The 55,958-nt window shown below is 40.8% G+C and overlaps 3 protein-coding genes across 12 annotated transcripts; 1 reads left to right on the top strand and 2 right to left on the bottom strand.

Moving 5' to 3' along the window:
* Positions 1-6,130: 6,130 nt before the first annotated feature.
* Positions 6,131-35,633, bottom strand: bcan (brevican). 2 transcript variants are annotated; one of them, XM_038710412.1, is made up of 15 exons: positions 35,237-35,633; positions 23,900-23,982; positions 21,917-22,309; positions 19,862-20,036; positions 19,248-19,375; positions 18,526-18,819; positions 16,365-17,336; positions 13,956-14,765; positions 13,068-13,313; positions 11,773-11,877; positions 11,488-11,646; positions 9,815-9,897; positions 9,356-9,500; positions 9,052-9,234; positions 6,131-7,343 (listed from the first exon to the last, which is right to left on the bottom strand). In XM_038710412.1, exons 1-15 carry the CDS (start codon positions 35,476-35,478, stop codon positions 7,156-7,158), a joined length of 4,206 nt encoding a protein of 1,401 aa, XP_038566340.1. In that variant the 5' UTR covers positions 35,479-35,633; the 3' UTR covers positions 6,131-7,155. The 2 variants fall into 2 exon arrangements, with proteins under 2 accessions (XP_038566340.1, XP_038566341.1); XM_038710413.1 differs by having other exon boundaries at positions 13,956-14,747; positions 35,237-35,632.
* Positions 35,634-41,289: 5,656 nt separating this feature from the next.
* On the bottom strand, positions 41,290-48,645 carry isg20l2 (interferon stimulated exonuclease gene 20-like 2). 7 transcript variants are annotated; one of them, XM_038710409.1, is made up of 5 exons: positions 48,560-48,638; positions 46,401-46,449; positions 45,629-46,269; positions 44,884-45,084; positions 41,290-42,437 (listed from the first exon to the last, which is right to left on the bottom strand). In XM_038710409.1, exons 3-5 carry the CDS (start codon positions 46,208-46,210, stop codon positions 42,324-42,326), a joined length of 897 nt encoding a protein of 298 aa, XP_038566337.1. In that variant the 5' UTR covers positions 46,211-46,269; positions 46,401-46,449; positions 48,560-48,638; the 3' UTR covers positions 41,290-42,323. The 7 variants fall into 7 exon arrangements, with proteins under 7 accessions (XP_038566337.1, XP_038566336.1, XP_038566339.1 ...); XM_038710408.1 differs by lacking the exon at positions 48,560-48,638 and adding an exon at positions 47,800-47,886; XM_038710411.1 differs by lacking the exon at positions 48,560-48,638 and adding an exon at positions 47,457-47,467.
* Positions 48,277-54,807, top strand: rrnad1 (ribosomal RNA adenine dimethylase domain containing 1). Of its 3 annotated transcripts, none has more exons than XM_038710401.1 (8): positions 48,277-48,605; positions 49,805-49,923; positions 50,108-50,324; positions 50,431-50,493; positions 51,467-51,604; positions 51,973-52,775; positions 53,918-54,102; positions 54,225-54,807. In XM_038710401.1, the coding sequence occupies exons 1-8, from the start codon at positions 48,474-48,476 to the stop codon at positions 54,245-54,247; spliced, it is 1,680 nt and encodes a 559-aa protein (XP_038566329.1). In that variant the 5' UTR covers positions 48,277-48,473; the 3' UTR covers positions 54,248-54,807. The 3 variants fall into 3 exon arrangements, with proteins under 3 accessions (XP_038566329.1, XP_038566330.1, XP_038566328.1); XM_038710400.1 differs by having other exon boundaries at positions 48,278-48,605; positions 54,176-54,807; XM_038710402.1 differs by lacking the exon at positions 51,467-51,604 and having other exon boundaries at positions 54,176-54,807.
* The last annotated feature ends 1,151 nt before the right edge of the window (positions 54,808-55,958 follow it).

Below are 55,958 nucleotides of genomic sequence, written 5' to 3'. Positions count from 1 at the left end.
ACTGTCACAGTTTAAATGGATGTCATTGAAGACCTTAACATGAGCCGTGTCAGTGCTGTGGTGTGGTCGAAAACCTGACTGGAAGACATCAAAATAGTTATTTAGTGCCAAGAAAGCACCAAGCTGTTGAAAAACTGCCATTTCAATGATTTTACTTAAAAATGGGAGATATGGGCCTATAACTGCTCATTAGTGACCTTTCTAGATTGCTCTTTTTTAAGAGTGGCTTAATGACTGCAGTTTTCAGGGCCTGTGGGGAAAAACCTGAGAGGAGAGACATGTTGATAATTTGTAGTAGATCTGAGGCAATGCATTTAGAAACATTTGTTGGCAGAATATCAAGGTAACATGAAGAGGATTTCAGATGTTGTATTATGTCCTCCAGGTTTTTAAGGTTAATAGAATAATATTGCCTCATGTTATAGGAATTGTTTTTAAGTGGACACAGGGACAAGACATATCCTCTTACTGACATGGAGGCACTGATTGCTTGTCTAATTGTTTGAATTCTGTCTGTGGAGAAGGAGGCAAATTCATTGCAGGCCCTGGTGGATAGAAGGTCAGAGGCTACAGACACAGGAGGGTTGGTAGCCTGTCGACAGTAGCAAACAGGGCATGTGCATTATTAGTGTTTTTGGTGATGTCAGAGAAGAAGGACCGCCTTGCATTTCTCAGTTCTAAATTATAAATGCGAAGTCTCTCTTTATAGATGTCAAAATGAACCTGGAGATTTGTTTTCCACCACCTGCGTTTCCGACGGCATTTCAGTGCAATAAATAGTCAACCCAGCTCTGACGCCACCTCATTTACAGATGGACGTTTAGGCCCACTCCAATGTAAGTCATGTTATCAAAGGCACACAAACTACTAAACTTGTATAGCTCTTCTAGATAGCATCTTTTTACCTCAGGGTTATCGGCCACCAATGCCTTCTCTGCTGTGAACTTTAGTTCAAGAGGCTATTCTGACAACAGGTGGATTAAAATGCCTGTGATTACTGACATGACTTCTACAAGACATACTTGCTCTCTAGCCACACTGGAACACAATGCCTACAGAGAGATCCCAAGTGTTCCCTATAAATTAACTCTTAAAGAGGCACAGGTGTGTGCCTGCTTCTGGAGAAGACAGGGGGTGGAGCTTCACTGAGAGGCTGCAACCGACCGTGGCCTTACTATGCCGAAAGCCTGCCTATCACATCTTCTTCCTGTTTTGATTCCTCTTGTCCTTGGCAGAGGAAACAGATGAGTGACGCAGAAAGTAAAACAGGTTGGAGCTGAAAAATTTTACTCCTGACTTGTTAAGGTGAAGTCCATCTGCCTTAAAAAGATGTCTGCGGTCCCACAGAAAGTAAAAGTTTTCAATGAAATGCACTGAATGGACAGTACATGCCGTTGAGAGCCACATGTTCAATGCCATCAGTCTGCTGAATATCTCAGCTCCTCTTCGGATTGGCGGTATAGGGCCACTGATAAACACCTCAGCATTCAAAGAGCTGAGTTTATCAGATTATTAAAGTCCTCTTTCAACACTTCAGACTGTTGCTTCACAACATCATTGGCCCCGATGTGCAGTATGATGTTTTTCACAGTAGGATGTTCAGCCACGATATGCAGGATTCTTTCTGCCAAGTCAGACACCGTATCCTTCTGTGTATTTTGGTGTTCTTACTGCACATGCTTCTTACATCGTTTACAACAGAGTCACCCACAATCAGAGTTTGAGGCCCAGTCGTTAGCTTTCCCTGCAGCCTTTTACTTTCTGATTTACTCTCAGTCCTTACCCTTCTGTGTGAGGACGGGATGTTATCCAGGTCATCAGACGGAGATCCAGGGTTCTGCAATAGTGGTGAAAATCTGTTCTGCTGTTGCACACTCAGTTGTTGGGGAGGTTTGTTGCTAACTCTCCCTTTCGCAGCTGTCCACGGCTGTGTCCTACCAAGAACAGGGGTTGAAGAAGCGCTCTGCCTGGATGATAATGCAGGCCAGCCAGTCGCATCACAAATCTCAGGGCGCTGGGTTCTGCCTGTTACTCGTCCTCCTATTTCCCAAGGAAATTATGTACTCTTTGGCTTTGCACCAAGAGCGTTCCGGGGAGGACTCCCACTTTCAGATTTCTTACCCAGTACACAGGCCTCCTGCTTCTTGGTAGTCTTGTTGATGCTAATTAGCCATGTGTTAACATGCTCCACCATTTTGGGTCCACGGTAAAGTGGTGTCATTCCCACATAGTCCATTCACTTCCACATTCACTTCTAACCTGTGGATCTTGGTTTCCAGCACTGCAATTTTCTGTAGTTTGTGTAAGTCGTCCGTGGAGAAGGGGGGCATCTTGTTGCTAATTAGCATTACCTTTAACTCCAGTCACTGCAGTACTGGCTAGTGCTATTGATAGGCCGCACTCGTGTAGCACTTAAAACATAAAAGTGTTTAAAATATGGCAATAGCCTACTTTATCTGAATAGATGACAGTCCCAGTGATTTAAAAGTATCAAAGAGCCGCTGCTCATAATTTCTAGTAAGAAAAAAAAAAGTTTCAGCAAAAGAACGCAAGCAGAGGCAAGAGCAAGCAGCAAAGCGTCTGCACTGTAAGAAAGCAGGAAGTCTAAAAATACAGTTTTAACATCAGTGTCACGACAGACCTGTGAGTCTAAACAAAAAAACTTGATCTGCCAATAGTTAGTCCTGTGCAAGAAACCTCACATCTGAAGCTACAGACAATTACTGACAGTAGTCAAGGTGTTTGGATTTTTGTTTTTTTAATCATTTAATAATTTAGTCATTCTATGAGTGCTTATAAGTGTTATTTATTAAATTTAGGTTTGAGTCTAATTTCCCAGACAAAAGGCCCCATTTCCACACATCTTGGTGAAGACAGAACATTTTTAAGCTCAGGACTAATGTAAGAGGAGATAGAGGCTTATACAGCTCAAAACCCAACCTTTTTTCAGAATTGCAATGTACATTTATCAATAAGAAAAAAGTCTGAATGATTGGGTTGGATGGTGATGGCAGGGGCTTATTTCTTCCATTTGAGATAAAGACAGTATAAAACTGATGTATACATATTTTTTTCCAGGATGCTTGTAGTTTGTCTACCAGAAAACAGGCAACTGCCGGTAAAATGTGGTTGTGGCAGGTAAATCGCCATCTTCACTCCCCAAGTCCATCTCATTTAAGAAATAATAGTTGGCCACTAAAACTGTTGACTGTTTTGAAAATAATGGAAGTAAAGTATATTTTAGACACACAATCATCTTGCACTAAAGCTGAAATAACGTCCTGACATTTCCGCATTAGTTACTCTGGGTCAATGAAGGTATAGGAATTTGAAACATGTTTGGTTAATTTTGGGGTCAAGCACTGCACCTGCCTGTTTGTCCATTTAACACGAGACTGAACTGCTTCCTGCGAACTTATGCAAGAAGCTAAAACTCTGAAATGTAAATAACTCTAGCAGTTACTTCCAGGGTGAACTGGTGGATCTGTAAATGAATTACATGTAATTGAATGTATTCAATAAAGATACGTCCACGTATCAGCGTTTTGATTTGCCAATAAAATGTGTGCAATATTTAAAGTTTGTTTGGGGTGTGTGACTCACATCCTCATTTAGACTGCTTCAAGATGTCACACAGAGTGACATAGGACAGACCAAATGCAGTAAACAGACGTTTGAAATGGCAAAAGCAGAGTAGTCAGGATGCAAATGATAATAATGATGGTGTGTGTCCTGACTATGTGTAGTCTGTAGTCCAGACGCCACCAGTCTGTGGGATTTTACATAAAAAACAAAAAGCATGGGTGTTTTGACATGTATCATACGGCACCATCTACAATTCCCCATAGAAAAAATAAACAGGGGCTAGTTTGCTTATAGTGGCGCAGGAGACTGCAGTTATGCAAATGTAAGGTTTTCCTCTCTGAGTTCCTTAGCTAAACCAAAAACTTATTGAGTTAAAAACAAATGTTGAGAATCATCATTTCAAACTGCTTGAATGTTCAATGCAAAGCCATATGATCATGACATATAATTGCAAATAGATTTTAACAAACATTTTTAATGTGTTAATTTTCATACAGTTAAATCAACATGTAACATTAGTAAAAATTCATTTTTTTCATTGGATACATTTTAGTATATTATTGATACTTCAAACATTTACTATGTGTTCATTAGTTCAACAATTAACATCGCCTGCATTGTTACTGTCACAGTGTGTATTACAGTAGTTCTTTGAAAACTAGAAACAATACAGTAGACAAGATTTTGTTACATCATCAAAATATTTGTTTCCTCATCGATCTCTGAAGAGTACCAGTGTAGAATAATCTAGATACATTTAAAATTAATCTGATTAGAATAATGTATGCTAATATACTTCTGGTCGTATACAGATGCAGTACAGTTCATATTAGCAAACCATACAACAAAGTCCTAGAGACACCTGAATAAAAAGCACCAGAGGACGGGCAGAGTTGGTGAACTGCTCTCTTAAAAAAGATGTCATGTGTGCACACAGATAGTCAGGAAGTTCAGCTTTGTGTTGTTGGTGTCTGATTCATTTCCGTTTCCCTGTTGAAACTTTCTCTTTATCCAGATAAAAAATAAAATAAAAGAATCAAAAATGAGGAAGCAGTCTATTTTGTCTCCATGAATAAAACAGTGGTTGAATTGTCAGCAAATCTGTGTTTTGAGACATTGATTTATCACATTATCTGCTCACATTAAAGCTGCACTTAAAATGTAAAGTATTTGAAATGTATTTAAGAATAATCTTTCATCAACATAAAACAGAGCGGGACTGCAAGCCAGGAGAAAGGGAGCCCATTCACATTCATGGGATGGCCTCAGTTCAGTCTACAGTAATTGCTCATATTAACTTCAGGTGTGATCACTGGCAGGAATCTCCTCCACATACAGGTGACTTATTAGGTGTTTCTAAGAATGGAGTGAGTGAGCTCAACACCTACAGTGCCAGCTATTCAGACCCCAATTTAACCTGGTATTAAAATGTGATCTATAAATGGATATCATCCAATAAATGAGAAATATGAAAAAGTATGTATATAATGCAAGTGTAAATGCACACAGCACACATTTCAGCTGCCTGTTAAAAAGCAATAGACAAGCCAGCACAACAGCATCCCTATGAGACTCTCAAGGGATTCCTATGATGTGCAAGACAAGGGTCACATGACTGACAGGGGTAGCTGAGCTGGCACTAGCAAGCATCTAAACTGGCTTTGATTTCCTTCTTGCAGACTGACTCTAACCCTGTGTGAAAAAACACAGTCCCTTCATTCATTTGAAGGGAGCCCCTCCATCAACACGGGGGGGGGTCTTATGTAGAGGGCTCCAAAAAAAATACACAGGGTCATCTGGCAAAACAGTTGAACCTGACTCAAATTTTGCCGCAACTCGGCTGCTTCATCTGGAAAGACTTCGTGGGCATTCAGACCAAAATCACCCACAGGATGAAAAATCTTTTTACTGTGTAGCATTGGTGATCTGCTGTTTACAAAGTTACTGTGAACGTGGAAGAGAAGCTCATCGGGGCAACAATGACCTTTCCAGACTTCTACAACCCTTCCACGAGAAAGTACAAAGACATACAGTATATCGCCATGCAGTTGCTTGGTGTTTAACCTCTCTTTAACTCAGACTTTCTGGTTAGTATTTCCACTTGTTTTATCATCCAGGCAGAGTGTACAGCTAGTTAGCTCAACTGACTTGTAGCGGTCGCTCATTTATGTCAAAGTTGTGCAATTAATTGAAAAACATGATTTCTGTGTTTAAGTTAAGAAAGTTCAAACAGCTGCCTGTCGCTGCCATTAATGTCAATGAGCAATATTTCCAGCGGCGCTTTAAAGTGTACTGCACCCAGATCTTGTTAGTGGTTATTAAGTTCTTCCCAGCTGTGCAGCGTGATGGACCATTGCATTATATGACAACAGTGCACCAGTGCATTTCCTCAAGACAAAATCTGTGTGGAGTTTTTCTTTTTCATACAACATGTGTTGTCACACATCAAATGAACACATCTTTTTCAAGATTGCAGTCTGTGGGAAGTGTAACTCTCAACATTGACACAAATCTTGACAAAAGCAAAAACAAGGAATCTTCCACATTTTAAGTAGAACAGGCTTTAGTCAATGTCAGACCAGCTGATGCTGAGGATTAAATCACACTTTGCTAAACTGCAAACTATCATGAACTGCAGTCTGTTCCGAATGTGTTAAAATACAACATGTGTGGCTCCAGCAGTCAAATTAAAGAATTCAACGTTGTCAATGATTTTCATTTCCACAATCATCACTTAAAAACAGTTATGATTAGTTACAAAATGGCTGTTGATTATGATAGTAAAGCACACTACAGGTTACTGTTACTTCTGTGAGTAAGTAAAGTAAGTTTGCTGTAAAGGACAGAATCCCTTAACCCCCCACTCGCCCATATGCTATTTGGGACTTCCTATCCCCTACTTGATACTTGGTTTATATAATAGCCTATTTTTAATTTGGTTTATTTAGTGTAATACAGGCTGATAAAACATACATTTATGTGATTAACTCGTATTTTAAACTGGATCAGATTTGTGTCAGTTGTAGCTTTTATGTTGATAAATGAGTCTGTGAAGAAATAAGGGTTCATATACATTTTGTTAGTTAGATGTGTGATGACTTTCCATTACAAGAATGTCGTCCTGTATAACACAGTCAAATGATAAGAGAGGATCTTGCAAACTATCCGGAGCTAAAAACACGAACATTGTATGAACAAACCTTTCAATCCAAAGAGGAAGATGGATGTGCTGATAAAAATCTGTTTAGTGTTTTGAACAGTGTGGGAAATCTCTTGATATGACTGTTTCATAAGAAAGTTATCTTTACCAAAGATATCTAGATGAAGAAGCATTTCAGCTGGCACAAATTCACCTCAAACTTTCATAACATTTGTCCTCTTGTACTGAAAAACAAGTATTTGGATTACATGACTAAGAGCTGTGGCCTTGAGACAACTTTAATATAAAGACTAGATTTACAAAGTTTAACTTAATGCAGAAACTAGACTGGAAAGTCTTTTGAGATACTTGAAAAGAGGGAAAGAGGAGGTGGAATATTGTTTTTTAAAAAAGCTGGATGCAGGATGGCTTTAAACATTCCACTTAATGTCCCAGAACAGTGGAGCTGCTGTCTCTGTGGCTGTGCCCGTGACCTCCATGACCTCCGTGACCTCCATGACCTCCGTGACCTCCATGACCTCCGTGACCTCCATGACCTCCACGGCCGCCTCATGCTGGTAAGGAAGTGAGGTAATCGAGTCTTCTTCCATCGAATGGGCTACAGGTTGAAGAAAAACAGAAAAATAAAGGATTACAGCCTTTACTATTATTGCCAATGTTTCAGATCAGCCTGCTTTTATTTAGCATTGCACTCTTATAATGCTCTCAGACTCACGACGGACTGTTTAAAAAGATCAATGTTCATGCAGCAGAACCAGAGGTAACATCTTCATTCTATGTTGTCTTGTCATGTCTGAGCCTACATTGCTCAAAATGCAACTTGACCACCGACAGTTGGGTCAGAGATTCAGGTTTGTAATGGTAGTAGCAGCTAATGTAGCGTGGAGCCTGCCGCAGAGATGAGGAGCTACAGAGGCCTGGACTCCACACCGCCAGACGAAGTCGACCTCCCTTGAGGGAAATGATTTGTATTTTGCTCAGCTCCCTCTGGAAAGAGAACTTTTAGAGTAGCCTACGTTAGCGAAGGTGTTGAATGCATCTGCTTGCAAACTCAGGGTCCAATTTAAGGATTTAGTTAGTATGTTTGCTGATATGGAACATAACACTGTTTTCTCACCTAAACGAAGTTCCCTACCTTCAGCAAAACTAAACTTACATCTAAAAAAATGGAAATTGTCACATTGTCCGTCTCTACGCTAGGCTTAAACTCTCCCTGGGCCCTTCAGTGTTATTCTTACATGTCCACCAGACACCTTTGTCACCTCGTTCCCCTCACCCGAGCTTCCCCACCGACACCTCACTTCTTTATCAGCCCTGCAGCACATATACCAACCCCAAGTTATATAAGATCTTGTTGTAGTTTTGGTCATTTTGCCATGTCTATAACTGTGGCAATATACTGTAGTCCCTCTCAATACAGAACATTTCTTATTTTGTTACATATTCCATAGTGTATATATATATTCCATAGCACATTAGGTTTGTAATAGAGATCGGTTTATATCCCTGGAAAAAAAATATAAGGAATGTGTCACTGGAGCAGTTTAAGGCACAAGACTTGTCACTATGCCAGCCAACTCATTCTCATGTCTGTTTTGTTTTCCCTGCCATAAATTACTCTAACTCTGCTGTCATTTCACTCCCTCATGTCCTGAAGCAAACCGTTTTCCTGCCATTACCCATCACCTGACTTTTATATATATATATATATATATATATATATATAATACCAGTTCCCGCTTTTCCCACCTGCCCTGCAGCACACATACCAGCCCTTTTTCTCAAACCAATTTCCTGATATTCAAAGCTTTCCAGCATTTTATCAGATCTTGTTCCAGTTGTGGTCGTTTTGCCATGTTTACTACTTTGGCAGGATACAGTAAGTCCTTCTCAATACAGTAAAAATTTCATACAAAGACCGGTGAGGGTGCATGTTGCTTGTAGTAGAGATTGGTCACTGTGCCAGCCAACTCCTAGTTGCACATGCTCATGTTTGCTTTGGTTTATATATTACAGTAGGTTATGTCATTTCAGATCCTGCCACTCCATCCTGCAATGCAACTTTAACCTATTCTCTCTGCGTTGTGTGCCTGGGTTCAAACCTGTTTCTCTGCTGAGCCATTACAAAAACTTGAGGTTTTTGATGTTGCATTACATATTCAGGATACTCTGTAATTCTGTAATGCGTACTTTCATTTGAAAGTATTTCAGAAACCTTTTAATCATTCATTAACTTATTAGCTTACATTAGCTTTGATTGTTTTTGTAATGACAAAAATAAAAGTCAGGTCAATTACTGAACTTACTTGGCAAGCAAGTAATCAGAGGCTCCTCCCATTGGCCGCCGGGCAGGCACTTTATTACAGGATTCAGTTTCTGCACAAAACCGTTCTCGCAGTAGTACCGCAGCTTGGTGTTGGTCTCGTGACGCAACCGCTTCTTCCCAAACACCTTGGCATTGGGAACCTTGGGGGGCTCGCCACAGGATGCTGTTAGATGGAAGAGAAACGGAGAGACAACTTTGCTTCTTCGATCCTGGTGGTGATTTAAAAACAAGATCTTGATAAAGGAGGCCATAAAAAAGGTGCAGTTCAAATTAAGTCAACTCACAGACGCCCTTCTTGCAGGTGTAGGACAGGTGGTAGTTGCAGGGCACATCGCTCCATTGGCCGCCGTCGTGCCACACCATCACTGCACAGTCCTCACCGGACAGGAAGTAGCTGTCAGGCTGGCCTCTGTACCAGTTCTCATAGAGCTGAAGGAGAGTGTAGCAGAGAGTCACATGAAGGAAAAAGCTATATTAATATAGCTCAGACAATAAGCCAATTCAATCTGGAATATTCCTTTTTACTTTTATACAAAGGGAAAGAGGATTAATAAATTTAGCTTAAAGATACAAGAGTCGGTGTGAGTGGTGTGAATATACTGAAGGATAAGAAACATGTGTTGACTTCAGGTTTACACTCTTACAAAAACTCTTATTGTCTTCTGGGATTGACAACTTAAAACAAATTGCTGAACTCCCATGTTTGATACTCTGAGCAGGTTTAAAGACTCTGTGAAACTCACCAGAGGGTTCCCGTCCGACCAGCGGAAGTCTCCCTCAATAGTTCTGTCATTTAGTCCAATCCACTGATATTCTCTGTATTTTTCTAAAAATGAAGAGGTATGAGGAGAGAAAAAAAGAGAAGGGGCACTGTATTATATGGCTATACACAGTATGTATAGCATATTAAGTAAGGAAAAGAAATTTATTGCAACTTTTTGTGTGTCACGGTAAAAGACAAAAGAGAGACATAAAGTAGAGATGCAACATAAAAGTAATAAATAAAATAGTCCTTTTGTAGTATTTATAAGCAGCATATAAACATCAAAACACACAATAATGTAAGCAGATGCTTTTAATGTATTTATCAACAACTGTAACTCTTCTCGTGGGCACCTATACGTGGTGGACAAACACATATAGCATTATACAGTAAAGTATTATAGTAAAACACACTTGTGATAACATAAAATATGTCTTCATGCAAGAAATTTCAAAGTTTAGTAGATACTAAACACTAAATATTCTGGGATTTTGTTCCAGTTTTAGTCAACAGCTAAATACAATTAATGCCAATAATATACATTTTTACATTAGAATGAGCTGATTAAAACTCCCATTATGCAACCCTGCTTTTAAAATTCTTACAAAGTAAAGAAGACTCCTTTAGTATCAGTCTATAGGGTTTCTCAGACAAAGCTTGGAATACCCCCACCCCAGTTTACTTGCTTAGTTTCCTGGATGCCTATGGGATGATGAACATGTTATCTGATTCCATAGACACTCAACAACTGAGTCAAGATAGCCTTATATTGCTGTTCGACATAACGTTAGACTACCCCTAATACACAAAAAAGGGAGATCTGTCCTAAGGCATTAATTAGTTTCTGGCTCTGAAAGTGGGAAAACAGTAAAATTCCCCCTAAACCACTTCATCTCTGAACTCTCTTTAACCTAACCCCACACATTTAGGCTATTCTATGTGATCTCCTGATAACTGTATGTACTATCTTTACACTTCCATTCCACTGAGCCTTCCCGAAACACTTTGAACACCTCTGGTCTATACGATCCATGGCAACTGCCCGCAGAGTAAAAAGCAGCCACCACAGGAATGTCAGATTATTATCTCATCACCTCATTGCCAGACGAAAAACAGAGACATCCAGATTCAATAAGAGGAAACACATGAAAGGTTGTTGTGTCTTGTCTGGACAATTTTGAGAGGTATCATCATAAAACAAACTCACTACTTTGGCTTTTTCAAGAGTCTGAATATGAGGACTGTTGGGATGGAAAATCCTTAGTTTGATATCTGCTGCAAGAAGTATAATTGGTGTATAAGTATGGTGTCACTGAGCAGAGCACAAAATTCAACTCCAATGTCATTGCGTTCCAGGATGAACCAACACCTGAGATTTTATGGTCGTCCGGTAACAGCAGTTGGAGCATCCTTCATGATGTCTGACCAAACTGACTTTCTCTCTCCTGGGTTTGAGTTTCTGACAATAAAGCTTAAAGATCAGCTCAGCAAGGTGATGAACACATTCACTTGCTAACTTGCAAAGATGGAGTAAAAATGTTTGCTGGGCACCAACAAATCCTATCTAACTCATGAAATCTGATTATTTTTGCCTCCAGGTCAGTAAAAAGTTGAGCTAAGTGTGAAAGGAATTGTGTTTTTTAGGGGTTTTACCATTAATGTAGTCCTGCTCCTCAGGGGTCATGACTGAAATGAGATGTCCACCACACATGCGACAGTGCTGCTCTGCCGCCTCCCAGCTCTGCCTCTTGGTAAAGTGATGATAACAAAAGCCCTGAAACTTCTCCCAGCCAGGCTCACACGCCTTCAGGTCTGAACAGGACAGAGACAGAATAACAGAGCCAGGAGAGAAACATTGTAAGAAATGACCAAATTATAGTCTTTCTAGTATTTTGAAGACTATGGGTTTATATGCTTATGAAATAGTTGACACTGAACCTGTCTGGCACAAGTCTCCTCCATAACCGGCCAAGCAAATGCAGCTTGTTGATTCACCGTCGACACAAGTGCCCCCATTCAAACAAGGGTTCTCCAGGCAGGAGTCTGCAGTTGTGAGGAGGAGGTGGTACTTATTAACTTAAAAGTATTAAGTAACTTAAGTATTATCACAGTATATAGTATGGTATCCATCCATCTGAATGGAATTTATATTCCATATTGAGTTTTACTTTCATGCCAACAATCATTTTATAAAACTTGATTATATTTCTTTTCCACGAAGTTCATGAGTTCTGCACCAACACAAACAAATTCAGAGGTCCTCAAAAAATCAAATACCTTTAACTGCAGGATTTATAACCATTTGTTACACCTATTCCCACATGAAGTTGCTCTAAAGAGAGGCACCAGCGGAGGGAGCTGTTGCATCAGGAATGGGACCCACTACTTAAGTATTATATGTAGTAATGTTAAATATGATTTTTGTTTCTAATGGTGCAATGAAGTTTTGGTTTAGGGAATAAATATTATTGCAATAATTTTAAAATTTGTATTATTTATGCAACGATATAGTAAATGTGGAACTTTATAGCATGTGGAGAAAGGATCAAAGTGGAGTGTCCCAGTTTTCTAAAAATACCCAAATCAGCTTAGAGTACTTTTTGAATAGACGTGGCTATGTCCATTCTAATGTGGATAAACATTGTGACTTAAAACTGAAATGGCATGAGTGATCTGGATATAGTAACAGTCGAATTATAAGCTACTGAGAGTGCAGATCATGTTTTCCAGCTGCTTTTCACCACAGTGTGATTGAGCTGAGTCACACAACAACGATGTGAAGGCTTTTATCCAAATATGGTCATTTTTCTTGGTTTAATCCTTAAAAACTGAACATGCGTATTAAAAGAATTAAAGAAAACCATTATAATTTGTAGCAATTTCAGACATTTTTTCTTGGCCTTTTCCAGCTTGAAGAATAGAACTGGTTTTATTTGTCAAACAACCTCAAAATACATAATAAAAACCCTTCTTATGTAACGCAGTGAGGAGCTGACTGTGTGTTATTCTCCTAGAATTAATTCAAAACGGGAAGCTAATCTCTTTGTCGTGCCGAGTCAGCTTGAGGTGCTAAATTGCAGCGTACAGTAAAGCTCTCTGCTGATTGGGCATTTTCAGAGACAGACGTTCCCTCCGTCTTCCCAAATCCATGGTAAAGCACACCAACACCAGCTGTTATTTCCTGTTTCCTGTTATCATCAAATCTACAGTACTCTCTTATGGAGTGTAGATACCTGAAATGCCTTCTTGTCCTGCGGCAGAAACTTGGGCAGCAGGCAGGGAGGCCGCCATGGCAGTCAACTCCTCGCCTTCTTGTTGAAAATGCTTTGGGTACATCGGTGGAGCGGTGACTGTCACGTCACTGCTGTCGGTGGTGTGAGTTGGACTTACGGTTTCCTCCTCATCCGGACGCCATGTGCATATTTTAATCGAAGGCTCATCTGTGCTGGTCTCCACCTCACCTCCGTGTGATGCATGTTCTGTTGAGACAGTTTCTTCTATGTTCACATGCATTTCCAAATGCAGACAACTCAATTTTAGTGCTGCTATATTAACAGTTTCATGTTGATTAGGCTTCAACTGAGTAAACAAACAGCTGCCAGCTGAAATCATATTGGTCTCTAAGAATTTTAAACTAAAAGATATAAATAGTGAATTTGCTGCTCTATATTTATTATTTAGTATTAGGGCTGCAAATATCTATTATTTTCATTATCACTTAATTGCCAATTATTTTCTTGATGAACCATTTAGTGTACAAAACATCAGAATGCAGTAATACAAGTAAGTGGGAAATACTGTTCCAAATTTATCCAAACTTACATGTTTGATACCAAAATAGGTTTGTGGTATACCTTTTACCTTCCTGTACCTGATGTCGATGTTGAGCAGACCTCAAGTTGTATTAATATGATTGATGTGCTGACATAAACAAACAAAAGTGCTCTGATGCTAGCAGGGCTACTGTATTTTGTTCACCTGAATCTTGTTTATTTCAATCGCCTATATTGTCAACGACAAAATGATAAGAATTAAATCCACTTTCGCTGGGGTGGGGGAGCATGGCCTTTTTTTGGCTTCTGAAGGAAGGTGTGACAGACAAACCACTGCTTTAAACTCACCATTGTTGCTGCTGGTGGTGATCTCAGTCATGACCTCTTGCTCCTTCGAGACATCATCAGATTCCTCAGCGACTGGAGGCTCCGCGCTGTATTCCCGGTCAGAGTGAGACTCCGGCGGTGTGGGGAGAGAAGGCTCTGGTTCCCAGCCCGGTGTGAGGGTCAGATGAGGGATCAGTGTGATTTTTATATCTGATGGAGGAGGTGTGTCAGAGTCAGCCTCACTTTCAGTTACCTCAGATGTGTGGTCCGTTGAGAGAGTTGGATTTGTCAACAGGAGTCCTGTTTTCCCCTTTGGGCTTTCTCCAGACGATTCACCTGATGCCTCTCTAGAATCTTGTTCCCTCCCTTCTGGATCACTGTCTGTGATATTGTGGGATGTGCTGAGGAACACAACGGGGCTTTCTCCTAATCCTTCCTGTTCAAGTTTGTTCTGGATGTCCTCTAAAGGTTCGGCCCCAGATGAAGCATTGCTTTCAGGTATGAAGGTTATAATCTCTGGGGATCTAGCTTCAACCTCCACAGAAGGGGGAGACAGGGTTACAGATACAGGGGAGGCCAACAAAGTGACCGGATCACTGTACATTCCAGGGGTGTCTACACTGGAGCCTGAGTCATCTGTGGCCGTGATGACCTCTGCTGTTGGGATTTCTGCAGGATGAACGAGTCCATTTTGGTGGAACACATCATCTGGGGCTGCCTCCTCTGAAGTGCTATTGGATTCCTCATCCTCTTGACGGACTGGGATGGACGACTCTACAGTTACACCTAGGGGCTCTTGAGTAGGATCATAACCTGTCAATAAAAGGGAAACTATAACAGAAGTTATCTCAGGGCACTTTTCATATTGAGCAGGCCTAGACCGTACCAGCATGAGCAAGCAGTTGGCAACAGTGGGAAGGAAAAACTCCTTTTTACCAGGCATTAACCTCAAGCAGAAGCCGGCAAAATGATAGATATCCTTTTCTGAAGCAATTTAGTTTGAAAATGCAGGAATTAAAACAAATAAAAGACTAACAACATACTGTAGGTCTTAGTGACAATGAAATAAGTAGAGAAGTAAAAAGAAATAGGCAAAATATTAACCATGCCAATGACAAGGTGTGTAACATTTGAATGCTTTAATTTGCAGACATTTACTTTATATACCATTTACATTGTAAATACATATAAGGATATGTTTTTAGCCACGCTGGCTCTGTGGTTCAAGGCATGTCGATGTTGGTTTGTCAATCCTTTGGTCCAGCACTTTGGTTCAGAGGGAAATATCTTGGATCCACTGCCACGAGACAATCAAGAGGATGAATCCTAATGACGCTGATGATCCCCTGTTGCACCAACTTGTCACGTTTTTTCACTCAGCAAAGATGACAGTGAGTGTACAACTACTACTTACTTAACTACCTCTGCAATCAACGCCCCGAATTCCTGTCAGCCTTAGCTTTAGTTGGAGATTAACACTATAAACTGCCAGGTATCATATAAACTGATTTTGAGAGATTATGATAGTATGATTTTTGTATTACTCAGGGTAACCACTAGAATTGTGTTTTCTTATATTGATCTCTGATGTAGTTTATAGGTAGAAGTTTATATGTTGGTCTATCATTTATTAAACTAGACCTGATGTGTGTGTTTTTTGGAGCGTTGCAGAAACAGGGGGTCTCTGCATGATCAGATAAGGAGACCTGAACAATGGGTGAGGGGTGGTTTGGAATGTGGTAACAAAACATCTCTTCTCCAAGATATCTCATTTCAGGAACTACGCTCGTAATCTGCCCAGCAACAGCATGGTGATTCGTGGAGTCAGATGACAAACCTTGGGGTCAGAGGACGTGGGCCAATCACGGACTGACCTACACTTTTGTTTTATTGTTTTATGACGTGACGATGTATACTAAAACACTGGGTCAGGGAGAGATAGCCAGTCAGACTTCATGAACTGATACAGCTTGTTGTTTGTCAGAGAAAGGAAGATCGACCCAGAGCTCTGTAAGCTTTATTCATTTACTTGTAATAAAACTGTTTAACTTGGACCAAAAACCTCTTCTCCTATTGCTTCATGAAAGAACATGCAGGACCAAGGACTACACGTAGTTTAAAAAGGGTACTTTAAAGTCACGGTCCAACAATTTCTATTTGGTATTAATAATCTAAATCTGCAAGGTAACTAATGCTGTCAAATACATGTAGTGGAGTAGAAGTATAAAGTAGCAGAAAATGGAAGTACTCAAGTAAAGTACAGGCACCTCAAAATTGTACTTGAGTAAAAGTCTTTTAGTTTCCACAACTGTCCAATAGTGTCTAACGTGCATTTCCTGCAAGATTCCTTCCAACTGATCACACCTATTAAATAGGCTAACTACCTTATGACATGGAGCCATTATTAAGTAACAATATCAACATATTTACCTGAATCAGGCGTAGGGACGAGTTCAGAGGTGGAAGGGGTGTCCATACCAACCAAACTTTGAGTCACTGAGTTTTGTGTTTCCTCATCTAGAAGAGGATTTGCACTCTCCTCTCCAGACCCCTCTTCTGTTGGATAGTTCTCAGGCAAAGTGTTTTCAAAAGATGGCAACAAGGTGGTGGAGTGAACATCTGTTTCCTCAGTGAGGGGTGAAGTAATCACCGTTGATATCTCCTCAAAAGTACCAGCGCTGGCCTCTTCTGGCTGTCCTGAAACATCATCGGAGGTGCTCAAGCAGACGAGCTCAGTTTCCGAGCAGTGATCCAAGTGGACGTCTGGAGTGTGGTCCTCTTGTACGACAGGAAGATCACCCTCCTGAGGAACCTCTAGAGAGCTGTTAAAGAGCCCATTTGCATCAGTTCCAGATGTTTCATTAACAGCTGGTGCATCCAGGCTTTCATTCTCAGAAATGTGGTGCTCTGACGGCTCTACACTCTCTGAAGTTGTTGCACCAGTTGTGGGTAAAGTAGACTCTTCACCGACAGTTACTACGCCAATTGCCTTTAGAGAAGCTGTTGGAAGTACGTGAGACTCTTCATCATCTGTGTCTGGGCTTTCTTCAGGTGCTGGCTGATAGGAGTCTGGGTATCTGGCCTTCTCGATGAGCTCCAATGTATCCTCTGTGAACAAGTGCGCTTGATGCTCAGATGGAGGAGTGACAGACTGATGAAGGTCTACCGTCAGCAATGGTTCCTTGTCATAACCCGTTCTTGGGGGATGAGCCTCCTCAGGACCCTGCTTTACAGGATTGGCCGTCTGGGCACGTTGGACCTCTTCCCCCCCCTTTGCTGTCACCTCGCTCAGGCTGAACTCCTCCTGTGCGGGATTAGTTAAGAACACAATGTCCTGGCCAATGTCCTCTGGTTCAGTAGCAAGAAAATCCTGAGGAGACTCAGTGTAAGGGCCGTTATCGCCTGAAATTAAGAGCAGAATTAGGAAATGTCATTTATTCAATTCACTGGGGCTTTATTGCCATGGGAAACAGACGTTTACACTACCAAAGCAAGTGTGAAATAAAAAAAACTACATACATATATATATATATATATATATATATATAGTTTTTTTATTACACAATTCTTCTGTTTATGTAAAAAAAAAATTATTTCACACTTGCTTTGGCAGTGTAAATGTCTGGTATATATAAGCTATATATATATATATACACATATATATAATTATATTATTGTCTAATAATTTGAGCAGGATTTGATTGGATCTATTCTTACTGCCACTATGGAAAAAGCTTCATTAGTAAAAAAGCTAATTTGCATTTAAGATAACAGAATCTGTGACCTTCATCATTAGACTTAATAAGTTGGCACCTTCAACAGCAGGGAGACAAATTTTATTATTTTTGGTAAAGAATGGAAAGATCTGCAAATATAAGGAGTTGTGTGTATAAAGAGGAAATGGTTTTGTGCAACATTAACTGTCCAGTAAAAACATCAACCTTCATTTTACCTTCAGCCAAACCAATTTGGACAAATAGCAAACACTCAGCAAATTTTAAAGTAGTTCACCTTCAGACTAATTGACACTGACCTTCGACTGAGAAATTAAAGCCCAGATGTTTTCTCTTGGATTTTAGTATATTTATATAAATAATACACTAAGCTTTTAAACCTGTAATGTGGTCTTTTGCACCTTGCTGAGACTGGCTGATCAAATCAATAATCTCCACTGCAAAGTATCACAGTGGGGGTGTTGTACCATTCTTGGCTAAATGCGGACTTTCCGGTGTAACATTATTTGGGCCATGAATGATTGTGTTTCAGAAGTCCACAAGAACACAAGGACAGACAACAACGCAGACTGAGAAAGGGCTCACTTCAGAAAGATTTTCAGATTTCACAGATTTTCCCTACTAACCTGCTCAGAAAGTTTAAATTGAAAAATTTTAAGATCACTTTCAGAAGAAAGAAGAGAAAGTAATTTAAAAATAACTCTCCTATCCTGTTAACTCTCTTGAAACCCCTTGAGAGGGTCCTGATCCGCAGGCTGGGGACCACTGGCTCCGAGAACATTGCAGGACTGCAGGTTAACTCTTAGGATGCAGAAAATAAACTAAGACACTTATTGAACAGAAGATTGTTCTCTTACTTCTAAAGCAGTAGACATCGTGTCGAGTATGAACCTCGGGGAAGCCCGTCTGGTTGCTGTAGCGGTAGACAGTTCTGACCCCAGGTTCACCTCCTCCGCAGCGCTCTCTCGGGGTAACAATGGGGTAGCGCACGCTCCCATCTGCCAGCCACCCCGGACTGCAGTGGTTCAGTCCATCATTCCAGGCCGCGTATAGCTGAGCTGTGCTGGCCAGCTCGGCCCCATGACTCAGACAGTAGGTCTTAGCCTCCGAGAAGGTGAAACGCTGGGGGGCGGAGCCATGGAACACTTCACCTTTACACAAGGAGACAGGTGTCAGGTTTTGATGATCTTTTGCCTGTTACTTCGCTGTGATTTTTGTGCTGAGCCTGGTCAGGTAAGCAATCAAAATCAGTGGTAGGAGATGATTGTATAATTTAAAAGTGTCTTTACAACCTTGGGTTTTATTTCGGCAGTTTGGACCATTATTTCACTTTTGTTTTACACACTAGCTTAATTGCTGTGATTGAGCCATGCATGAAGTTCAGTGGGGCAGCAGCATGACTAGTTAGACACGCTAACTGTTGACAAAGCACACTCACACACAATCATTGTATGTTATTGCAATTATTGAAACTAAGGGGGCCCAAACCAGGAAAAAAAAGACCCAAAACAAAAGTACACAAAAAAGGGGAGTCTGCATGCTTCTGAAACAGTGAAAAAAATGCATTTCTCTGCCTTACCCTGAATATTCTCCACGTAGCAGTAGACGTCATACAGCTCATCAGGCTCTAACAGTCCATAGTTCCTCACTCCTGGCAACCCATCCATGTCCCCAAAACAGCCCTCTCTTGGCATCTGAATGGGATATCTGTGGAGGGAAATACTGCACATCACTGAAACACTAAGTACCTCTTCTTTCATAATGGCAGCTCTCCAAATATCACACTTGTTTGAGCTCTTCTCGGAGTGAGTGTTGAAGTGGGGAGAAATGTACAGTTTGAGATCAGATGAGTGCCTCTCAGCTACTTGATGATCTGTGTGTTCTGATGTGCGGATGCAGAGAGCATATCAAATGTTAGCTGGCTGAGTAGCCCACTATCAGCCCTCCAAACTGACCTCCCTACTGGATGCTGTTGACTGACAGCAACATGGTAGTCCAGCAGTTTAATGCTGTTGTTTTTGTTGAGGTGCATAAAGGATTCGGGCTGTTGTCAAACGTACACTGAACATCGGAGTGTCTCAAATAATTCTACATAACACGAAATGCAGAATTGTCAAGCTAAGAGGCCACTTGATCCGAGCGTTGAGTGATGTGTCCTGTTTGACAATGGACCATTTTCTCTCAGGTGCTCACCTCACAGAGTGGTCTGAGAGCCAGCCCGCATCACACTGTTCGTATCCGCTGTGGTAGGCGGCCAGGAGCTGCTCTGGAGTGGCAATTTCAGCACCGATCTCGCTGCAGGCCTCTCTGGCCCGCTCAAATGTAAAGGCGTACCGACTGGATGCATCACGGTAATGGAACACCACCCCTGTAAGACCCCAAACAACAGCTTTAAGAATGGAAAGTAGGTGTCAGCGCTCTTTCCATTAAAATGTTACACAACATTAAAGCAAATTTCAGAAATTTTGGCAGAATAAAATTTCGCATGTTTCTATCATCCAGAACAGGATTACATAATTTAGTTTAATTTATTTTACATGTACTGTTTACATAAAGCACATTTCAGAGGGAAATATTGTACTTTTTACTCCACTACTTTTATCTGACAGCTATACTTATTAGTTACTTTGGTGATTCATTTATTATGCATATATTATGTTGGGTGGCGATGGTGCAGTGGATAAGACACAAGCCTTTTCATGTGGGAGACATGGGTTCAAGTCCCACTGCGACACATCAGCCAATGTGTACCTGAGCAAGACACTTGAACCCTAGTTGCTCCTGAGGCGTGCGGAATTTGACATACTGTATATAGCAATTGTAAGTCGCTTTGGATAAAAGTGTCAGCTAAATGAGTAATTATTATTAATTATTATGCACAAAATGGGTCCATAGAATATGATTTAGCTAGCAGTATTTAAAATAGTTCAAAACAGCTCACTCTCCGCCAACTAAGGCATTAAAATGTCACTTACACATTAACGCATCAAGTTTTGATACTTTAAATACATTTTGCTGATTGTGCTTTAAAGATTTTGAAAGCCGGACTTTTACACATAGTCAAACTTTTACTAAATTAAACAAAGTTGTTCTTGAAAAGGGGACATGAATATAACTCTGATCAACTTCACGGGACATTCCTCGCTGAGATCAATGAATTATTAAAAACCATCACTGTTTCTCTGAATGTGAGGCTCTGATTGACTGTATTACTAAAAATGCTGCCCAAAGACAATAAGTTCAATCTCAGCATACAAACCATGTAGTATGACTAACAATAAATGACTCTCTGGTGCCTGATATATTGGCTCACAAATGACTGTGGTCAGAGAATCCATAATTTACTACTTGGTGGGGGCTCTGAATGACAGGACCATTCATCACAGATGCTCAGCGTGTATTGTTTGATAAAGATACAGAAATGTGAAAAACAGAAGCTTTTTCTATTATCCAGAAGACAGTTTGTTTGACCTTGTCAAATATTTAAATATGTATATAAATGTAAATAGTGTGAAATGTAAAATGTATCATCACGGATTTTTAATTTACTGCCGGTGACAAAAACACTGCATTTTCAATAAACTTATTAACCATTTCTTTTGCATTATTTCCTATGCACCTGCTTACCAGCTGTATGTGAGACAACACTTATATAATATATTATATTAATATCTTAATAACATCTTAATATAATGACTTTGTTATAAAAATCAAACAATATAATAGTCTAATGTAGTGATATGAGTATTAGTATACTATTACATGTTACAGCTTCCAATCCAGCTCAATTTATCTTAAACATTGTTTATATGAAGTGCCATTATTTTAATTTATGAACTAAAACTACTGTGGGATTTGCATATTCTAACGGCCGCACCTCACTGGCAGATTTGTGTGTATTTGTTCAGACTTCAATATTGTGAATAAGTTTTGAAACCTCAACACCTCAGACAGATGTTTTGCAGATGTAACATCTGTGTTGTGGACAAAACAGCAGCAGAAATTTGCTATTTAATTCATTAACTATACAACAGCCTGCAATAAAAACACTTAAAGCTTAATATTTTTTATGGGCAATGTCTTATGTTTTGATTCAACCCTGTGTTCAATTTTAAAAATTACAGGGGTCGGACGCATGTGAATCTTTTTTTTTTTTTTTTGTTACACTTGCTTTCATTTGTTGTCACATCATTTCCTTTGAATATTTCACTTTTTCAATATGTAATCACTACACTTCATCTCTCTCACCTTTGACCTTGACCTGAACGACATCGTCAGCATCCTCCAGACCCTGCTGCACCTCGCAGCGGTAGAAGCCGGTGTCGCTGTGCCTCAGGCTTTCCAACCGCAGGGTGAGGTCGGCGGGGGAGTAGGCGTAATTGAGCAGCGTGGCTCGGTCTTTGTAGGCCTCGCTGACTCTCACCCTGTCGCCTCGGGCCACCAGGATCTCCATCTCTAGGCCTTGAGTCAGAACGGTCCATTTGACCCGGGGGAGAGATAGCACGGCGTGGCGGCCATTGGTGGAGGGGGATGGCGGTGGGTGAGCCAGAGACACCAGGCAGGGTAATGTCAGAGAGCCGCCCAGCACAGCAAACACAGGCCGGCCGGTGGGGATGGTCACCTGGAGAAGCTTGGAATCATCTGTGGAGAGGCAAGCTTTAAAGTAATAGATGATATTTTCAGAAATATACTTTTTCTTGATACTGCTCCCATGTCTGTGTGTTACATACAGAGCTGGTCCCACCAGGAGACAGCATAAAGACTGGAAGCAGGGGGAAACAGCTAGCTGCTCTGTATCTACAGTAGTCAAGCTTATTAAATAACATGATGTGTCACGTTTGTTGAATCACTAAACAAACAGAAATATAAAAGCTATTCCTTTAATGACTCTCTGCAAACTAAACATTCAAGATAGAATTATTATATTTTTCAAACATTTTTAGTGCCATTAGTGACATACAGTATAGCTCTAACAAAGTAAACCAAGATTAAGCCACACACTACAGCTACAGTCGGATGAAAATAATGTGTTTTATTTTAGTTTAGCATGTTAGCATGCTAACATGTTCTAATTCCAAAAATAATTCTCTGTTAGGCAGCTTAAACTGAGACGCGTGTGTGTTTTTTGCTGCCTCATTGCACAAAATGTATTATATGAGCAGGTTTGTCAGCCAAGGATATGTCAATTTGCATCTCCTACTGGTCACCAGCAGAGGTCAGTAATTTTAAATTATAGCTCATTTGATCAAATCATTGACCCAAATCATTTTGCCCTGTGTGTGTGTATATATATATATATATATATATATAAAAGATCAATAGAGGCTGGGGTCTACCACACCAGGCAGGACCCCAGGTGCAGACTGTGCAAGGATGCCCCTGAGACAGTACAGCACATAACAGCAGGGTGTAAGATGCTGGCAGGAAGTGCGTGCATGGAACACCATAACCAGGTAGCTGTCATAGTGTACAGGAACATCTGCCATGAGTATGGGCTGGAAGTCCCAAGGTCAAAATGGAAGACACCTCCTAAGGTAGTTGAGAATGACCGAGCTAAGATCCTGTGGGACTTCAAGATCCAGACTGACAAACTGGTGATGGCTAACCAACCAGACATCGTGTTGATCGACAAACAGCAGAAGAAGCCTGCAGTCCCAAGCGACAGCAACATCAAGAAGAAGGAACATGAGAAGCTTGAGAAATACCAAGGGCTGAAAGAGGAGCTAGAAAAGATGTGGAAAGTAAGAGCAACAGTGGTGCCAGTGGTAATCGGAGCACTGGGGGCTGTGACCCCCAAACTATGAGAGTAGCTACAGCAGATTCCAGGTATAACATCAGAGCTCTCTGTCCAGAAGAGTGCAGTCCTAGGAACGGCTAAGATAAGGACCCGAGCTTGAGGATGACACATACCACCCCGCAAAGATATATACTGTCAGCAGTTTGTGACATTTGTCAGTACTTGCTTTTATTGTGCTTCTGACACAATAAAATTCACTCAGTTGCCTCCTTCAGCCCATCAGTTAACCTTGATTTTCTGCCGGGACACAATGACACCCTTGAAAACGGCCTCCATACCGTGCATGTCAGCAAAAACAATGAACGACAGGAAATGATCGAAGACAGCCCCCCGCCCTTAAAAGTCAGAGGTCATGTATGATTTAATGGAGTGGAGGACATCAGCAGTGGATGGTAGGAATGAGAGTGACGGGAACGGAGAGGGTGCGTGTGTACCTGACTCGTGGTGGGGGGTAGAGGACGACGGCAGGACGAGGAGACAGATGGCACACAGCAGCGCAGGTAGAAGCACATCCAGTCTGTGGGGGAAAGACAAGAAAGGAGGGGAAGGGACAATATGCTTGAACTTGAATTGACAATAACCTCTGGACTGCAGAGTTTGAGCAAGAGTTTGGTTTTAAAGCATATACATTTACTCCATAGTCCCTGTTTGCGTGTTCGTTTTGTTTCTCTGTATCAAGCCCGGCTGGATCAACCAATCAGTTTGCTTAACTAGATGTGTGTAATTCTTTGGTCAGTTTGTCAATTCACTTTGTTAAAGTTATCAATGTTTTTCACTTTGTAGATGTTCAAAAAAACATAAAATCTGAGCCTGAGTTGTTGTTTTGTCTTTTTCTAGTGGTTCAAACTTCCCTGAACAGCTGGTGGACACAAAGTGATGTATCAAAAATGTCAAATATTCCAGATTGAGACACTGATTGATTAGTCTTGACTTGATCCCTCGCTAACCAAAAAAAGTGAGTTCAAATGCTTACTGACACACAAAAAACCCCCACATATTGACACAATACTCTCGAGTCATTCATCAAACTCAGGGCAGAAAGGTGGCAAGTGGCAGTGAACAGATATCAGCGGTATCCCTGCTGGAGGATGATGACTTTATCGTCATCAGACGCCATGCTGCATTCATACTGATTTTAAAATTCAATGTGATGTTTCAGAGGTCTCATTTATTTTGATGGTTTTAAGACAACTCCATGGTTGTTTTTTGTTTAAGTTGTCTCCTAAAATAATTTATCAAGCTGGTGAATTAGAAATTTGATTACATTTTATAATCCCATTTCTGTTTACTTGTGATTGATGTCTGTCTTACATCTATAACTCACTGTTACTGCTGACTATCTTGGTGGAGAAACTCTTGAAAAAGAGATTTCTAATGTCAGTGAGGCTCCAGATTAAATAAAGGTTAAATACATTAATACAACAGCAGTTTTAGCAGGATGAAATTGATGCAGATACAGAACTAATAATTCAATCAATAATAAAAATTTAATAATAATAATAACATCAACGTCATCCTTTGCATCCACGGTACTATAAAATTATATACGGTTAAGATTTTAATGGATGAAAATGTTGACTTTTTAGTGTGTGTGTCTGTCTGTCTGTGTGTGTGTTTTGAGACCACTCTCATCTCAGGGCATCTTATACAGACGATTTGAGAAAGGGTGACAAAGCATAGTTATTTGACACAAAAGGTACCCTTCGGCGCCTGCAGACCCTCTGGGTCTGTACATGATACCCTGGGGTGACCGGAAATGCTAGTAGCGCTTGCGGTCGCTAACTAGCAAGCTAGCTAGCAAAGTTTGTGTTTAAGGTGTTGACAGCCCCCTGACGCAACTTACCCTAACCTTAACCATCACATATGTTTGTACCTAAACCTAAGTCTTTAAATGTATAATCATGTCGACCGGCTAACCCTTCTGCTGTGCACGGCCGATGTGCTAGCAAGTAGGGTTAGCCTCCTCTATATTGCAATGCACTAGCAAACTGCGGCGTGTCACAGGGACGCTGAAGGGTAAATTTTACGTCAAATAACTTGGTTTTGTCATGCTGTCTCAAAGCGTCGGTATTTGAGGCACTGAAATGAGTACGTTTAGGTGTTTTACATGTTCTTATCTGTCAGGGATTTTAACTTGACTGCAAACTGACCCGTTGGGACTCATGTCACAGTGGGGACAAAATATGAGGTCCTCACAGTTAGAGACTGCTTTTTGAGGGTTAAGCCTTGGCTTTAGGGTTCAGGTTACAATTAGGTTAAGCTTAGGGTTAGATGGGTTGAGGTTAGACATAGTTGTGATGGTTAAGGTTAGAATAAGAGGCTAGGGAATGCATTATCTCAATGTTATGTCCCCATGGGGATAGTGGAACAAATGTTTGTGTGTGTGTGTGTGTGTGTGTGTGTGTGTGTGTGTGTGTGTGTGTGTGTGTGTCGCAGACAGAAAGACTCAGACAGACAGAGGGACTGCCTGTGTGTCCTTGGAGCTTTCTAGCTGCTGTGAGTCAGACTTCAGGAGCTGCAGAGTGTGAGCTGAATTCTGATTCCCTCAAAACTCCCTGGAGGCTCGGACTGAAGCCCAACCTCCAACTTAACTAGATTTACCATTATCACCACTCCTTTTATCCTCCAGTATATTCACTTCTTACTGCCTTTTTTCTGTCCTGTTTTTCTTTGTTGTATTGTAATCTTGTTTTTTGTCTCTTTTTTTCAGCTTTGGGATAGCTAACGTTTTGTCTTCTTCTCAGAACAGTGCCTGACAAAAATGCTGATCAACCACCTAAAGAGCAGGGTGAGAGGTCAAATTGTTATAAACTGACCAAAAGTTAAAGCCAGTGCACCACGAAACATGCTGCCTCCAAGAAATCTCCCTACAATTATGTTCAACAAGCCCCAAACTCAACAGCTAATTTCCCTTCTTCTACTGTGAGTCTAGTAACTGTTACTGTACATGTATGCTCTATTTCGGGTTAAAAGAAAAGTATTATTTGTGCGTGTTTGCTTAATTGACAGATGTGTCGTCTTATAAAACATGGTTGTTGATACTTCAGCTCCATCTCTTTTGTTTGAATTCAGATTCTTTCCCACAAGTAACTAAAAAAGTAAAAATGTGTGTGACATCATGCTACATGCATAAATACTATTCAAAATCCTAAAGGTAATGTGATGTTTTATACCAAAAGAACCCAAAAGATGTACTTCTGTGCCATGTTCACAACCTCCTCGAGGCGGTCAGTGAAATTAAGTCCTTTACTGGTGAAACTATGATTGACAGAACATACTGGGTGCACTGCTGAACAGTGGAGAAGTTGATCATCCTGCAGGAGGTTTTAATAACTTTTCTTTAAATTTCTGGAGTGCATTACATTAAAAATAAATATGTGTCTGTGAAGAAGGAAAAATGAACCCCAATTCCAGAGAGACAGTGGTGTTTTCAGCTTGTGATTGAGTTTTCCTCAAGCTATTTCACATTTCACTGCCTGACCCCAAAGGAGTTGTGTGTTAATTTCAAGTTCTGCCTGTCCCTGTTTGACTTAATAAATCTGCATGTTCAGAAGTGAACAAATGATCAGAGGTTCCAGCTGGAGAAATAAAAAATAAATGACAGTCAAGCTGCAACCTGTAAGAAAAACCGACTTTGTCGTTTGCAGATGAAACACTATTTGTCAGTTCATCCAGGCACAAACAAGCCAGAACAAACAGAAAACAGCTGGTGACCTCCAACACCTCACTGGCTGAATGATTAACATGCAGTTCTCCTGGAGGAAGTAAATGAGGTTGAATGAGTTTACTCAGGAGAGCAGAGAGGACGAGGCTGTCTCAACAGAAGCTGAGCGTGGGAATACACATGGAAAATCACAGACATTACAATTACAGCATGTCAATGACTACTTCCCTTTGACTGAAAGGAGTATTAAACTTGAAATGACGCAGGAAATTAAAGTTTGTTTTGTGGGTCTCAGCAGAGACACATTTCTAATCAAAACAGGATTAATAAATAATCACTCAAAGTTTTTTTTAATGCCTAAATTTGGCTCCGTCATTTCAAAATGAAAGCTTTGAAGACAGAAATACAACTTGGGATAAAGCTGGCAGATCAAATCATTCCACTGAATAGAGCTGCTGTGAAAAGGCTATGAAAAATCAATGGCAGATACAATATAGTAAAATAAATGTATGAATGAGAAATTAATTGCTGAGTTATTACAGTAGCTGTCATATACTGCTCTGAGAATCATTCACATACAACATACCGATTAGAAATTAGAACTTCACATTACATCCCAACTAATAGTGGATTTTTGAGGCCGATACTGATATCAATATTTTAAAGTTTAAAAAACCAGCGATGGACTGGCGACCTGTCCAGAGTGTACCCCGTCTTTCACTTGATGTCAGCTGGGATTGGCTCCAGCCCCCCGCAACCCTGTACACAGGATAAGCGGTTGATGATGGATGGATGGATGGAAAAATCTGAACACAATAGGTCAAAACTCATTCATTTAAAGTAAATGCATCACACAAACCTGTTTGGATCCCTTATGTTTGGTTGTTAAAGAGTTGTCACCAAGATACAGTTTGTGGTGTGCGGGACATTTTACATGTCAGTTTCTATATGACTTCTAACATATCTTTGACATTTCTATACCGACATGTCGTGTTATATCGAGGACCATGAGATAGTTGGTTGATCCTGGCAAATCTTTTAGTCAGGCTGTACTTTAAACAACAACAGCACCACTAACAAACAAAAGCTGACAATTCCATTGAAAAGTAAGTCAGTAAAAAAAGAGTCAACTTCTCATGCAGGCCATTGTTTCTAATGTAGAGTATGTAGACTGGCCATGTGGGAGAAATTATTTCAGTCATCCATGGTTGTGGAAGAGGGCGGCACGGTGGTTCGTGGACAGCACTGTGGCCTCACAGCTAGAAGGTCGCGGGTTCAAGTTTGCATGTTCTCCCATTGTCTGCGTGGGTTCTCTCCAGGTGCTCTGGCTTCCTCCCACCGTCCAAAGACATGCGGCCTAGGTTTATTGGTGACCCTAAATTGTCCTTAGGTGTGAATGTGAGTGGTTGTTTGTCTATGTGTGGCCCTGCAATGGATTGGCGACCTGTCCAGGGTGTATTTAAAAACAATAAAATATTCTTTGTGTGGTTCATCAAAGGTGATAAATTATCCTAAAGTCCCATGAGGTGCGGACAACTCGGTGAAGCTGGGGCTCCGTCTCTTCAGCAAGTGTTTCTCTTCTGCCACTACACACATACACGCTACTCTTACACATGCGCACTGACGACCCAGGGTTAGGGTTACAATTTTGGATTTATTTATGCACTTTAAAAACATTTATTGAACGTTTTATTCTTTTCTTCTCACATGTTTATTTACAGCATTAAATGTTGAAATGTATATTGTAATAGGCTGTATATTAACTTATTGGGAGAAAACTGGTAGTTCTATGTAAAATCAGACATTGAGCACCCCCATGACGCCTAAATGGCATGATCCTTGTTTCGCTGCCAAGCTTCAGCATCAGGCTCCGCCCATCAAAGCATCAAATCTTCGGCTACTGGGGGTCAGTCCCAGTGCATATACTAAGAAAAAACATCTAATAGCTTGCTGACGCTAAAGATGAAACATTCAGCAGTTTCAATAATTTCACCTTTAGATTCTGGGTCAATATTAAATTAATTCAGCAACTATAGTACAGCCGTTTCTTTCTGAATCTGCAACAGCTCAGATTCACACCTCTGATAGGCTTCTTCTCCATAGCAATGGCGGCGTATGAATATCGTAGTAGATAGAGACATCATATAACATAAATATTACAACAAAAGTGTTGGTGCACAGTGTAACCCTGGCTGCTTTACAAACAGGCCTAAACAACAATGCAGGGCTCTCATGAATCTGACTGAATTGTTGATTCCTTTCCTTTCAGTCTGATCTTGTGTTCATGTCAGCTCATATCTTATTGGGGGTTAATTTTGATTCTCTGTTGCCTTTCTTCATTTGCTGTTTTTCATTATTGTGGCTCAGTTGTTAGCAATACCTTTTCCTTACCTCTAATGTCTCTAAGACTGCTTCAACCGACTGAAACAGCCGTCAATGAGCACACCTACCGAATCTACTTGATTCGCTGAACAAATCAGGCACAAGTCAGGAACCAGGCTGGATAAAAAGTACTATTACAAATGGTTAAAAAATGCACCCAGATTGGGGTTGTTTTAAAGTGGATGTAAGTTTGTATGTAACTTTGGCCAGAATTCACGTCCATAACAGTCGAAGTTAGAATAAAGGAGGCAGCAAATGGATAAATAAGCAAACCAGCTGTCAAACTGTCAGCTTCCTGTCATACTGGTTTCAGCTTCTCTCTACATCAAATGGACATAATTCCTCCTGACAATCTTCCGCCAATGTGTGACTATTCAAAGCCCTTCATTTCAAACTCACCAACTATCTGTCTGACTCACTCTTTCTCTTTCTAAGTAACACACTCTATCTTACAGAGGTGGGTGTATGACCTCAGTGAGGAGGGGAGAGAGAGAGAGAGAGAGAGAGAAGAGGTTTTCCTATGGGGAGGCAGAGCAGGCAACATCCGAAATGCAAAGACAAGTGGCTGAATAGTCAATGACTTCACCTTGAGGGAAAAGGCGATGGGGGCCAAGAGAGAGGATGTTTGACCGCTCAGTTTGCCAGGAAAGGTCATTTGAGGCTTGAAGGGAGGAGGGGAAGGGGGGTGAGGAGGAGGAAGGGGGTGAACTACATTCTTAAAGGACTGCACCAGCTTTGTGAGAATTTGGCCCATTTGTCACTTTACCCAGTGTGTAATGAGAGGGCTGCTGCTCCTATATGTAGTCCGGTGTGGCAAACATACATTTCAGCATACGGCCCAACACGTCCTCACACCTGAACCACAGAACAGACCTTTCCACCTTCATGAGTGATTTAATGCTACTTTTGTTGTAGTTTTAGGCGTCTAAACTTAAACAACAAGTATTTGCAGTTCCTCCTGTATTTGCTTTACTTAATGTGAAACTAATGTAACGTGTGTGTGAATGTTCTGTGTCTGTCCATACTTAAAAGTTTATATGTATATATATATATCAATCAAGTTGAGTGTCAGATTTCATTCTTGACTCAATGTTCACTTACTTGCTTTTTTGACACGATAAAGAAGGAAACCTCTGGCATGTGATAACACATGGACACGTTTTTAGGTACACCTCCCTGGTGCCTAGTTGGACCCCACTTTGCCTTTAGAACTGCCTTAATTCTTTGTTGCATACTTCCAACAAGGTGTTGGGAACAATGCTCAGAGACTTTGGTCCATATTGACATGATAGCATCACACAGTTGCTGCAGATTTGTCGGGGATTGAGTCCTAGGTTAAAACAATGCACGAGCAAGTTGGTGGGGGCCAAAAGCCAAAATATCCCAGTAGTGATAGTGTTCCACTGGGGACATGTCCCCACTTTTGAAATGGCCAATTTTGTCCCCATCACTTTTTAAAAGCATAATTAAAAATAGCTCGCAACGTGAAACGTTAACTAAAAAATGAAAATGCTTTGAGAAGGGTTTATTTGCACAGTAAGAAACATGGAATGCAATGTAAATACTGAAGAGAGATGTCCAGCATTGCCCAGAAATCTAACTTAAGCTGAAAAAACAAGCTACTGATTGATGAATTATATTCCATTATACTTTATATTTTGAATTGTCACCTGCCGCCTGAATTTTGTTTCCCTATATATAAATAAAGAAATTTCCACCATAAATTGCTGCAGAAAATGTCTCCAGAATACAGGATATTAAGTGTTTAATGCTCAAAATCTTGCTCTTGTGACCCCATTATTGTGCATCGTCACGTCTCCTGTGCCCTTGTGTCCCCACCACTTTTCAACACAAAGTGACGCCCTTGGTCCTGCCAATAGACCCAGTCGCAAGCAGGGCTTAGCTGTCAATCATGATGTGAAACCTCCTTTTTGTAGCATCTAATAACTAATTAAAACCAAACTTATCAGAAAAACTGTTGAACATATGCCTGGGGTATAATATATAAAATGTCAGAAACATGTTTTTGATGTGTAGTTTTAGTTTTGTCCACATAACATGGCATAACATGTCACGTAGCATTGCAATAAAAGTCGAGCCCAGTACAACTTTCCTGCCAGACAACACAGGGTTTGCGTCAAAGGAGTGTGTCAGCGCTCAGTCTGAATGTGGCCTCATAATATGCTTAAAGGTTGTGGTTACACGTTGGGATGCACAGATCTGACATTTTCTCTCCTGATACCAACTGCAGCACATAAACTCTGATGAGTAGTGAACCAATACCTCAAAACAAGATTGTGCATTTCAAACATTTCCCCTGATATAGAATCAATCGGCAAACCGGCTTCTCATTTCTAGCTGGCACCCACCTTTGTTATCGCTGGTTTAAATGACAAACATTGCCAACAGCAGATTACTCCCAGCTCATTAACGTTAATTCCTTAAATAAACTGCCAAAATAAGAAATGGCCGTTGCTAATACATATATGTTCTAGAGATTGTGAACGTTAATTGGACCATCACTCAAAAATGCTCTTGCCTTTATGGATAAATCAAGGTGATTCCAGGTGTAATAAAGATCTCCTATTTATTTCTATTTTTATTCACTTCTTTTACCTCACTTTCTTGCCTTTCTCTTCTCATCACTGATTGGCTCTTGCTTTCACCTTTCATCCCTCCTCATTTACCTGATTGAGTTTACCTGCTCACACTTAATTTAAGGACTGCACTCCATTTCACTCACTCTTTGACTTTCACATGGGGCAGCAGTTCTGACTGAACAACCTATGTGTGCCTTTTCTCACCCGATTATATGTTGATAAATGCAACCTTTGAGTTTGAAGAAATAAAACTTAGTTTCCTGGCTTACTTCCATGCATTCTGCCACAATGATGATAGGAAATGTACCTTTTTTTGAACCGACTACTTCACAACAGGTCTTTAGTTATAACTTTAGTTACTTACAAATGTTGAAAACTGAGTAGTTTCAATGTGGAATTCAAAAAGGACTCAGATTTGATAAACAGATTCAAAATGAGATTCAAAATTAATGAATGTAGAGAAACCTGGTGACCTATACTATCTAGACTCTCAGTCTTTCACACAAACATACACAAAGCCTCTCTTTGCTTCTGTCTTTCAGGTTTCAGAATTGGGTGTAAAACCTCTTGCTAAGCCATCGTTGGATCAACCTGACGCCACCACTTCCCCTGCACCGTACCCCTCTGCTTTCCACCACCGCTGCCCTTTTGCCCCTCGGCAGCTCCTCCATCACGCCGGCCCACCAGTCCCACATCACGCCACCTCGAATGACTTGTTCTGCCCATCTCCAGGGGCAACCCGAACCCCCCTGACAGACACAATCTGACAGGAAGCAAGGAGCAGCCGGGGAGGGCTGGAAGCAACGGAGACCTCTGAGAGAAAAGAAGTTGCAGAGAGGAAGAAAGGGACTCCGTACAGCATGACTGAGTGCTGAGAGAGACATTAAGTTCACAGGAACGATTTGAAACGATTCACCAGTCAGGCTCAAGCAGCAGCCATGTCTTATTAGCTGTTAGCTGCTGACTCTGTGTGCCGGAGGGCAAAACCTTAAAAGAAGTGACAAAAGCCATAAGCTACAAGACTCTGGTTATAGACTTGTGCATGTATATGTGTTTGTATGTGTGTGTGTATGTGTGTGTGTTGTAGTCTGTGCCACAAGCTGATTAGGCAGAATTGCTGAGTTTTAAGGGGCTTATACCTCAGACAAAAAACAACAGCAAACACAGCACTGGTCTGCATTCATTATTTAGTGTGAGTCACATTTCCGAGGTGCTGCGGGAAGCTACAAACTACACCTTCTGTGGTAATAGACAAACTAATTAGAGTTTAAAACTAAAATACATTGCCTGAAAAACTTCCCTCTTTACATGTGTAACAGGAACAGTCCTTTTATTATTTCTACTATATAAGATAAATAAATAATCTTATTTAGCAACAAGGAGGAAGGACTCAGTGTTATTGCTCAGCTTGATTCCTGTAAAGACAAAGGCCAATTTAGAAATTTTGCCATTTTAATAAACTCCAATCTGAGCATCCGCAGCCACATCAAGGCAAACACTAAACCAGTATTTTATCATCTGAAACAATTAGCAAGAATTAGTGGTTCCTGACAACATTTAGAAAAACTCATCGTGCCCTCCTCTCCAGCAGGGTGGACTGTTATAATTGTCTCTTGTCTGGTCTTCCCAAAAACTTCAGCTCATTCAGAACGCTGCCCCAGAGTTGCTGGAGCCAAAAGAAGTGAACCAATGACTTCTGTTTTTAAATATTTACAACAAATAACATTGGGCCAAAACACATTTCTGATCAGCTTGAAGAACATAAACCCAGCAGGTTTATTAGATCTTTAGCTGATGGAGCGAGTCAGAACCAAACAGGCTGAAGCTGCTTTTAGCTACGATGCTGCACACAGATGGAACCAACTTTTGGGCTAGACAGCTAAACAAGGAGCAGAAATTCACTATAAAGCCCAGCGAAGCCTAGAAAATATAGATTATGGCCTCATGTAAATCACTTTGAACTGCCCACTTCTTTAAAGTGCTTTACAAATAAAGTTGTCCTAATTTCTCAAAACTCAGCAAATGTTACAGGGGAAGATTTCATACCTTTTCATCTGTTCACAGGTATTAATAAGTACTGTATATGTGAAAATTGTGATAAACTTAACTCCAGATTTATTGGCCTGACATTAAAGTTGAATATCCATTTTTAATATTTATGGATGCACACTCCCCTATTTAATTCAAAACAGCAAAGTGACCACTTTAGGATCCTCCGCAGATGTTTCAGAAAAATATCTCCCCATAATATTCCTATTGGGACAATGTTTATGGCAAGAAATGAGCTGTAAGGCTATGTGTTATTTGGTTTTTATGTACTTTTGTAAACTAATACTGTTGATCAAAGTTAGTTTAAATAAGCTAATCTATGAAAGGCTTAATGCTTTTATTAATAATATATTTCATGATGACCTGATTCGGCCTATACTTTAGCAAAATCTTCCTAGAGACAATCTGAAGTTACTCAAATTGAATTTTCATTGTGATAGTCCCAGAATACGTTTTCAGACCTGTAGTTCTATGTATGCAGTGGTGGAAAGTAACTAAAGTAGTGGGAAATATTGTACTTTTTTTACATGTCTTTGAGACATATAGATACTGCAGGAAGGCTTACTGTGCAGATTAAGACATTATATACAAAATATTGACAAAGGTAGGACTATGATAGGACTACTTTTAATGAAAAAATATAAAACACAGTTATATCTTAACCTAGCCAACAGTAGAAAACTGTTTTGATACTTTATGTACAGTTTGCTGATACCTTCATAAGATTTTTTATTTGTGTTGAAGTATTTTTACATTCTGGTATTGATACTTTTACTGACTTCCTCACCACTGCACGTGGTATTACAAACACTGGAGAATCCCTGTGGAAATATACGGTGATGCTGCAGCAGGTGACAACTGATGCTTTCACCCTAATCGCGCCTTTCTTTTCCTTTATGATTATTAAATTGGGACTAACGATCCAGAACGAGTAAGAACTAAATGCATAATAAAGGATAAAGACAAACTGAAGGTGAAAATAGGTGAATAACAAGAACTCCAAGAACTAAAAAAAAAAAGTGTAATTTAACAGTCAGGTTTTGTCTAATTCTGTGAAACGGATTAAATGGACTTACTTCATTTTAATCAGGCTCAGCTGTCCGTCTAGACCTTCAGAAGTTGTTCGTGTCTCCCCGGGGCGTCCGGACAGGTGCAGGTCGATCTTCGTGTCTGTTTTCCCGACCTGAAGTCCTTCAGCAGCCTCAGAGACGACGGCCACGAGGAGAGGAGGTGAAGAGAGGAGAAAACGGGATGAAGGCTGTGTTAAAAGACCAACACCTCCCCCTCCTCTTCCTCCTCCTCCTGTCTGGCAAATCATAATCGCTGTTGAAGGACAGACTGAGAGGTGAACAAATGAGGAATAAGGGCTATCAATTATTTTTCACTTTTCTGTTAATGAAGAGAATATTGGGCTTCACTCTAAAGGTTTGCTGAGTCCTTCAAATTGGTATAATTTGATATAATGAGGAGTGTTATGTGCGTTGGCCTTGAAATGCCCTTTTAGTCCAAAAAATAAATCCCTACTAAAGCTGCAAACGCTGGCTTTTTTATGGCCACTAGGGGGCAGAAGAGCCCCATGACCTCACAGATTAAGGGCTCCTAAAAGCAAACTTACAAACCCAGAAGACACAAAGCAGCTTTTATTTGCCCTTCCTTTCTGTCCACTTGAAAAACGTAAACAACAACTTGATTTAATATTGTCTTATAATAACAAGGTATTTGTGGTTACCTGACTTCGTTTTATTTCCTCCTTTATTTGATGCTTTAGACACTGACTGAGGTCAGCGACTCATGCCAGATGACATAGTGGCGATTTGCAAATACATATCTGAGTTTCAGTGTATGGCTCCCTAACACATTTAACATTGAAACATGGCTGTTAAGGTTTAGAAAAAACCCTACATGCATCTTCTTAACTGACCCAACTACCATGACAACCTAAGCTACAACATCAGTACATACAGCTACCTTGATTTGGCAGTCCGTGGATTTCAAACCTAATAAATAATGAATTAGGAGATAAGGTAAATGAATTTTTCCTTCAATGAATGCAGTGCCCTTCCACAGGTCTCTCCTGCAGGAAGAATCTTGCTCTTAAGCTGTTAAATTTTCCTCTTTCTTCACCAGCTAGTCTCTAAATGTGTCTGTCTGCTGTTTGCTGCTGAGCAGGTCGTGTACTCTGTCCATCCAAGCTTTGATAAGAGCTGTGGGACTGATCCAAAATGGTAAATGCGCCGCAAAAGCAAAACATTGCTCTAAAAGAGGCTGAAAGCTAAAGAGCTGCAGAGTGGGTGATGACGCTGTGACTGAGTTGCAGGGTGACTGACAATGAAAATGGATGCCATCTTGTTCCGTTTTCAAAATAGTTATAATGCGATTTTGTTTTCTGCATTTCAGCATCTTAGGAAGGAAATGGAAGTTGACAAGAACAGTAACAAAAAAATAATTTTCATGGGCCTTCCTAAAATCATCACAAGCTGCAAAGTCAGTGGTTTTCCAACAATGTCCATGTGCAAACCAACATCAGCAGGTTACTGAAGTCACAACCCTGCCTGAAGACCCAATAACCTCAGAGTGTATCACTATGCAAGCAACCCCATTCACATTACACGTATAAAATATTGATTAGTGGACCTTTAAATAAGTTAATCTATGAGCCATTTCAATCCTTTATAGTGGGGCTGCAATTGAGAACAGCATTAAGTCAGATTGCGGGTGGAAAATAAATATTTAAACATGTTTTAGTTAATCCAGTTTGAAACTTCTGTCCAAGCTAACTTGCGGAAAGACAGAAAGACTACTTTATTTGTTCCAAACACTTCTATTTCCTCCTCGGCAGCTTTCATACATTTATGCTTCCACATTTGCTGATCCTGCCGGGGTAAATGGACTGTACTTACAGAGAGCCTTTCTAATCTTCCCAAAGCACATTACCATACAACCCCATTCACGCACATTCACGCAGGTGCCTGCACAACTGCACTGGCACAGCCTTCAGGAGCAATTTGGGGTTCAGTATCTTGCCCAAGGACAATTTGACATGCGGACTTGAGGAGCTGGGGATCGAACCACCGGCCTTCTGATTAGTGGACGACCTTTCTACCTCTTGAGTCAGTGGATTTACTGTATGTGTAAGGTTAACTGGCAATGTGCAAAATGGACAAATTCCTGATGGCTTGGCAGTGAGTAATAAAAAACGAATTATGCACATGTGGTTGATGCTGGGCCATGACTAATATCTGTGGTGTGTGACGTGTGTGCGGAAAGGGTAATCTGCAGTCTACTGCCCAATAACTTGACCCAGGGGGTAATAAATCCATGAAATCCATACTGCATTGCCTAATGAGACCGACGGTGCTCTTTCATGTATTTCAAGGACTTATTAATACAGCAGGTGAACACTTAATCTCCTTTAATTTAAAATGTTGAGCATAGTATTTCAATCAATAATATGGAAGCACATTTAACAAAAATCTAAATTACAAAAAGGATCAGCGAGCTGAAATATGTTTCTCATATTCATCTCTTATTCAGCCTCAAATGTGAAGGAGAAAATCTTGTTTTTAACATATTTAACACACCCACAGGAGGAAAATCCAAAGCCTCTTTTTATTTTAAAGCTCTGGCTTTTACTTATTGAGCTAATAACAGGGCATAAAATCGAATTATTCACATTACTGCCCATGCACAAGGAGATTTAGGAGGGATAATCTAGACTAGGGAATGGATTAAATCACATGTTGCTTTGCAATACTGTCTGTAACTCAAAAGATAAAGAAGTCCAAGGTTACTTGTAACTGAGGGGCTTCACATGATGCCTAAAGGCCTTAGTTGCTTCAAATGAAGTCTGTCTGATCGTCTAACAGCAAGCGAACCCCCTTTCTGAAGGCTGAATTGGGAGGTTTGTGTCTGACAGTCAGGTCCACTTTAATCAGAAATTAGTCAAGTGTGCAGAGGTGTGAAAGACAGTGGAGTTTGAGTGTCTGGGTTTGTTTCCACGTTGTGCCATTCACTGCACATGCTCACCAGCCTGTTGGCACATTAACATCATGCACATAAAAATAGATTTTCTAGGATCTGAGAAAGCTTTACAAAATATAAAACATTCTATATACATAACAAAGATTAATAACTGACTTCGTCTGCAGCTGCAGCTGGAGGTGTCCTGTCCTGATGGTGGTCTATGGGGAAAATGCTTTTGGGATGTTTCATTAGTGAGAAAATGTTCTTTTGTAATGTCTTTTTTTCTACTGCATTCAACGCTCAGACCACAGCAGTCTATCAATAGGCAAGATAAGCTGCACATTCAGTAGATTCAAAACCTTTATTAACTTGGCCTTTCCATGTTAACTATGGCTTTTAATTATCTTAAGTAGACTCTACTTTCGACTGTGGTTCCAAATTTCTACTGTGTCTCCCATTGAGTAGCTAAAACACTGTGGAGTTCACAGCTAAAGAATTTCCAGCACAGGAGATTCCACTGCCTCCTTTGCCAGCTACTTAAGACTGTGACCATCAGATGCTTTGGCGTCCTCTGTGGTGATACTGTGGGGGTTTTCAGCTGCCTGTTTGGTCAGCAGACAAAGAACAGACACAGGACTTGTCTTTACCTCAGGACACCTTTCACTTGCTCCATTACAGAGACTCTGGCAGGATATTGTTGAATTTTCTAACAAAGATCAAGCCTGCACAGATGCACTTTAAATCTCACAGACAACTCTCAACATTTTCTTTAAAGTCTAGCCACTGAGCCTTGGTCTGTCTCTTCCCTTTTTAATTCTCTGTGCCAGCAGTTGTGTCTGGTGTGGCTTTTTTAGGAAGGATGGCATGCTGTATAATTAATGAGCTGGTGTTGAATTCACAGCAGGGAAATCGTGCTGATCGCTCACCTTTAAGGACAAACACTTGCCAGAGGACACAGGAAGTGGAGCAGTGTGAGACTGTGGAAGTACAGCTGTTAGGTGTTGTTTAAAATGAAGCAATACTAGTGCCTAATTTTTTTTAGCCACGCTAATAACGTGACTCTAGGGATGACAATCGGTCCAACACTTTGATCCTGACTGAAATATCTTAACGATCAAGTTTGGATGAAATTTTGTAGAAATTCATAATCATCTGGGGATGTGGCCTAAAGACTTCAGTGATCCTCTGACCTTTACTCATGTCGAAGGTTTCACTTATCTTAATGACCTTCGGCCTCAGCTGTTCTTTGACTTTAGTGCTAATGTTAGCATGCTAACGTGTTAAAACATTGTAACTCATCAGCATGTTAGCAGTTAGCTCAGCCGCACAGAGCCACCATAGCTAGACTTTTGTTTCTACAGAAGCATAACTTCTCAAATGTTAAATGCAACGAGCTGTGCAAGAACATTGTCTAAACAAAATAGTCTAGAACTGGCTGATTTAAACCGATTTATGAAAGTAAAGAAATTCAATGTCAGATTTCAGTACAGTTTCTCCAGACACATTTCAGGTAGTACAAAAAAAAGGTATTGAGGTTAGTTAGACACTGCTACTTGGAAGATTTTCATACTCAAAATTTTAGTCAGCCATCTAAATTTATTATAGCAATATCAATGCTGATGTAGGCACTTAAATCTATTTTTTGGGTACTCTGATGATAAATGCAACATCCATCCCCTTAAAGAAATTTGCACACATCATTTTCAAGAACAAAAAAAAGGGTCTTTACTAATGTGGTATAAGATGACGACCAAACAAAAGTATTCACTGTTCATTTCACTCAGCTGAGACATTCAGATTTGTTGCAACAATATCCAGCCTTTAACAAAAACAAAACACAAATTTAAACTTCAAACCAAAGTGCAATAAATCCATTAAGGTTATAATTTTTGTGTTGAAACTATATTAGAGAGGTGTTGATGGTCATATTTGAGGCTGGGGTTTGTGGTGCTGCTGACTGTTTTACTGACAGGTGTTTCTAATATTATGTCGGCCATCACTGATATAAATGGGGAGGACAAAGTATGAGAAACGCCTCTGAGTATAATAAACTTAGTGTATTGTCTCGCTCTAAGCCAATGTGACATGATGATCAAACGTGATCAGGACCTTAATTAAGTTGCAAAGTTAAAAGTTAAATGCTTACAGTTATTGTGAACTTAAGCACTCAGTGTAAAATGTAGTCTAAAGGACAGCACATGCTGAAAGTTATCTCAGTGATGTCAACTTCATTAAAGAGGTGGTGTTATGCTTTTTAGCTTTTCCCCCTCTCCTTTATTGAGTTATATATATTTTTGTGCATGTAATAGGTTTTGGCCCTGCGATGGACTGGTGACCTGTCCAGGGTGTACCCCGCCTTTTGCCCGAGGTCAGCTGGAATTGGCTCCAGCCCCCCCGTGACCCTGTACGCAGGATAAATGGTTGACGATGGATGGATGCTAATAGGTTTGCAAAGTGAAAAAGCCCAAAGTCCAGCCCAAAGGGAGTTCCCATCTCCCACAGCAAACTCTGCTCTGAGCTGCCTGAAAACAGCTAGTTTTTCCAGCCTTTACTTCCCTTTCATCCCTGTGACGACACAATAAAATGCACGTCATAACGCTCGCCCAGCGTCTCACCACTCTGAAACTCTCGCTCCAGTCCATGTTGCCAAGCTGGTAAGGGGAACATGTACAGCTGAACCGAAGCTTTTTACCGGCTTTTCAGGGCCCGCCCTTCTCTCCTTCTAACTGGCTAGTAGTCCTTAACTAGGAACTGAGCATGTGCAACTCCCAACAAAGCTCATTTAGAGACAAGATGTATCACTCCATAGCTAAAACGAAGCCTTCAACACAGGGTGAAAAGAGGAGCTGCAGCAATGTGCAGTATGACAAAAATATGGTGTTTTTTGAATATTAAACCATGTAAACCTGTTCTGGTACAACCCCTAAATAGGATTTTAAACCTGAAAATGAGCAGAATACCACCTCTTTAATTATTTTGATATCTCAGAATGATGAGATGATGATTTATTAAAGTTAAAGTACTGAGCTGAATCAACAGCAGATAACTGAACTCTACTCGTATTGCATAGAAAGCTGTATGAACTGTATGGACGTAAACACTTCTCTATTCCAAAAACCTGACAGGAAAAAGATCAGATAAATAACTGGACATTGGTTGTGGCAGCTGCTGCAACAAGTAGTTTTATGAAGACAGTATGTACAAGGAGATTAGAAGAACGTGAGTGCTGTAGCTACCACTGAGGACATGTCCTACATTTTCTGGGATTCGGGGGTTTGGCCCTCCATTATCAGGTAAATTTGAGTGGAAATCAGGTGTTTAAATATTTTTCCAATAATTGTTGATTTGAAATTTAGGTCTCCTGCTCTCGTAAACTAGATCCTGTGGGTTTTATGAGTTCATATAATCATGTTTTGTTTAGTTTTTTGGCAACGGTCCATCCTTTTACATAAAATATAATTAAGTATTTTAGTCACATTTCAAAACATGTGTGTGGAAATTATATAATACTTCAACTGTAAGGCTGCTGGTTAGTCTGAAAAAATTCTTATCCATAAAAGCCACATGCAGGAACTCATTATTTCTAAAACCCCGGCTTCCTTTTACCTGAAGAACATGATTGGTTGATCGAAGATGAACAACAGGAGAGTATTTTGTCTCAATTTTGTACCTAAAAATAATTAATAATATAAAAACTTTAAACTGATGGGTGACAGAGCTCAATGGTCAGACTTAAAATGTCTATCACCATGCTCAACTGGCGAGAGGAGGAATATACACCACAGCATGACTGAGTTGAACACTTCACCTTAACACAAGTTCTTTGTACATCACTTAAGCACAGTTTCAATAAAGGTACAGCTGTTGCTTGAATAATTACATGACTGCCCCCTAGTGGCAGGAGCACCTTTTAAACACAATGCAAACCCTGAGAAAGAATGAAACTGAAGGGCTGACCCAACAGTTATTATATTCTTCTCCCATGATAACATAACAGTTTTGAATTTCAGGCAGCTGGTCGCAGTTTATCCAGTACACTGAATGAGCGGGAACAGTTTCCTGGTATCTTCATTCACACGTCGACAGGACAGTAGAAGTTACCAGTAACAAGGTAGGGAGTCAGTCGATCCAAACCACATACCTGCCACACCAAATGTCAACTTAAAAGTTTATTTCCATGTTGCTTCTTCAAATCTGGCACTAAGTGGCCTGTGCTTTGGTGGCCAGATTCCTCTCCCACTCCTCCTCCACCACTTTATAAAGCTCCATCGTGGCCCTGGCATCCTCCACAGAAGAGTGTCCCTTCCTCCCGGTCTGAGGACATAAGAGAGGACGAGTTTGACATCACTTTGGAGACATTTTTAAATCATGATGACATTAACACTTCAGCTAAAACATTCTCACAACTCTACAGGGCTCATTTAAGCGGCAGTTTATATCTGTCACTGAGTGCTGAATCCTTTAATGACTGAAGTGGATTTGTTTGTTCTGTCTCCAGGAAAACTTCAAACCTAATGTTTGGTGTAGTTAATATTTGTGCTGGGCAAACGGACACGGTAGTACAAAACAAATATCATTTTTGTGGTAGGGGTGGGCATCTCTGGACACCTCACGATTCGATTCCGATTCAGAGGGCTGCGATGTGATTATGAAACGATTATCGATGCATCTTGATGCATCATTTTTCTCTATGCAGGATCTCTGGATAATTACTAACCATTATTTGCGCATTAAAATCCTAATTAGCTTCAAAGGACTAGTTTGCATCCCTAATTTACTTCATTAAACTCAGCTCCATTTCTACAACAGCCACTTGTCGGACTCCTCTGAAAACTGAAATATAATTATCAGGATGTGTACGGGACAGAGCTGTCCCGTACACAGCAGAGCAGAAGTCTGAGCTCGTACCTGATGTTCTCAACCCTTGATAAGTAACATCAGGTAAGTTAGCAATGACATACAGCTGAGATAATTAATATTACTTCGTTACTAATTTAGCTAACGTTACTTAACAGCCATAAAACGTGCTGTACGGGGAGACGTTAGCTAGCGCCAACAGCCTTCACTTTTCTAGCAGTTGGGGAAACTACAGACTTTTATTAACGGACACACTGACCTACACTGCACGTTCAGACAGAAGCTTACTGCTAAAATTTTTCTCCATCATGTTCTGCCGCTCGCTCGCTCTCATTCGCTCGTCCACACACACAGGATACACAGAGAGCTGCCAAGCGTTGAGCGTCACTTGCTCATTGATATTAATGATTGTGTGACATTTAAGTAGGGAAGTTGTGGTGTGCCAAATACAGGGGAACACTGTTCTCACTGTTATGTGCACGCCACAGACGGTCCAGGCGCTGCACTTCCGTCAACATTACGTTATAAATTAACATTTAAATAATCGATTTTTTGACATTTGTTAATCGGGTCAGAATCTTTCACGTCCGCATCGTGATGCATCCAAGAATCGATTTTTTCTCCCTCCCCTCCCCCACAAAAATTCGTACTAACAAAAAGCCCTTTTCAGACATAGAACACGTAACAATGCAGGCTTCATCTCTCTAGTAATTCAGACAGAGGTGTCCATTATTTAACATTCATTATTGCTTTATTCATGACAAGAACTTCAAGGAAAGTGCTGCAATGGATTGTGTGGGTTTCTCCCAAGCTGCATCAGCGATGGCTTTTATAACTTTTTGCTGCTGATTGCTTAATTAATGGCCACAGGAAGCTTCCCCCCCTTCTCACAGTGTATATATGTTAATAAATATACTCATGAATTTCTGGAATAGCAAATATTATATATTATTATTTATTATTATTATTATTATATATTGCTGCCTAACTTATCCGACAGTGCAGACAGCATACAAGACTTTAAGGTGGGACACATGCTGTCGCCTGTGCAGAGCTTGAATGAGTGCAGATCTGATTATTATGGGGTCACACTTTTTTCCATTTATTGCCACAACGCAGGGGGAAAAAAAGGTTTTAAAGGCTGATATGATAAGAATCTCCACACCAACTTAAAACTGGCTCACTAAACTTAATTTTCTTTGTGTACAGGTGAGGATTATTAAGTAATAAATATATTACTGTGATCTTCATAACTTAAATGTTGTGCTTCTGTTGACTTCAGTAGCACCATTCAATTCTGACTTTTACTAAGTCCAAACCATAGACTGCATGTAAAACATGGACGTAGTCTCAGTGACATCACCGTAGGTTTCTGAAGAGTGACTGCGAAGCTCAGTGTGGCAGCTCAGGCCTCACTCGCCTACTCTCGACTAATTCAAAAATGGGCAAAAGGGTGGAGCTTCAGTGGAGCTGAGGCAGGCTGAATGAAGCCTGGCTGCTGTGACTAGCCACCTGAGACGGCATCCACCTGTCACTCAAAGTCCCCACGCCTTAATTATACGCAACTTTAAGCCTTAATATAATTTAAACAAGTGAGTTATATGAAATTTAAAAAAACAGGTTGTTGTTTAGTCAGAACTTGTCAAACTGCTGTTGAAACTTTTACATAAAAGTGACTTGGATACTTATTCAGACATGTTTAATTGCCATCACATTTTGGGTAACGCGGTCCACATATGAAAGATGTTACAGTCTACATTGGGTGACTTTAATTTGTTTCCATGACTGCGTGAAATCTGCTGCGACGATTGGGTGGAATGATAACGCTCAAACCAAATGCTGTAGAGTAAAAAAAAAGTGTTCTTATAGCTTAGGGACATTTGTACTGCAGAACTCCCCCTACCTGGATGTCACGGTTGAAGATGGCCTTTGTGAGTCTCTTCAGTGAGGCACAGTCGTTAACGGCAAAGCCGGCCTTCAGGTTGAGCAGAGGGATTCGAGACGTGTCTCTGGTCAAGACTCCAGGGTGAGAGTAACTGAGGACCTTGAAGTCATTGTGGATGGCGTGGCCGATCACCACCTTTCCCATGAGCAGCTTCAGTATCTGCCAACAGAGAAGACTTTTACTCACTGACCTTTTTTTAGCTGACAGTACAAACTGCCAATGGCTAATTTTGAAATGAAATTACCAGACCATGAATGCTTAGTGTTGAGTGTAAATGTGTTAAGGAGTTCACCTGATGTTATTAAAGACTTACAACTATTATTGGACTGTGACAGATGGACATATTCTTAAAGATGACAATTAGCCAAACACAAATGAACAATAATCTCACTTTTACTCTGCAAGTTTTCCAGACTAGTCCACTGTAGCTGCATTTAATGAGGAACCTAATATTTTTGGCAGTGCGCTGAAAAACTGATCTGATTTGACATGAAATATTAGCATGCAAGCCTATCCCTGTGTAGCCAGATAAGACATGAAGTTTGTCCCACAAAAATCTAGATGCAAAGTTAAACAGAGAAGGACAAAGCAAGAAACAACAGCACCAAGAGAAATATGTGTTACATGTATGTTTCTGCAGAGGAAAAGTGCTAAAAAACACTTTTACAATCAAACCATTACCTGTTGGTGATGACTGCCTTACCTCCTTCCTGGCCACAGCATACGGCGTGGCATTGGTGAGGTCACTGCGCCGGATGCCGCTCCATCGGGTGCGGTAGTCAGTAACAGGCATGGCGGGGTTGATGAATTTGTCGTAAACCACGTCCCCTTCATAGGACACTATACTGCAGCGTGCAAGCTGGCTGATGCTCCCCTTTGGTCCCGTTCCCACCATCTCACAGTCGATAGCGAGGTACTTTGTGGGGATTCCTGTTGATGTCTGTTTGGCTGTGGGTTTACGGTTGCTTGATACTGAGGGTGTGGCGGCTGTTGACTCTCTGTTCACTGGTCCCTTTGGCTTTTCTTGGTGGCCTATTCTGTCCACAGTGGCAGTAAAGGAAGGCATGCTGTGTGTGGATGTTGAAGGCTTGGAGCTACAGTGTGAGGCGCCGGCTGTGCTGCTCGGATGAGGTATATTTTTGTTGTGTGTGGAAGTGGGAAGTGACGGGCGCTGTGCGGCTGCTCCGTTTGGGCGTGGTGGGCCTTGGTCATGTCTGTACTGTCCCATTCTGTGGTTGTAGTTATGTTTACCTTCCATGTAGCCCTTGCGCTCTAAATACTGCATCTTCCTACGATGCCAGATGTTTTTCCTCTTTCGGTTTCCTGCTGGTGTTCTCCTCTGTGCTGTGTTATCAGAAGAGCACAAGTTGATCGTAATGTCCGACATGGTTATGTCCAGCAGACGTCAATAATAATGTTTAATCAATGCACAATGGTGTAATTTGCTTATTTTGACGTCCTCAATAGGTCATCACCTTTTGCAGTCCAGTTTGTATCAGCTGAAACATGTTTAAATGCAGCATCCTGCAAGACAACAATATCAAACTTTATTTGCAGGACTTTGATGCATAACTTCTATATAACAATTATTAACAATCTTTATCTGTTTGTAAATTATTGTTATCGTATATTGATTGTATACAGTGAGTATATATTTATACATCTATGAAGAATGTTACTGATTCTTTTATTGAATCTGTTCTTTTACATTCCTCTGTGCTGCTGTGTCAACCTGAATATCTCCTAAAAGGGATTTACAAAAAGGTATATCTTATTTCGTCTTATCTTATGTGCACCAACCTGCTTGCTAGAGTAACAATTTAAGAGGGACACTTCAGAGTCCATTTATTTGTCACTTAAATGAAATGAAATGAATGTTTTAGCCCCCCTCACGATACACACACAGAACATATATTATATGAAAATATAATATATATATATATTTTTTTAGGTATCATAAGAAATAATGCAGCTTTCTGAAAAGGGACACCCTGGTAAGCTATCTGAACCTTGTATTTAGGGGCCTTAACACTAAGCAAATAGTAAACTTATGTTTGTACTAACATATTGTCTAAATAAATACTACAAATAAATATAGCACATGCAATCTGCAGTATCATACATACAGAAACCCCTAACTAAACTTCCCTAATTCTATCTAACGTTACACAGTGGTCCCAAGAAAGTCATTACATCAGTCTAGCATTAGTTAAAAATGTGAGATACAATAAATGGAAATAACAGCACAATTTAAACGGATTTCGAAATGGAAAGACTCGTACCCAGCCGTAGTTGAGTAGCTTTCTTAAGCTCTTTATGAAAGCTGACACAGACAACAGACATTTTTATAGTTTAATCAATTTCATTTAATAACGTTAACGTTACCTGCGGGCCTCTGCAAACCACACTTAAGCTTGTGCACTTAAGTTTACGGTTTCTACCCGTTATGAGATGCTTTTTACTCGTCTTAAAATATAATATAACTTTAAATAACGATATGTAAAGTTACAGTTAATTAACTCACGTCATACCTGTACATGAAGAACGTAACTGTTACGTTACTACTTCCGTTTCCTTAATTTGTGGTTATAACCTAATTCATTTAGCTGTGACATTAAAAAGTGGGCTTTTCCCCCACATTACTGTACAAGTGGCTTACAAGCTAACGTTACTGACAGAAGAAAAACAAACACCCGCCATAATGTCCTCATTAACCGCCAGCGAGCCAGTTTGCTCGCTAACGCTTTCTGAGCTGTAACGTCACAATGCTAACGTTAATTCCGTGTCTCTTAGCGGAAGATTCGGCTACCCGTGTTTGTGAACAGATGTAGGTTAATACGGACAGATACTATATTAGGAAATATCTGAAAATACCTTTATATGAAATATAAACCAGACCTGCTGCACACTGTGGACCGCACTACACGCGTCGCCTCACGCACAACTAACCATCAATATCCGGGTCATGTTGCATTCGTGTCCAGCCAGAAAAATCTGACAAATGAACAATTCTACTAAAGAGTATCGAAGCAACGTTAGCGTTAAGTTGACGCCTTATGTTACTGTTTCACATGACAGAATGTTGACTTAATTTCGTGGGACGTATATCAATAATGTCTTAACGGTGAATAGCACATTACATTTTAAAACTGAAACCAAAATAAAACATAATTCGCGCATTTTCTGCTATCCCAAATATCCCTAAAAAGAGCCAACAAAGACAATTTGGCTATATATCTTCTTGATTTGTGGGACCTGTTTCTATGTAACGTTAGCCAGACTTTAGCGTTATTTCTTGGTAACGTATGAGCGCTGACTTGCTGATCCACAAGTTACAAGAAACACCTGAACGCATCCGCATTCTACATGTGTAGGCTACAGTTAGCTAGCTAGCTTAGCGGCTAAACGCCGGAGGTTGTGTATTATAAATGTCCATTTTGAGTGTTGTGCTACTTAGTAACTGTCTGGGTATTTCAGACACACCTCGTCTTAAATAACGCAGCATTAACAAGCTCACTTATGTTAGCATTAGCTCGCCTTCCAGACGCATGTCAGTCAACCTGTCACCAGATGTGGAGATGTTTACATCAAGCCTTTCAGCAGAACAAGCGAGAGAGCTGGCCAAAAGACTCACCACTTTCCTGTCTCAGTACAGCCACCTATCCGACTCCTATATAATCGTGCGTATTTGTAATATGTTACAGTCTGCACCCTTTCCAGTTTAAACTAACGCTAGCTATGCCACAGGAGTTAATAGAAACAGAGTTTTTTTAAAATATCACGCTGCACATGGCAATTCAAGTTTCCCTGACAACAACGTCTCAATGCAAACATGATTGTGTACACATGTGGCTAGATTAAGTGCCTTTGTGAGATGTGTATGCAAGTTTTCCACACAACCAGCCTATTTTGCTGCCCTGTCTGTTTGAGCTGCAATTGTAAATTAAATCATATTTATTCTTAAGTTGATAATTACTGTATGGAAAAACTTAAATGTCTTATTAATCAAATTTTTTACACACAGTTTCAAGGTGCAAGATGATTCGTTTATTTATCATTATGCAACAAGAGGTTGTACAACGAAAAAGAAAGTTTGTTCAAGCTACACACAGCGGATCTTAAGATAATTAAAATATGGTAATAAAACAATACTGCAGTTATTTATATACATATATAGGCCTGCATGTATACACCCAGAACATGCCCAAGTGCATTTTTTAAATCTGCATCTGGGGTGAATGTAAACAGCAGCAACAACACGATAATATGGTTTCATCTTCTAATAAAAAAGTCAGATATTTGGGAAACAGTGTCCATCTTGACCGTGTTTTAAGTATCATCGATGTAAAGTCCACTTCCTTTCACCTTGCCGGAGTCTTGCGCTGACAGCTCGGGACACGGACCCACCAAGTGCTTGATCCGGGATGTTAATGGGGCAGGTCTCTGTAAAGATTTCGGCACAAGTCTCTGATTTTCATTGCTTAGCCAACCTGAGTCTTGTGTTGTCCAGACCTGACCTTTAGTAGCAGCCTTAAGTCCAAGCTGGGCCAACATGGCTCCTTTCCTGGCTCTCTTTCCTCTCCTAGGCGATCACTGCACCCGCTGTGGTAACTGGTCCAGTTGATCTGGCTGGGTGGATCATCTTAAGTTCCGCTGCTCTTTAATCCAAAACCCAGCTTTCTTTTCCAAAGACTGTATTTCTGTCAGAGGAAACACGTGTTTCAGCAATAGAGCCAGAAAAACAGATAAAAAACAAGTGCAGCGAATTTTGAAAGAGCTACTGGCTACTGCTTCTTCAAGCACTGCCAGTTACCATATAGACACATAGACACACCCATCCTTTTGTAGTTTCTCTAATAACTTTGTTTTTCCCCTACAGGAGTTCTTCACTGAAGATCTTTGGCATACATTACCCAACAGCTGGCAGCCTGTGCTGCAGGGCCTGTCATATCCGCAGATTGCAGACCTATTACTGGATGCTACACATGGAGACAGGAGGTACTGTTGGAAAGTAACCACGCATTTTACAAGTACACCACAATCTGAAATCTGAGATGCTAAAAGCACGGGGATATGGTCTTCTCTAACTCACTGATTATTTTCTGTTATTTCTGTTCTGTTGTTAAATACTGCCAGCCTTATGATCTAAATCATAATAACCGTAGGGAATTGGTCATTACAGATATCCTTCGGTGTGGCCTCTGTCACTCTTGGCGTTCCGTGCCACAGCTCACGCTCTGGCATTTCCCAGAGAGTGCAGGCGGGAGCGAGGCCGGGCAGCTGGCTCGGTGAAGCCTGAGGAGTTCCTGGAAAACCAAAGTCAGAGCTCACTGCTGGGACACATATTCAGGAAGCACGTCAAACCCAAGAAACAGCATGAGATCCGCAAGCTGGGCACGGTACAGGATTGCTTATTTGCTTTGGTCACTGATTTTTACGTTTAATTGCAAGAACTTTTTTCTGTTAACAGTGTTTCTAATCAGTTTCTTTTTTTTTAAATCCCAGCTGGTTAAACAGATTTGTGACCAGACTGACTGCAACAGAGTGGTGGATGTGGGCTCTGGACAGGTATCATTCGAACCCTATTACCAGATATAACGGTGATATTCTGCAAAACCCTGGATTACTTTCAGTGCCAATTGATATATGCAATATCTGTACATTGCAACCAAGGTACAAAAAGAGAGAGATTAAGAAATGGTGAAGTCAAGCAACTAAAACACTTCTTATTATTGTCAATAAATCATGACATAGAATACATACATACATCTTTAATGGCTTGCAAATATCCTTTGATTTTTTTCTAGAAAGGGTTCAGTAATTTTCTAAAACAGCATCTGACTAGTTTTTCACAGACATTATTCAAACAAGGAATAGTGCATTTTACCTATTTTAAGCGGCGGATGTATCCACATTGAGTTAAAATAAACTACTGTGTGTGTGTTCGTGGTGATGAAGGAGTCATCCAGTGCAACAGTAAGGCTCCCTGAGGTCTGTGATGTCTGTCTACACTACACACCCATCCAAAACCTAACTTTAGATTAAGATGCTTCCCTTTGGTGTGGGAGACCTGGGTTCGATTCCCACTGTGAGACATCCACCACTGTGTCCCTGAGCAAGACACTTAACCCCTAGTTGCTCCAGAGGCGTGTGACCTCTGACATGTATAGCAATTGTAAGTCGCTTTGGATAAAAGCGTCAGCTAAATGAGTAAATGTAAATGTAGTTGGTACAGGATGTTAAATCGTCCAGTGTGAACATGGTTCCTAGGATACTGGGCTGATCATTCACAGGCTGCAGTATTTGCCATATTAAAGAGGTCATATTTAGCTAATTTTCAGGGGACATCATTTTTTTTTTTCAAGAGTCGAACCAGAATAGATTTAGATTACATTTTACAGCTCCTCTTTTCACCATGTGTGTTGAACGCTCTGTTTTAGCGACGTAGCGAAGCATCTCACTTCTGTTCGATCTTTGTTGGGCGCTGCACATTAAACACTAAGGGGGGTTTCCGTGGTTTCCACCGGTCTGCTCTAAACAGGGTCACCTGACTCGTTTCCTGTCCTTTGGGCTCGGACTGTCAGTGACAGCAATTGAGGCTGATCGCACCCTGGTTGCTATGGCGTCCAAGTTTGACGAACAGTTACTGTGGGCCTTAGAGAAGGAGAAGCAGAAAAAGGTTGGTGCTTTGTTGGACTTATTACACAAAAGTAGTCCAAGAGCTTTATATTTCTTCTCTCAAAGCTTCCTGAAAGCCAAACATTGAAGCTTTTTGCAGCATGGCCTCTTAGTTTTACCTGTTAATGAACATTTTCACTGCCATTCTGTGACAGTTCATGAACCAGATGTAGTTTGTGTATTTCATGTGAATCGCCATTCTCAAGGGGGTGTGAGAAAAAGTGTACTGCAGAGGTGGGTTATAAGTATTCGCAGGTTTCTCAATGTGAGTGACACCTTAAACACACAAGTAATCATTTAATAAATTGTTAATATAAGAAATTGATTATAGCCATCAACACCAAAATAAATAAACATCTTTCTTCCTAGAGTGGCTCCTATCCAGTCCCAGTGTCACAGTCCTCTCCCCGCCATGTGGCTGGTTGGTTAAACCCCAAGGCATCATGGGAGACCTTCATCAAGCAGCTGAGCACTGCAGATTGTGACAGCAAAGTCCCCCCAACTCCATCTGGACCCAGCAAAAAGAGACTGCGGGGCTGTGAGCTTCAGGGATGTTCTCCTGTGGTCCAGACTTCATCATCTCGTGGCTCCACAGACTCTGGATTAAGATCACAACACAACAACGAGTCTGAAGAGGAGTCCTCTGCTGAAAACTGCTGCTCGTGTGTCCAGCCTGTCCGTCAGGAGGATGCACGTCCTGAGGAAAACAGCCGGTGCAGGTATCCAGACTTTGTCCTGACCGGTCTGCACGCCTGCGGTGACCTAAGCGCCACTCTCCTCCGCCACTTCGTCAAATGCCCACATGTACGCGGCATCACCTCTGTGGCGTGTTGCTACATGAAAATCACAACCAAAGAAAACCCCACCCCTCCAGGACTGGTAGAATGTCCTGCTCCCCCAACACCAGGCCAGGAATTGGTTTCCTCAGAGTTCGGCTACCCGATGAGCTCCTGGGTGCGGGGGTTGCCGGGACATCAGCTGTCCTATAAGGCGCGGGAGGGGTCGTGCCATGCTATTGAGGACTATATACGCAGGCTTCGGGAGGAAAGTGAGTTACTGAGGACACACTGCTACCGGGCAACGCTGGAGACTTTCATTAGGGATACAAGGCCGGATCTGCGCAGGGCAGGAATCCAGACCATAAAGAAGGCCCACTTATTACCCTTTACAGAGTGAGTGAACGCTGAAGCCTCCAGGCCAACAGGTCTAATGTTACAACATGTTGTGCTGAAGCTTCGCTGCCCATAAGAAGAAATTTACAAAAGTACAAAGTTGTCCAAAAATGTGTGATTCTCTTGTGCTTTAACTAAAACAATTGATGAGTTGATCAATCTATAGAAATATACAGTAAGAATAGAAAATAATCACCAACCTTTTTGATAACCACTCGTCTGTGGTCCCAGCTTCTCAAATGTGAGGGTTTTGTTCTTTTCTATGTTTCATATCTTTGTAAATTTAATATCTTTTAAGTTTGGACTGTTGGTCGGACAAAATGGGTCAATTTAGAGACGTCACCTTGAGCTCTGGGACATTTTCCAGTGTTTTATGACATTATTTTACAGACTAAAGGTCCATCAACCAGTTAACTGCAAAAAATATTTGTAATTTATTAATTTTTAAAATTAAAAAATTAACAGGTTGTTAATGCATCATTATCATTTAAATTCAAATTAAGTTTATAATTAAATATATTTAAATCCATTTTTAAGTTGATACATCAGTTCATTTAATTCATTATAATCAAACACCCAGTTGAACCAGCAGCTAAAAGTGAGGAGCCGCTTGCATATTTAAAGCCACTGTGTGTGAGTTTTCAACATCTTTAAACTTAAATGTTTTTTGTTGCAAACATGTCAAATGAGTGGGATAAATGATGCCCTTTGAGCCACTGGACGATTTTATAGTCCTTATTAAACAGGAAACCTTTTGGTAAAAATGCCTGTTTGAAATAAACGTGTGGTTTAAATTAGTGGTTCTCAAAGTGGGGTCCGGGGACTCCCAGGGGTCCTTGAGGGGGTCCCCAGCAAAAAGGGGAATCATTTATTTTCACTATAATTCCATCCATAAGTAACATAGTGACTGAATGCATGACTATTTTGGTGATGGATTTCATACACTTTCTGGAATAAAGCATCTAAAAGCCAAAATCCCATCAGCTGGGTGATCCTGGGACAAAATCTTATCAAATGAGGGTCCGTGATCTAATTTGCGTCAGTTTAGGGGTCCTACACATGTTTGAGTGCCACTGCTTTAAATACCACAATTTAAGAATTAATTGTAATGGCCTCCTTTGTCCAAATCCGTATTCCCTCAGGTACGCCCGTCTGGGTCTGGCTCGGGTAGGCCTGCCTCCTGAGTTGCCTCTGGACCCGGAGCGGGTGGAGGCCATGTTGAAGCTGCAGGGCAGGGTGGTGGTGTACTTCAGCCTGGCTCTGCTGCTGGCTCCTGTGGTGGAGACGCTGGTGCTCCTGGACAGGATCATCTACCTGCAGGAGAACGGTGAGCCGCTGGGTGCTGTGACTTCAATTTTAACTTACTGCTGTTACACTGTTCTATACTCATCTTTGTGCAGGTGTGGTCAGTCGGCTAATTCCTCTCTTCGACCCAAACTTTTCTCCAAGAAACTTTGTACTGGTGGCTCTGAAGGCTCGTGGAAGTCCCAAGTCAAACTACACCAGTCGGTCTTCGTTGGGAAAAGTCACGCCTATTTTTGGAGAATGAAGTCTAGTTCTCATTTAAACAATCCAAGGAACCCTAAGTCTTATGGTTATTTTGATTTTAGCCTCTGTTCTCAGAGATATTAAATAATGAACATAAAGGGAAGATTATTTTGTTGGCCTTTGGACGTCCTCTGACATATTTTTACCGTTAATAGTGCATGTCCTTCCTGCAGTGGAACCCTTCCGATTTTTTGCTTCATTGAAATCTAAAGCTTGGTATCTCCAAATGGACACTCAGTTATGCCTCCGGAAGTCCAAACATTTGGTTTTGTTGACATCATGCATGTCACACTAGTTATCACTCAGTGTCTTCATGATAGCACAGAAGCAGTCGTGTGGTTTCACAAACATACGGTATGTGTTTCTTGTTGTGTTTTTTATTTTATTGCCTCTCATTTATTGTAAAGCACCAAGTTGCAGTCATGAGGACATTTACTGTATCTGTGACACGAAACAATAAACAAAACCAGTGCTTTTCATTTTAGTTACACAAGCTCATTTTTTGTAAAACTGTCTCAAGTGTGTCGTGTTGTTCAGCTGATGGAAAATATGCGTGGAGAGGCAGAGCTTCTGAATCCCACCTCTCACCGTCTGAAGATAATCTTGTAGAGCCATGCCACTCTATCTTTGTTTTTGTATTTCAACATGTAAAAGACATCGAACATCCTTGTGTGTGCTTCATTTGCGCTCCAAAGTCACGTCTCCTTTGGTCCATCCTTTGTTTGGCCCGAGTGCAGCTTTAAACTGTGGAAGAAATGTTTTGCTCAGATTATGCAGGCAGTCTGCAGTTTGTGTTATCTTGTTTCTGTTTCATAACTTAGATGTGCATCTTTCACACAGATCTTAATCCGACATACTTGTTCAGACAGGAGGCTTCGTCAGCTCAGGGTAGACAGGGTAGGCGTTCATCGCCTACAATCTGACACACTTTAGAATAAACTCACTATAACCAACCATGGTTTTCTACACCTTATAAACATAGACACATTTTGACCAATGAACAAATTCACTTAAATACAGTATTACAACAAAACTACAATAAATGAATTACAGTAGGATCTTGCAGTTTCTGTTTACAGTAAAAATGGATAACAGAAAGAAACTTCCACACTGTTTAGCACAGGGACATGGATGGAAAAGAGGCACCTCTACTGCTCATTGCTTTTATAATACCCCTGCAAGTGTAATTAAATTTTTTGTAACCGGTACCAGGGCTGGACTGTTAATCTGGCATACCGGGCAAATGCACCGGTGGACCAACACACCTTTAGGGCCGGTGTTTATATAACTGTTTTTAAAAAATGGGCCAACAGTCAGCTCATAAAGCATGGACAGCGTCCATTGGGTAGGCTAATTTTCTATACTGATATTAATCTCTTACTGGCCCCCACCCCCTCTGCTCTCTGTTTCTTCAGATGGAGGCCGCCCAATGCGTGAAAATAACCGATATGTTTGCTACCGGGGCTGCAGTAGCTTCAACATCAGCTGCAGTACCCTGCGTAGAGCAGGCACCGGCTCCTGAAGGAGTAAAGGAGAGCCGTGGTCAGGGCTGGACTGGGACAAAAAATCGGCCCTGGCATTTTTGGCCTAGGTGGCCCACCAACATCGGTCGGACACCCCTCGCCAATAGAAACA

This window comes from Micropterus salmoides, unplaced genomic scaffold, assembly GCF_014851395.1.
Source record: "Micropterus salmoides isolate LMB-PRFRI ecotype aquatic unplaced genomic scaffold, ASM1485139v1 Ms_hic_scaffold_11, whole genome shotgun sequence".
In the NCBI taxonomy this organism is placed as follows: Eukaryota; Metazoa; Chordata; class Actinopteri; order Centrarchiformes; family Centrarchidae; genus Micropterus; species Micropterus salmoides.
The sequence above is the reverse complement of the archived record's forward strand: the minus strand, read 5'-3'. Positions and strand labels throughout refer to the sequence as shown.

Bases quoted from the DNA above. Each gene is read 5' to 3' on its own strand.
- isg20l2 (XM_038710406.1), bottom strand. From the start codon at position 46,312: ATGTCGGACATTACGATCAACTTGTGCTCTTCTGATAACACAGCACAG. The intron at 45,085-45,628 runs GTAAGGCAGTCA...CTCTGTTGGCAG, and splicing joins ATGCTGTGGCCAGGAAGGAG to ATACTGAAGCTGCTCATGGG. The intron at 42,438-44,883 runs GTAGGGGGAGTT...TTATGTCCTCAG, and splicing joins TCTTCAACCGTGACATCCAG to ACCGGGAGGAAGGGACACTC.
- rrnad1 (XM_038710400.1), top strand. From the start codon at position 48,474: ATGTCAGTCAACCTGTCACCAGATGTGGAGATGTTTACATCAAGCCTT. The intron at 49,924-50,107 runs GTACTGTTGGAA...TGGTCATTACAG, and splicing joins GCTACACATGGAGACAGGAG to ATATCCTTCGGTGTGGCCTC. The intron at 52,776-53,917 runs GTGAGTGAACGC...GTATTCCCTCAG, and splicing joins CACTTATTACCCTTTACAGA to GTACGCCCGTCTGGGTCTGG.
- bcan (XM_038710412.1), bottom strand. From the start codon at position 35,478: ATGATTTGCCAGACAGGAGGAGGAGGAAGAGGAGGGGGAGGTGTTGGT. The intron at 14,766-16,364 runs GTAAATATGTTG...CTTCTGTTATAG, and splicing joins CGTCCCTACGCCTGATTCAG to TTTCCCTTTTATTGACAGGT. The intron at 9,501-9,814 runs GTGAGTTTCACA...ACTCTCCTTCAG, and splicing joins GGTCGGACGGGAACCCTCTG to CTCTATGAGAACTGGTACAG.